Here is a 70,242-nt window from a genome sequence, read left to right as displayed (position 1 = left end):
AGGATAGAGAGCCAGGCGTGGTGGCGCACGCTTGTCATCCCAGCATTCAGGAGACTGAGACCTGGAGGATTGTGGTTCGCGGACAGCCTCAGCTACTTGGTCAGGCCCTCTGCAACTCAGTGAGACCCGGTTTCACAATAAATAATAAAAAATAGGGCTGGGGGTGTAGTTCAGAGGTCAAATGCCTCTGGGTTCCAGCCCTAGACCCGCAAAAAAAAAAAAATCAGGATAAGAATATTACTCATCCCACATGCGTGTTAGGAAGAAAGGATTAGATGTGACGCTCCATGTAAAATGGCTAGTAAATAATCTATCACATAGAAGGCCCTTAAGAATTAGAATTGCCACTCCATATTATGTAGTATGTGTCTGTATAGATATCTACTTGTATACACATTTTTTTCCCTGCTGGCGCTGTGAATCAAACTCAGGGTTTTAGCCAGACGTGATGGCACATGCCTGTAATTCCAGTACTTTGGAGGCGAAACAGGAAGATCACAGGTTCGAGGCCAGCTTCAGAAACCTAGTGAGACCCTGTTTACAAATTAAAAATAAGCCGGGCGTGGTGGCGCACGCTTGTAATCCCCGCGCTTGGGAGGCGGAGACAGGGGGATCGCTCCGGTTCGTAGGCGATCGTAGCCAGCCTCGCCGGCTTTAGAGACCCTGTTTCCAAATAAAAGTATAAAAATAGGTCTGGGAGTGGAGCCCGGAGGTAGAAGGGCTTCCAGGAACCCCAGTGCCACCAAAAAACAAAAAAACAAACAAAAATAAATAAATAAAAGATAAAATAAGGCTGAGGGTGCAGTTTAGAGGTAGAATGCCCCCAGGCCCAGTCCCCAGTACCCTCCACCACATACACACGAAAAACATCAACAACAGCTGCAAAAAACAGGGCCTGGCCAAGCCAGCACTCTACCATCGATTACACATTCATTGACTATTTGATGCGAAGCCTCAGGGATTATTAGGGCAACTTTGAACTTTCCTGGCACAATTAAACCAAAGATCATGCATGTGGTGGGGCAGTAGAGCACCGAGGTTCAGCCCCCAGCTGCAGCTTCACCGCAAGGACAGAGCCTGTAACCCAGCTCTGTGGAAGGAGCACCTCTCCCCACTGCTGAGCTTTTCGGTGGTAAATTCAAACTGGACAGTGCGGTGCCCACCCTCCAGTGGAGGTTGGCGATTTGCTCTGGGGAGAATGGCTGTCTTTTGGACCCAATTTGACTTTTGCCCAAATTACAGAAAGCTCTTCAGAGCTGGAAAGAACTGTTTGACCCCGGAGGTCACCTGGGTTATGAGGATCAGAAGGTACCGACCTGAGTGGTCTTTTAAGATCTCTTTCAAGCCAGGCGTAATATGCATGCCTGTGATCCCAGTTCTTGTTAGGCTGTAACAGGAGGATCGCTGGTTCAAGACCAGCCTCAGCAACTTAGGAAGAGTCTCAAGAACTTAGCAAGACCCTGTTTCAAAATAAAAAGTACCTCTGACCTAAACTGGGGGTGTAGGTCAGAGGTAGAATGCCCCTGGGTTCAATCCCCAGTATCACACACATAAAAAGGCCCCCACTCGGCCTCTGTCCTTCTGATGAACTTAATGTGGGTACAGACTGCTAGACGCAAGCCCTCTCTCTTTGCCACTGAAAGAAATTCATTCTTCATGGCTTCCTCTAGCCTCTGCCTGGAGCGAGAGGCAGCTGGCCACATTTAAAGGAAATGACTTTTCTTCTTCCCTTCCCTGACACCTTTGTTTTCCTAGTCAGGGTGGGGCTGGATTTTGAATGAAGAAATTGCCGAGAGGGTTTTGGTCCAAACTCCTCTCCCCTCCTCATACTCCCCAGTCCCCCGTCTCAGTCACACCCGAATCCTGCCTCTGAGCGCCTTCCTCCAGACTCTCAGGTGTCCTGAGGAACCTTCTGGAAATAGCCCAGTTGGCAATTGTGCTGGTGTGGTTGGCCAGGCTCCTTCTGATCTCCTGGACTCGTGGCTGACCAGCCCTCCTGCTTCCTCTCCCGCATCTTCCCTACGGGCTTGCTTAAACGCCGAGTGCCTCTCTGGCCTGCCTTTCCTTGAACAGTGCGTTTGGTTCTGGATTGCAGCCTTCTCTCTGGAGCTCTGGGGACCTGGCGGCTCTCCCCACGGAAGGCCAGGAGGGCGCCTAGAGAGCGTGTTGTTTGTAGCCAAGGGCAAAGTGTGGAGCAGTGGCTGGTGTGACCTGACATCTTGGCAGGCTGGCACGCCAAAGAACCTTGACAAGTGTCTGACGATTGTCCCTTCGCCCTTGTCACAGGACCAAGGAGCAGGGGTCCTACAGGAGGGAAAATCTGCCCCTATTTTTGTTTATTTTGCTACTGGAGATTGAACCCAGGGACATTCTATCTCTGAGCTATACTTCTCTTTTTTTTTTTTTTTTTTTTTTGGTGGTACTGGGGATGGAACCCTTCTACCTCTGGGCTATACTCCCAGACCTATTTTTTTTTTAATATTTTATTTGGAAATAGGGTCTCTTAAGCCAGCAAGGCTGGCTTCGAACCAATGCAATCCTCCTGTCTCCGCCTCCAAAGTGCAGGGATTACAAGCGTGCGCCACCACGCCTGGCCTTCCAGCCCTATTTTGTTTTTTATTCTGAAATTGGGCCTCACTAAGCGGCTGAGGCTGGCCTTCTGGGATTACAGGCGTGCAGCACCAGGCCCCGCTCCCCTATTAGTGTTTATGGCCTAAGCCTGCGCTCTGTTGTTTGACCACTCTTAAGGCTCCAAGAACTCTCAGGATCACAAGCACAGACTGTTTATGAGAAGTGTTGGTACTGTCTATACTCTGGAAAAAGGGTAATGCACCTAAACGACTGTGGTCACTTTATCTAGAAACAAAGTATTTCCACTAAATTTGTGACTTCAGGAAGGCTGGTGAAGAAATGACACACTTAGCAACCGGAGCCTGTGTGTGGCGTAACGGGCTTGCTGACTACAGGGAGGTTTCGTGGTGCTTAAGCCACTTCACTTCCCGCGCGCAGCCCCTGCAGACAGACGAGGCAGAGTCATGGTACAGTCATAAGGACCATTTATCGAGTTCTCTGTGCTGGACACTGTTCTAAGCATTTGAAATGCATGGCCTGATTTAATCCTTAAAACAACCCAACAAACACAGTACTGCTCTGACCTACTTTAAAAAATAGACAAGTTAAGGAGGCTGAGACAGGAGGATCACAGGTTCAAGGACAGGCTCTGCAAGTGGTAAGAGTCTCATCAACCTAGCAAGACTGCGGTGGCGCACGCCTGTGATCCCAGCGCTTGGGAGGCTGAGACAGGAGAATCGGCCTCAGCTACTTAGTGAGGCTCTCAGCCTGTTTCCAAATAAAGTATTAACAAAAAAAGGGCTGGGAGTATAGCCTGAGGTAGAAAACCCCTGGGTTCCACCCCCAGTACCCCCCACACACACCCACACACATACCTAGAGGTGTTCTAAGCTACACTACGAGCCCTTTTCTATCCCCCCAGGACTGGGAATGGAACCCAGGACCATTCTACGTCTAAGCGATGCCCCCAGCTGTACTTCTTATTCTTTATTTTGAAAAAGGGTCTAGCTGAGTTGCAGAGGGCCTCATTAAGTAACTGAGGCTGTCCGTGAACAGTGATCCTCTTGTCTCAGCCTCCCGAAAGCTGAGATTACAAGCATGCGCCACTACGCCTGACTTTACCAGCCTTTTTTTATTTTTTAATTAATTAATTAATTAATTATTTTGGTGGTACTGGGGTTCCTGGAAGCCCTTCTACCTCCAGGCTACACTCCCAGACCTATTTTATACTTTTATATTTGGAAACAGGGTCTCTTAAGCCAGCACGGCTGGCTTCAAACCTGCACTATCCTCCTGTCTCCACCTCCCAAGTGCGGGCATTACAAGCGTGGTGACGCCCGGCTTATTTTTTATTTTATTTTATTATTATTGTTATTATTTGGTGGCACTGGGATTCCTGGAAGCCCTTCTGCTTCTGGGTTACACTCCCAGACCTATTTTATATTTTTATTTGGAAACAGGGTCTCCTAAGCCAGCACACGTGGCTGGCTTCGAACCTGTGCGATCCTCCTGTCTCTGCCTCCCAAGCACGGGGATTACAAGTGTGCGCCACCACGCCCGGCTTAGTTTTTATTTTAAAACAAGGTTTCCGCGGCCAGGCGTGGTGGCGCACACTTGTAATTCCCAGTATTTGGGAGCTGAGACAGGAGGATCGCAGTTCGCAGCCAGCCTCAGCTACTACTTAGCGAGGCCCTTTGCAACTCAGTGAGACCCTGTTTCAAAATAAATAATAAAAAATAGGGCTGGGGGTGTCGCTCTGAAGTAGAATGCCCCTGGGTCGCATCCTCAGTACCGCAAAAAAAAAAAAAAAAAAAAGCGCTGAGAGGTAGAATCCCCGTGGGTTCAAGCTCCAGTGCCACTAAATGAATGAATGAATGAATGAATGAATGAATGAATGAATGAACAAACGAACAAAAGTGCTATGCTGTTAAGTTTGCGCTAACCCTTTGCTCCTACGTGGCGGTCAGTGGCGCAGCACTGCCCTCTGCTGTTGACTGTTGGTGTTGCCGCCACACAGAAGAGCCTGAGCCTTTGGTCCTGGCTGTGACCTCTGGAAGGTTTTCTTGTGCGTGCAGTTTATCACTAAGTAAACCAGCCGGAGTGTCATTCAGGTTGGCTGTTGGGGGAAGGGGACCTTGGGCTCTGCTGCGCCCGGGAGAGGCTGCAGCTTGAATCCAAGAGTGGAGACTCCTCGGCTGTCACAGCCGCGAGTGACCTTCTCTGCTCCTTAATCCTTCTCTTTGGGACCAAGACCCCACGTAATCCTGCAGCTGCTGTCAGGAACCGGCGGAGAGAGAAAGGAAGGGCCAGGGGCGCATGGCTGGTGTTTAGTAAGCATTATATTAAGAGCTTCCTTAGCTTACCTGTTTCATCCCTCACAATAATTCAATCTTGCAACCCCACTTTATGCTAAAACAGGAAGGCCCAAAAGATGGGAGTTTTGTGGCCAAGTTCACCCAGCTACGTGCCAGGGCTCCTGCCTGCAGCCCACACAGCTGACACTGGAACTCAGGTCCGGCTCAGGCGGGTTGGTTCTCTTTCCCTCTTCCTGATGGGAAGAACAGTAGACTTGGAGTCAGGACATCTGATTCGAGTCTTAGCTGAGCCAGGCAAGCTAGACCTGTGGCCAGATACCTCAGCCCCTGTGAGTCTCCGTTGCTTACCTATGAAGTGTAATAAAAAGTAATCAATTTTGTGGAGGTCCAAAGGCCCCTAGGTTCCATCCCCCGACCCACAAAGAAAAAATAAAAAAAAAAAGAAAGAAAGAAAAAGAAAAAGAAGTGGTTAAGAGCCGGGCTGCTTCGCCCAGGCCCCAGCTTCACTCAGCCGCCATTGGGCAGTGAGTCAGCTGCCTTATCTATAAAAGGGGAACTGGTCTCTACCTCGGAAGGTTGTTGTGCAGAGGAAATTCAGTTGTGTATTTAGAGTCCTTGGCAGGGTGCCTGGCTGTGGTTAGGACCTGTCAGCGGAGTGCTTGTTAGGAGAGCCCGTCACTCTTTTATTTATTTACTTATTTATTTTTGCTGTACTTGTGGAACCCAGTGGCATTCTACCTCTGAGCTATCCCCCCAGCCCTATTTTTAACTCTTTTTTTTTTTTTTTTTTTTTTTTGGTGGTACTGGGGTTCCTGGAAGCCCTTCTACCTCCGGGCTACACTCCCAGACCTATTTTTACATTTTTATTTGGAAACAGGGTCTCCTAAGCCAGCGCACGCGGCTGGCTTCGAACCTGCGCGATCCTCCTGTCTCTGCCTCCCAAGTGCGGGGATTATAAGCGTGCGCCACCATGCCCGGCTTTAACTCTTTATTTTGAAACAGGGTCTCACTGAGTTGCAGAGGGCCTCACTGAGTAGCTGAGGCTGTCCTCGAACCACGATCCTTCTGTCTCAGCCTCCCAAATGCTGGGATTACAAGCGTGCACCACCACACCTGGCTTATTCTTTATTTTGAAACAGGGTCTCACTGAATTGCAAAGGGCCTCACTAAGTAACTGAAGCTGTCCACGAGCCGCAATTCTCCTGTCTCAGCCTCCCAAATGCTGGGATTACAAGTATGCGCGGCCACGCCTGGCCCTATATATATATATTTTTTTATTCTTTATTTTTGAAACAGGCTCTCACTAAGTTGCAGAGGGCCTCAGTAAGTAGCTGAAGCTTGCCATGAACCTGTAATCCTCCTGTCTCAGCCTCCCAAATACTGGGATTACAAGCGTGCGCTACCATGCCCCGCAACTTTGTCCACTTAGCTGGGCATAGTGGCATATGCCTGTAACCCCAGTACTTGGGAGACTGAGATCACAGGTTCAACCTGCCTCAGCGACTTAACAAGACCCTGTTTCAAAATAAAAAATAAAGCCAGGCATGGCAGCTCACGCTTGTAATCCCAGCATTCGGGAGGCTGAGACTGGAGGATCGAGGTTCACGGACAGCCTCAGCTACTTAGTGAGGCCCTCTACAACTCAGTGAGACCCGGTTTCAAAATAAAGAATAAGAAATAGGGCTGGGGCTATAGCTCGGAGGTCGAATGCCCCTGGGTTCCTGTCGGGGCCAGCCCGACAGTGGCGGGGCCGGGTGAGATGATGAGTACCGACGGCCCCAAACAACAGCACACGGAGCCGGGAGACATGTCAAGCAGGATCTCGTTTATTTTTCTTTAGGCAACCCAATTTAAAGCAAAAACCGCAAGGGGGATTTCCAACAGGAAACTTTTAACCTATCAAGCTAAAGGTCACTCTTACAGCCAATCATTATCCAGTGCACGAGGGGTTCGTGAACACGGAAGCCTTAGTTGAGCCAATAAGGCTCAACATTACCAAATTGAGCTAGCGGGGGCAAGGGGAGTAGTTACGCCCTCCGTATCTGCTCGGCGCTATTTGTCGCAGGTTCATTCATCGGAAGTCCCGGCGGGTGTGCAGACCCGCGCTCGCTCCGTGTAGCTCATTGATTTGAAGTTCTGTCAGGCGGTTATGCAGACGCCAACACGCTCGGCGCTACAGGTCATCAAGCGGTTGAGCAGACCCCAACAGGTTCCATCCCTAGACCCACAAAAAAATAAATAAATAAAATAAATAAATAAATAAATAAATAAATAAATAAATAAAAGGTCCGGGCGGGGTAGAATGCTGTGGATTCAACCCATAAGGCAAAAAAATTTTCTTGCCCATTTAGGGGACCAAATTGACAACTGAAAGCCCGCGTTCTCTTTGGCGTCTCAGACTTCTCTTCTCCACTCATTGACAGCTTCTCCTTACTCAACCTCCTCCGATAGCTCTTCACTGCCCGCAGGTAGCTTCGTAGCCAGGCACACCTGGTCCTCAGCAGTCTACCCCTGTGAGTTCCCGCCGTCCCCGGCCCCCCTTTGGTGGCTGCTCACACGTGCCCTGCACACACTTCAGCTCAGTGTTACGTGAGCATCTCGGGCCCTTTCACGCCTCAGTGCATTTGCACATGCCGTTCCTTCAGCTGGAAGCCTCTTGTCTGACTGGCAATCAGCCTGTTAGAGTCAGCAGATGCGTCCTGTCCTCTGCGAGGATCTGCGCCCGTCCACCTCCCCTCCGGCCAGAGGATACTTCTTCCCTCCCCGTGATCCTCCTCATCCCTCAGTTATAGCCCTGCTGGTGTTTGTTTCCACGTCTAGCAGCGGTCCGAAGAGTGTAAGATTCTGAAGGCTGGAGCAGTATCTAATTCATCTTTCTATTACAGAGCTTAGCGTGTCAAGAATAGAGTGCGTGCTGGGTGAGCCGTGCATTTGTCGATGCAAGGGACGCCTGAATAAAGCCCTTCTAATGTGCACCTGCCCCCAACACACACACACACACACACACACACACACACACACACACACACGTGTGCGCGCTTGTGAGTCCAGGGCGGTCTACCTCTGAGCTACACCCCCAGTCCTATTCCTTTTTAAATGGGGTCTGGTTAAGAAGCTTGGCCTTGAATCTGCAGTCTTCCTGTCTCAGCCTCCCGAGTACTGGGATTACAGACATTCACTGTTGTACCAGGCTCCTCACCACCTCTTTCTTCTTCATTATTCTTCCAGTTAAAAGCTTTTCTTTTAGCCGGGCGTGGTGGCGCCTTCTGATAATCCCAGTACTTGCCAGGCATGGTGGCGCAGGCTTGTAATCCCAGCATTTGGAGGCTGAGACCAGAGAATCGCGTTTCATGGACAGCCTCAGCTATATAGTGAGGCCCTGTTTCAAAATAAGGAATAAAAAACAGGGAAGGGGCCGGGTGTGGTGGCGCACGCTTGTAATCCCCGTGCTTGGGAGGCGGAGACAGGAGGATCGTGCAGATTCAAAGCCAGCCGCGCTGGCTTAAGAGACCCTGTTTCCAAATAAAAAGTATAAAATAGGTCTGGGAGTGTAGCCCAGAGGTAGAAGGGCTTCCAGGAACCCCAGTACCACCAAAAAAGAAAAACAAAAAAAATAGGGAAGGGAATGTAGCTTGGAGGTCTAATGTCCCTGGGTTCCATCCCCTCGCATGTTCATGACCAGCCTCAGCTACCTAGTGAGGCCCTCCACAACTTAATGAGACCCTGGTTCAAAATAAAAAATAAAAACTAGGGCTGGGGTGCAGCTGGGAGGTAGAATGACCCTGGATTCAAACCCCAGTACCACAAAAAAAAAAAAAAAAAAAAAAAAAAGCTTTTCTTTTGAGATAGTCTATGGGATAAGAACTCTGTTTACAAATGCCATGCCTCAAAGCCAGGGCCTTAGGGTTGGCATGCCTCTGCCGCTCTGCTATTTCTCCTTGTTTCTTATTTTTCCTCCCCAGAGGCTAAAGTCCTTTATGTGCCATCACGCCTGGCTTGTGTGTTTGTTTGGAACTTTTTTAGTTCTAGAAGTAGCCTTTCTATGGAATGAGCCAATCTTCTAGAATCACTTTTTTTTTTTTTTTTTTTTTTTTTTTTTTGGTGGTACTGGGGTTCCTGGAAGCCCTTAACCTCCGGGCTACACTCCCAGACCTATTTTATATTTTGAAACAGGGTCTCTTAAGCCAGTGAGGCTGGCTTCGAACCTGCGCGATCCTCCTGTCTTCACCTCCCAAGTGCGGGGATTACAAGCGTGCGCCACCACGCCCGGCCTTCATTTTTATTTTTTAAAACAGGATCTTGTTAAGTTACTCTATGCTGTCCCTGAACCTGTAATCCTCCTGTTTTGGCTTTTCAAGTACTGGGACTACAAGCACGTGCCACTGTGCTCAGTAAAGAATGTGCATTATACATTGGGGGCTGAGACAGTTTCGCGGACAGCCTCAGCTACTTAGTGAGCTCCCCCCACGTCTTAGTGAGACCCTGTTTCCAAATGAAGAATAAAAAATAGGGCTGGGGTGTAGCTTGGAGGTAGAATGCCCGTGGGTTCCATCCCCAGTCTTTAAAAAAGAAAAATCTGCGTTATAAACAAGTCCTAGTGTCTGTCTCTTTCTCTTTCTTTCTCTCTCTCTCTCTCTCCCTCCCTCCCTCCCTCCTTCCCTTCCCTTCCCTTCCTTCCTTCCTTCCTTCCTTCCTTCCTTTTTCTTTCTTTTGTGGCACTGAAGATTGAACCCAGGGGAATTCTATCTCTGAGCTACACCCCTGGCCCGATTTTATTTATTTGGAAACAGGGTCTCACTAAGTTGCCAAGGCCCTCACTAAGTAGCTGAGGCTGGCTTCGAACCAGCAGTGCTCCTGCGTCAGCCCCCCAGGTACTGGGATCACAGGCATGTGTCACCATGCTGGGCCCCCCAAGTGCTTTTGTATCTCATCTCATTTTACTCTCATACTGAACTTGAAAGGCAGGCAAGACAGACGACTAGTATTTCCTTCACAGATGAGTAATGGCTGCACGGGCAGACTGATCTATCCACCCCAACTACTGCTTGATAATTGTTTGGAACTGTCCGCTGGTCTGGGCTCGCTGGGGATGCTCACCTTTCTGGTGTCATCTCTTTATCTGCAGCCCCATGGTAGCCGTTTCCCTCCTCCTCAGTGACACTAATGGTGCTCATGATATGGTTTAAAAAGGTGATTCTAATGCCGGGCGTGGTGCCGCACGCTTGTAATCTCTGCGCTTGGGAGGCGGAGACAGGAGGATCGTGCAGGTTCGAAGCCAGCCTCACTGGCTTAAGAGACCCTGTTTCCAAATATAAAATAGGTCTGGGAGTGTAGCCCAGAGGTAGAAGGGCTTCCAGGAACCCCAGTACCACCAAAAAAAAAAAAAAAAAAAAAAAAGCCGGGCATAGTGACGTATGCTTATAATCCCAGCATTTGGGAGGCAGAGACAGGAGAATCGTGGTTCACATACAGCCTCAGCAATTTGTGAGGCCTTCCACAACTTAGTGAGACCCTCTTTTAAAATAAAAGAATAATAAATAGGGCTGGAGCTGTAACTCGGAGGTAGAATGCTCCTGGCTTCTATCCCCAGTACTGCAAAAAATAAACATAAATAAAAATAATTCCAGGCATAGTGGCACACGCTTGTAATCCCAGCACTTGGGAAGCTGAGACAGGAGGATCGCACAGGTTTGAAGCCAGCCTCAGCTACTTAGTGAGGCTCTCAGCAACTTAGTGAGACCCTGTTTCCAAATAAAATATAAAATAGGTCTAGGGGTGTAGCCCGGAGATAGAAAGCCCCTGAGTTCCATTCCCAGTAAAACAGACACACACACACACACACACACACACACACACACACACACAGAGTGATAGAACCACTGTTAATAACTTGGGAGAAACTGGAGAATGGGAATGATACCCAAAGTATAATTATTCATTCCAACCAGGCATGGTGGCGCACGCTTGTAATCCCCGCGCTTGGGAGGCTGAGACAGGAGAATCACGCAGGTTCGAAGCCAGCCTCAGCAACTTAGTGAGACCCTGTTTCCAAATAAAGTATAAAATAGGTCTGGGAGCATAGCCCGGAGGTAGAAAGCCCCTGGGTCCCACTCTCAGCACTTGGGAGGCTGAGATAGAATTGTAGGTTCGAGGCCAGCCTCAGCAGCGTAATGAGACCTTCCGCAGTTTAGGGAGACCCTGTTTCAAAGTAAAAAATAAAATAGACTGGGAGTATAGCCCAGGTGTAAAAAGACCCTGGGTTCCACCCCCCCAGTACTACAAAGAAAAAAAAATATCTGAGTTATCCTTCTTCTTGCACTATAGTTGCTCTCAATGAAGATCAGAAACATGTTTGTTTATTAGTCACCCGTGGCTGCCGGGCCGGGCCTGTGCGGGCGCTGAGACGACCTCGCGCCACACCTGGCCCAGCGCAGTTGATCTGGCCGTAGGTAAATGTGGCACAAGACCTTTCCCGCGTGTGATGACCGGGCTTGGGGCCTTGTCCAGGGAACCTTTCCTAGAGAAGAATGGATGCTCTGTTGTAGTTGGGCTGGAAAGCGGAGGGAAAATGGCTTCCAGATGGAGACACAGGAGGCCGTAGGAGGAGATAAGAGGCCAGAGGTTTGGGGGCTGCTAGGAAGCCTCTGTGGTCTTGTCAGGAAATGGAGAGGGAGAAGTGGCCAGGTGGCAGCCGTGCTGGAGAAACTGAGGCACTAGCCCTGGGTCCCGACTGTAGTGCACCTGCTGGGCTTTGGTGCTGGACAAGAGCACTAGGAAAAGGGTGCGGTGTTTGCTCTAAGTCTTAAGACTCCCCAAGACTACAGAAAAATTAAAAATTAAAACACAGATCTTAGCCGGGCGTGGTGGCGCACGCTTGTAATCCCAGCATTCCGGAGGCTGAGACTGGAGGAGCTCGGTTCACGGACAGCCTCAGCTGCTTAGTGAGGCCCTCTGCAACTCAGTGAGACCCAGTTTCAAAATAAAGAAGAAAAAATAGGGCTGGGGGTGTAGCTGGGAGGTAGAATGCCTCTGGGTTCCATCCCCAGACCCGCAAAAAATAAATAAATAAAAATAAATCTTAAGACATCTTTTTGTTTCTCTTCATTTATGATTGTTTTTTTCAGCACAAGGGATTGAACCCAGGGGTAGTTTACTCCGAGCCACACCCCCAGAGCTATTTTTTATTTTGAAACAAGACCTCACTAAGTTGTAGAGGCCCTCCTTACTAAGTAACTGAGGCTGGCCACAAACCTGTGATCCTCCGGTCTCAGCCTCCCAAGTACTGGAATTACAAGTGTGCATCTGGCTTCATTTAAATATATGTATATATATTTGTGTGGGGGGGGTGTCTGGGGATGGAACCCAGGGTTATTTGACCTCCGAGCTACACCCCCTGCCCTATTTTTTATTTTTAAAATTTTATATTTTATTTTTTACTTTTGGTGGTACTGGGGTTCCTGGAAACCCTTCTACCTCTGGGCTACACTCCCAGACCTATTTTTATACTTTTTTAATTTTGGAACCAGGGTCTCTTAAGCCAGCGCGTCTGGCTTCAAACCTGCGTGATCCTCCTGTCTCTGCCTCCCAAGCGCGGGGATTACAATTATTCCTTATTTTGAAACAAGGTCTCAGTAAGTTGCAGAGGGCCTCACTAAGTAGCTGAGGCTGGCCTTGAACCACGATCCTGCAGTCTCAGCCTCCCAAATTCTGGGAGTACGAGCACATTCTGGGAGTACACATTCTGGGAGTACGAGCACGTGCCACCACGCCCAGCTTCATTTATGATTTTTAAATAGCAGCACTTGAATATAAGCAGCACCCAAATAGTAGAAATTGTACGTCGTGTCATCCTGCTTCTTGTCTCACTAAAGGAGAGCCGATGACCATGCCGTGGAGTCTAACAGGTGGTCCCTAAGGGTTATATGCCTAGACTCTTTCTTATTTATTTATTTATTTATTTATTTATTTATTTATTGCTGTACTGGGGATAGAGCCCAGGGACATTCTACCTCCGAGCTACACCCCCTGCCCTATTTTTTATTCTTTATTTTAAAACAGGGTCTCACTGAGTTGCAAAGGGCCTCACTAAGTAGCTGAGGCTGTCCTTGAACCATGATCCTCTGGTCTCATCTGCCCATTGACTTTCTTTAAACAATGAAATACTCAGTACACTTCCTTTGAAGCTTGGATTTTTCACATAAGATGTTAATCTTATCCAGGGCAATTTCTATCCTGGCGTGTAGGTGCTCCCCACCGTGGCACAGGCCTATAATCCAAGCTACTTGAGAAGCGGAGGCAAGAAGATCATAAGTTTGAGGCCAAGGCTGGGAGCCCGGCGTGGTGGCGCACACTTGTAATCCTAGTACTTAGGAGGCTGAGGCAGGAGGATCGCAGGTTCGAGAACAGCCTCAGCTACTTATTGAGGCCCTCTGCAACTTTGTGAGACCCTATTTCAAAATAAAGAATAAGCTGGGCGTAGTGGCGCACGCTTGTAATCCCACGACTTGGGAGATTGAGACAGGAGGATCTCAGGTTCGTGGCCAGCCTCAGCCACTTAGGAGGCCCTTCGAAACTTAGGGAGTCCTTGTTTCAAAATAAAGAATAAAAAACAGGGCTGGGGGTATAGCTTGGAGGTAGAATGCCCCTGGGTTCCACCCCCAATACCTCACAAAGGAAAGAAAGAGAAAGAAAGAAAGAAAAAGAAACAAGTGCCAAGCGTGGTGGCGCACGCTTGTAATCCCAGCATTTGGGAGGCAGAGACAGGAGGATCGCGGTTTGGGGACAGCCTCAGCTACTTAGGCCCTCTGCAACTCAGTGAGACCCGGTTTCAAAAATGAAGAAAGCTGGGCGTGGTGGCGCACGCTTGTAATCCCAGCATTCGGGAGGCTGAGACAGGAGGATCGCGGTTCGCAGACAGCCTCAGCTACTTAGTGAGGCCCTCTGCAACTCAGTGTGACCCCGTTTCAAAATAAAGAATAAAGAAAAATAGGGCAGGGGGTGTAGCTCGGAGGTCAAATGCCCCTGGGTTCCATCCCCAGTACCACAAAATGAATGAATGAGTGAATGAATGAGTGAATGCACGGGGAGAGCAGGTACCTGACATGCAGGTGCCCCTTGGTTCAGTGCCGTAAGTACCAGCAAATGCAAAAAGCTTGTAACAGCTGCAAAGTATTCTCCTGTTTGTTCTGTTTTGTGTGTTGTTTGTGTGGTACTGGGCACTGAACCTAGGTGCATCGTACCTCAGAGGTACCCAGCCCCCCACTGCAGTACTGTTGATTACGTATGTATTTATTACTGTGGTCCTGAGGGTTGAACCTAGCGACTTCTACCCCTGAGCTACACCACCAGCCATTTTTATTTATTTATTTATTTGGTACTAGGGATTGAAACCAGCGGAGCTCTACCAGTGAGCTACATCCCTAGCCCCCCCCCCTTTTTATTTTTTTCGGTACTGGGAGTGGAACCCAGGGGCATTCTACCTCTGAGCTACACCCCCAACCCTATATTTTATTCTTGAAACAGGGTCTCACTGAGTTGCAAAGCGCTTTATTAAGCAGCTGAGGCTGTCTGTGAACTGGGATCCTCCTGTCTCAGCCTCCCGAATGCTGGGTTATAAGTGTGCACCACGCCCAGCTTTTATTTATATTTACTTTTTCTTTTTTTGCGGTACTGAAGATTGAACCCAGGGGCATATTACCTTTGAGGTATATCCCCAGCCCAATTTTACTCTTTATTTTTTATTTTTAGTATTTATTTATTTATTTATTTAGATGGTACTGGGGTTCCTGGAAGCCCTTCTACCTCTGGGTTACACTCCCAGACCTATTTTTATATTTTTTTAAATTTGGAAACGGTCTCTTAAGCCAGCTCGGCTGGCTTCGAACCTGCGCGATCCTCCTGTCTTCACCTCCCAAGCGCAGGGATTACACCACCACGCCCAGCGTTACTCTTTATTTTAAAACAGGGTCTCATTAAGCTGTGGAGGACCTCGCTAAGTAGCTGAGGCTGGTCACGAACCCAGATCCTCCTGTCTCAGTCTCCCAAGTACTGGAATTACAAGCATGTACCACCACGCCCAGCCCAGCTTTTATTTTTATTTTGAAACAGGGTCTCACTAAATTGCTGAGGCTGGCCTCGAACCTGCAATCCTCTGGTGTCAGCTTCCCAAGTACTGGGATTACAGGAGTGTGTCACTACACCCAGGTTATTATTATTTTTTTTTCCTTTTTGAAACAGAACCAAGGTCTCGCTCAGTTGCAGAGGGCCTCTCTAAGTCAGTGGCATTGCCTTTGAATTTGCGATCCTCTGGTCTCAGTGTCCTAAGTACTGGGATTACAGACGTGCGCCACAGGGCCTGGTTTCGCCTGCTCCTCCTGATGGACCAGTGGAATGTGGTTCGTAAACTTGCAGTGTTAAGCGGCACTACACCGAACTTGCATCCTTGAAGGACTATTTCTACAGGCAAAGTTTCTAGCAGTGGCGTTGCCACTGGGACCCTTGTTTTGGCCCGAGGACGCCGCTGCGGTGTGTGGATAGTGATTTGGGGGGGGGGGGGATAAGGCAGAGTTGGGCTCACCTCTCCGCGCTCAGTCCCTGAGCTCCCTTCCCTGGTTGGAGACCTCCTGGCCAACAGAGGGCCTCACCCGACACAGCCCTGGCGCCTGACTGCTAGAGCCGCCTCCCAGGGCTCCGTTCCTCCTCGCCGGTCTTCACCGGCTTTGGCGCCGGTTGTCCTCCAGCCTGCCGTCAACTCCAAGCCGGGCTAGTTCCGAGACGTCCATTTGCCCGGCTCCTCCCCAGGTTTCCACCCTGTGAGGTGTGTAGGAGATTAGCTCCTCCTGCCATTTCACCCCGACCCTCACGGCCAGCCCAAGCATCCCTGCAGTGGGCGCTGCGCCGCCTTAATGCTGAATGCTCTGCCGGCTGGGGACGGGGCGGGGGGGGGGGGGGGGGGGGCTCTCCCCAGGAGCAGGGTTTAAGGCTCCGCAGCCAGCCTTTCCACCTCCTGTTCTGGGTGGCTCGAGCCCTTTGAAGTTGGCCCGCGTGGCTTATCACGTCTGCTGATCCATCCTTCAGAGGTTTCCCCGAAGTCTGGATTTATGGGATTCAGATGGATTGCACTTGGGCGGGTCTTCCGCTGAGCCCCTCTTCCTGGGGGAGACAGTGTCGTGGCACTGAGAAGTCTTCTCGCCAGTTCCCACCCACCTACCCGCCGAAGCCTTTGTCTGGGGCGCGGGGGAGAGAAGGCCTGAGCCTCCTGCCTGCATTCCTAGACGAAGACTCACTGGCAGGAGGGCTGTGCTCAGGGCTCCGGCCTCGCTTGCTTTGTGGCTTGGGTTTTCTTCCACCATCCTCTGTTCATCAGATGGAAATCAGAGGGTGCAATTAGGAGATAATTTGCTACTTCCAGACTTAATTTGGGCCCCCTCTTTGCCTGATCGAATTACAAATAATAGATTTTTGCTAAGAACTAGTTGGCTGTGTAACCAGGGAACGCAAGCTCCCAGCTCCCCAGCGGGGGGGCCCCCCCCGGCAGCGCCCCCACCTCTGTGGCTCCTGTGTGGCCCCTGATCCCTTCCAGTCTGGCTCGAGGTTGATATCAGCTTGAGACTCAAGGAAAACAGCCCTCTGCAACCTTATAGGACAGAAAAGACAGAGGCAGGGGCTTGCTGAAGGCCACAGAGCTGGCCCATGGTAGCGGTAACAATAGTCGTAATGATATTAACAGCTAACATTTATCAACCCTTAGTGTGTTCCAGACTTGGTGCCAAGGGCTTATGTGCAGTACATTGTCGCATTCAAACCCAGACAGTCTGGCCATGGGCCCAGGCTGAGCTCCAGCACAGAATGGTGGAGTGCTGTCTACACTGTCTAGTCGAGGTTCAGTCCTGGTTTCTTAACCTTGCAGCTAGATGACCTCAGGCTAGTGACCTGACCTCCCTGCACCCCAGTCTTTTATCTGTAAAGAAGGGGAAAGCACCGCTCTGCCAGATGGTGCCGGTTAGAAATCATCCATGTCGTGTGCTCCCCGCGCGGGGCCGGAGTGGGGTGTCTGCGTGGTGGTGGACGTGACTGGGTTCTGCACAGATGCCAGAGCCGTTCTTCATTATTGAGGTGGTAAAATGGTTGAACCCCGCAGCTCTGAAACACAAACTAATTGGCAAGCACTGGCCCATGGGCCGTTTATCTGTTGCCTGTGCTTTTTACATTTTCAAGTGATTAAGAGGCAAAAGAAGTGGCCATGGAGGCGCACGCTTGTCATCCCAGTACTTGGGAGGCCGAGACGGGAGGATCGCGGGTTCACGGCCAGCCTTAGCAACTTGTGAGGCCCTCCACAACTCAGTGAAACCCTGTTTCAAAATGAAGAATAAAATTAGGGCTGGGGGGTGTAGCTTGGAAGTAGAATGCCCCTGGGTTCCATCCCCAGTACCGCAAAAAAAAAAAAAAAAAAAAAAGGCAAGAAGCAAAAGACTGGTTCATGATCCTTGAAAATTGTTTGAAATTCAAATTTCAGTGTCCACAATAAAGTTTTATTGGAACGCAGCCACGTTTAGTACTGAGGATGGAACCCAGGGGCATTCTGACCCCCAGCCCTATTTTTTATTCTTTATTTTGAAACAGGGTCTCACTGAGTTGCAGAGGGCCTCACTAAGTAGTAGCTGAGGCTGTCCGCGAACCTGATAAGCGTGCACCACTACACCTGGCCTTGTTTTTTTTTTTTTGTTCTAGGATTGAATCAAGGGCATTCTATCTCTGAACTATATCCCCAGCCTGTTTTAAATTTTTTATTTTTGCCAGGTGTGGTAGCACATGCTTGTAATCTCACTTAGTGAGATCCTATTTCAAAATAAAGAGTAAAAAATAGGGAACGGGGTATAGCTCAGAGATAAAATGCCCCTGAGTTCAATCCCCAGTACTGCAATAAATAAATAAATAAATAAAATATTTATTTTGAAATGGTCTCGTATTAATTAAAAAACACAGGGTCTTACTAAGTTGCAGAGGCTGGCCTCAAACCTATGATCCTCTTGTCTCAGCCTTCCAAGTATAGGAATTAGTAACTGAGGCTGTCCATGAACCCTGATCCTTTGTTCTCCACCTCCAGAATGCTGGGATTCCAAGCGTGCACCACAATCCCAGCTCCCAGACCTATTTTTATATTTTATTTATAAAATAAAAGTCTCACTAAAAGCTGGGTGTGGTGGCGCACACTTGTAATCCCTGCGCTTGGGAGGCTGAGACAAGAGGATCGCACAGGTTCAAAGCCAGCCTCAGCTACTTAGTGGGGCTCTCAACAAGTTAGTGAGACTTTGTTTCCAAATATAGTATAAAATAGGTCTGGGAGTGTAGCCCAGAGGTAGAAAAGCCCCTGGGTCCCACCCCCAGTACCACCAAAAAAAAAAAAAGTCTCACTAAGTTGCTGAGAGCTTTACTAAGTAGCTGAGGCAGGCTTCGAACCCGCACGATCCTCCTGTTTCAGCCTCACAAGTACTGGGTTTACAAGCATGCGCCACCATATCTGGCTTTTTATATTTTGAATTTTTAAATTTTATTTCTTTTTGTGTGTATGGTACTAGAGATTGAACCCCGAGGCATTCTACCTCTGGGAACCGCCTCAGCCCTATTTTCTTTTTTTGTTTTGAAACAGGGTCTCACTAAGTTGCTAAGGCTGGCCTTGATACCCAGGTACTAAGATTCCAGGTACTAAGATCCCAGGTGTGTGCCACCAGGATCAGCCCTACAGTGGCAACTTAAATATGGTAAATGAGCACTTCACACAGGGCCTGACATACTGAAGCACTGAATAAGTTGAGATTTATCAACAGAATGCAAACCCTGCCTACCCAGCCTGTCTGCCCGTCTCTCTCTTCACCCTCCATCTGTCTCAGAACTGGGGATTGAACCTAGGAGTCCTTCACCACTGAGCCACATCCCCAGCCTGGTTTTGTTTGAGGCGGGGTCTCACCGGCAGCCCAGGTTGACCTCGCCCTTGCTGGTCCTCAGCCTCTGCAGCGGGTGGGTCACAGTGAGCCCCACTGTGCTGGCCCAGATCTCACTCATCGGTATCTCACCCCACCTGGAAGAATGGGCAGAAGCTTCTCTAACCCAGTGGCCACTTTTATCACCTCTGCTGCCACCGTTCCCAGCCGCGGAGTGCCCGGAGGCTCTCTGGTGGCCAGGGGGCGTCTGATAGGAGAGAGCCCGTGTCACTGCCCCGAGTCCAGCCATGAGGGTAGCATTCCTGTGTCTGCAGCGGTCCTGCAGGTGGTGGTGTGGGAGGGTGGGGCTTTCTCAGTGAAAAGCTCTTGGCCTCAGAGCTTGGGTCTGCAGGCTGACTCCCGTCCCAGGTACCTGGGCCATCCCCCTGGGCATCCAAGCCTCTTCATCCATCAGGCCTTGTTTTTAGTTCAAGAAGTGTGGATGGCATTCTGGGAATGCGTGAATGAGTGACAGGGCGCAGGGGACCTGGACTCCGTCTTCTGTTCTGTGTCCCTTGGAGGAGGTAGAAGGAAGCCCTGTCTCTCAGATCTGTAGCTCTGGGGCCCCGTGGTCACACTGAAGTCACCGCTCTGTGGCTCAGGCTACTAGTTTATAAAATGGAGATCGCCAGGCGTGGTGGCGCACGCTTGGAATCCCAGCATTCAGGAGGCTGAGACAGGAGGATCGCGGTTCAAGGACAGCCTCAGCTACTTACTGAGGCCCTCTGCAACTCTGTGAGACCCTGTTTCAAAATAAAGAATAAAAAATAGGGCTGGGGGTGTAGTTCTAAGGTAGATGCCTGAGTTTCATCTTCAGTACTGCAAAAATAAAATAAAGTGGGGATCATTCCTATCTCAGAGAAATAAAAGCATGCCTTTAGTGCCTGCCACACACAGACACATCAGATGGCAGTTAATACTGGGGCTCATGTCCTCGTTTGCAGCACAGCCTGCCCCAGAGTGGAAGTGGCAGCTCCCATGGGGGCAGAGGGAGGAGGTCAGCGGGCCCTAACACCAAGAAGGTAGAGTTGAAGGCGGCCCTGGGGGCGTGGCTGCCTGGCGCTGGCATCCCTGGCTTTTCTTTACCTCTGAGTGGTTACTGTCCTTGAGGCAGTTCTTCCAGGCTGGGGACTTATGAAGTCAGATACTCATTGGCCCTCTCTGCGGCCCTTCCCTGCTCTGAGCCCCGGGGATGATGGGATGAACACGGCCAGGCCGGCCCGGTTATTGTCTGCAGCACAGCGCCTGCCTGCAGCCTCGCTCCAGCCCGGCTCCACCCCTTGCTGCAAGGTCTGTTTCCTAATAGCTGCTCCAACCACATACCTCGCTTCTGCAGGAGCCCCTCCTCTTCCTCCCTCCCTCCCTCACGGGGTGGGACTGAAGAAGACTCACTTGACAGCAGTCCTCCTTTCTTAGCTAGTCACCGGCCCCTGCCCGAGAATGCCTGTGTGCATATAGTCTCCGTAGTCTCCGCCTGAGGTGCTTCCCCTGGGGCCACCCCGGCCTCTGAGAACGAGGGAGGAGCCACCCCAGCCATGAGCCCCTGCGGGGATCTGCCAGGGGGCAAGTGGCCTGGAGTCCTCACGCTCCTGCTCCGGAGGGAGAGGTGAGCGCTGGGCAGCCGCCAGCCAGAGGTGCCGGAACGGGCCTGTCATGGTGGCCGCCTGCAGCCGGCCTGAAGCACTCCCAGGCGGGTCTGCTGCTGAGCCTGTTGACCTGGTGTGGGAAGAAGATGGGCAGTTACTTGTCCATCCCGGCTTACTTTACCTCCAGGGACCCTTTCCGGTGAGTTGGCCTCCCAGGGCCCTTCCCCATCTCCTCTGCGGGCCCTGGTCCCCGGGGAGGGCAAGGCCTCCCTGGGTCTGCTTTTCTGACCTAACTTCTCCCATACCCATCACTTCTGGGAGGCAGAAGCCAGTAGAGGTTATTCCCAGGCAGAACCCGCCTGGCGAGGGCTGGCCCACCGTGCCGCAGAGATGGCGAGCTGCGGGAGAGGCCCTGGCTCCCCTTCCTTCCCAGACACACCTGGAAGGGCCTCCAGAGACGCGCCGGTCTGGCCCGCTCTGGTGCCTCTGCTTGGGGGCAGAGCACAAACGCGGTGCTGTTCCAGCTCTCACATGTCTTACCTGCGGGCCAAGCCGCCCGCCCAAGAATTTGTCCCAACAGGCAGGACGGGCAGGTTTTGCCGAACCTGGAAGCTTCGAGGCCTGGGTGTGGGCAGCCTGGTACACAGTCGCACCCCATAAGCACCCCATAAGCGTTTGTTCTGGTAATGGCAAGCACATTACTCCTGGCCTTGAAGGGGTGTTGAGCTCCCAGGTGGGCTGTGGCTCCGGGCCCTGGGCCTGCATGCCCGCGGCCGTGGGACTTCTCAGGGAGGCTGGAAACTCCTGGCCTGCCTTTCTTCCTCACTGCCCCACCCGTCTCCAGTAGAAACTCCCCAAGGGGTTTCTGGCCCTCCGGGTCCCTTCTGAATGGAGCCATTCCTGGCTGGGGTGGGGCTTGTTTTTATTCCTTGGGAGAAGCCTGTTGTTCCAGGGTTGCCTCCCTCCCTAGTGGTCCTGCTAGACTTTGGCTTCCCCAGCCGCGCTCCACGCCCAGACTTTGGGATACTCCCTCACAGGACAGGTGGCCCTGGGCAGGAGAGCAGATGACCATGTGGTTCACTGAGGCCCGGCCCGGCAGGCAGAGTGGGAGGCATCTGGGTTGGGGCCGGGGGTCCTGGGTGTTGAGCTGTACCAGCACCCTATAGGCACCCTGAGCTTTAGTCTCTCATCCAGATGGCGGTCCTTATTTTCCAGGTGAGGCAACCGTTTTCAGCAAAGGGGACATGTGAGGTCGCCCTGGCTGCTTCTCTGAGTTCTCATCCTGCAGCAGTCCAGCCCTCTCTAGCCGCATGTCCCCCGGGGCCTTCTCAGTCTGCTTTCCTACCCCAGCAGAGAACAGAAAGAAGAATGGCCAGGAGCATCCCAGGCTTGAGTCCACGGTTCAGTACCTAGTGCCACAACAGAGAAAAGCAGTTTCTCGCTAAGTGACTTCACCTTGGCCTTGAATCTGGGATCCTCCTGTCTCAGCCTTCTAAGTTCTGGGATTACAGGCATGTGCTCCTGGATAATTCTTCTTACTCTTAATCCTGGAAAGGCAGTTTGGGGGAAAGATTCCTGTAGACACCAGGAGCTGTACCCCTTTAATCTTTGGGGATCAGGATACAGTTTCTCCTGAGTTGAGACCAGAGCAGATAATGAACTCTAACCTAGGTCTTTGAGGGCCAGGCTTCCAATGATGCCCATGTCCAACCATCTGGCTTGTTCTGCCCCAGCCTCTCTGGGGAACCTGATGACCTTACCCTTGTCCCCCAAGTGTATTGGCCCAGCTGGAGTCAAGGAGAGGGGCTTACTGACTCGCTCTAGACCCTCCGCCCTCCCCCGACTGAGAGGCCACGTGTGAGAGAGCCTGGGGCCCAGCTCCTCTGCTCCCCCCAGAAAGCTGCTGCTGCTGCCATCAGCCCTTCCTCCTGGCATCTGCGGGGTTCCACTCGACCAGTACCTGCCCCTCCCTGGACTAGGCGTCCTGGGCTTCTGAACAGGACCCTGCCAGACTCTAACAAGTTAAGTCCTTGACCAGGCCTCTGGAGGAGCTCAAAGTGCACAGGAGCTCTGGAGATGTGGCCGCCAGGGAGGTGACGTGACCAGACTCACAGGGACATGACCAGGCGCGATGCGGAGGGAGGGAAGAGGCAACAGAACGAAGGACGTGATTTTGGTGTGCCTGGGCTCTGTCTGGCAGGCCACACCCAGCAGAGAGGCCGCCATCTTCCCACCTCGTCACAGCACGGGGCGGGGGAACAGCACCTCTAACTGGAATTTACAGAAGAGGTCAATTAGGGAGTGATTTTATTTCTTTTTCCAGAGCTGGGTATCAAACCTGGTGCACACCAGGCAAGTGGGACTGACCACTAAAACATACCTGCAGCCCGGGAAGTTTTTTTTTGTTTTTTTGGGTTTTTTTTTTTTTGCGGTACTGGAGCTACACCCCCAGCCCTATTATTTGGTCTTTTTATTTTGTTGAAACAGGGTCTCACTGAGTTGCAAAGGGCCTCACTAAACAGTAGCTGAGGCTGTCCACGAACCGTGATCCTCCTGTCTCAGTTTCAGAATGCTGGGATTACAAGTATGCACCGCCACGCCTGGCTCTCCCCAGACCTCTTTTTTATTTTTGGTTTTGAAACAGGGTCTCACTCTGTTGCTGGGGCTGTCTTCCAACCTCCGGGTCTCCTCCTCAGCCTCCCAAGTACTAGGATTACAGGCTTGTGCTGCAAGGCTCTGCTTTTATTTTTTATTTTGAAACAGGGTCTTGCTAATTTGTTGAGAATGGCCTTGAATTTATGAACCTCCTGTCTAGCCCTCCCATGTACTGGGATTACAGCCCTATACCACCATACCCGGCTTTGAAAAGGATTTTTCTTGCCGTGCGTGGTGGCGCACGCTTGTAATCCCAGCATTCGGGAGGCTGAGACTGGAGGATCGCGGTGCGGACATCCTCAGCTACTTAGTGAGGCCCTTTGCAACTCAGTGAGACCCAGTTTCAAAATAAAGAATAAAAAAATAGGGCAGGGGGTGTAGCTCGGAGGTTGAATGCCACTGGGTTCTACCCCCAGACCCGCAAAAAAAAAAAAAAGATTTTTCTTTTTATAGAATTTCCCTTAATTAATTGATTTAATGAGCTTGATTTATATATTATCTCTTGAAGAAAACAACTGCATCTTTTTATTCTAAAGTAACTCATATTAAAAAGAAAAAATAAATAAAAATAAAAATAAAACAAAAACTAACCCTGCCCAGAATAGCAGTAACCTTTGGCAGCCTTAGTCTTCTGGAACTCTTTTTCTCCTTATCTGCAAATTGAAGGACTCAGCCCAGCATTAGGGAGGCTGAGACAGGAGGATCACGCAGGTTCGAAGCCAGCCTCAGCAACTTAGTGAGACCCTGTTTCCAAATAAAGTATAAAATAGGTCTGGGGGGTGTAACCTGGAGGTAGGAAAGCCCCTGGGTTCCAACCCTAGTACCGCCAAAAAAAAAAAAAAGAAAAAAAAATTGAAGGACTCAGAAAAGGTAAATGGTTCTCAACTCTGCAACATATATGGCCCTTCAGAGATGTGTAGACTTCTTTCCCTTTTTTCCCCTCAAATAATGGAAACCCTCTCTTTAAGCTACAGGCTTCCTGACTTTTGATTGAAACTGCACTTTAATACTTGATTGTGTTTGTGTGTGTGTGTGTGTGTGTGTGTGTGTGTGTGTGTGTGTGTGTAGTACTAAGGGTGGAACCCAGCAGCTTTCTACCTCCGGGCTATACTTCCAGACCTATTTTATTTATTTATTTATTTATTTTTATTTTGCGGGTCTGAGGATAGAACCCAGGGGCATTCGACCTCCAAACTACACCCCCTGCCCTATTTTTCATTCTTTATTCTGAAACGGGGTCTCACTGAGTTGCAGAGGGCCTCACTAAGTAGCTGAGGCTGTCTGTGAACCACGATCCTCCGGGCTCAGCCTCCCAAATGCTGGGATTACAACCCTGCACCACCACGCCCGGCTCCAGACCTATTTTATACTTTATTTGGAAACAGGCTCTCACTAAGTTGCTGAGAGCCTCACTAAGTAGTTGAGGCTGGCTTCGAACCTGCGCGATCCTCCTGTCTCAGCCTCCCAAGCGCAGGGATTACAAGCGTGCGCCACCACGCCCAGCTTGTGTTTGACTTTTAATATGCTTTTATTGGTGCATTATAGTCTCACATAATAATGTAAATCATGCTGACAGCGACATACATGCACACTTGATTTAAAAAAAAAACCAGGATAACCTTCCATAATCCAGCTTCCTTGGCAGACTGTTTCAATCCAAAGAATCTGCAGGAAAGAGCAGCGAAAAGGATCTTTAGTGATAAAAGCCGGGCTCTAGGAAGTGGTGGCATACCCTTGTAATCCCAGGACTTGGGAGGCTGAGACAAGAGGTTGCAGGTTCAAATCCAGCCTTTGGCAATTTAGTGGGACTGTTGGTAACCTAGCGAGACCCTGTTTCAAAACAAAAAATAAGCCTGGGAATGTAGCTCAGGCAGCATGCCCCTGGGTTGAATCCCCGTCTCTCTCTCTCTCTCTCTCTCTCTCTCTCTCTCTCTCTCTCTCTCTCTCACACACACACACACACACACACACACACACACACACACACACACAGCCAAGGCTCTGGTGGAATAGAGTGTCTAGGTCTTACCTGCCCTCAGGGAGAAGGTGGCACCCCACTCCCAGGGGCGCCCCCCTCCCGGGGCTCTCTGGCTCTGCCTAAGGGAGCTTTTCTCTCTCCTGTCCAGCCCAGCCAGAGCTCAAAGGGTAGAAGCTGGAAGAACCTTCTCCAGGAGGCTCGCTGGGCCTTCCCCTGGACACGAAAGGGCTTGTTCTTCCACCTGCGTAACTCTACCGTAATGCTGACTGCTTTGTTCCTTTACTGCATGGCTTGAGAATTCACCTGTAAATATTTGGTCTGAAGGATGTGGATGGGCATGAGGTTTGGGCTTGTATCTTATCTCCTCTTCTCCCAGCATAGCACCTTGCCCCAGTTTTTTGTTTGTTTGTTTGTTTGTTTTTGTTTTTGTGGATAGAACCCAGACACATTCTCCCTCCAAGCGACACCCCCAGCCCTATTTTTTTATTCTTTATTTTGAAACAGGGTCTCACTAAGTTGCAGAGGGCCTCGCTAAGTAACTGAGGCTGTCCGCAAACCGCGATCCTCTCGTCTCAGCCTCCCGAATGCTGGGATTAAAAGTGTGCGCCACCACGCCCGGCTTGCCTGCCTGTTCTTACTCATCCTAGACACACAGCAGCTATATCTTAATTGGTAGGAATTGATTAGATCCGTGGGTCCCCTCCAGGGGCATCCTATCTCCAAATTACACACCCAGCCTTTTTTTTATTTATTTGGAAACAGGTTCTCACTAAGTTGCTGGGGTCTTGCTAAGTTGCCGAGGCTGGCCTCAAACCTTCGATCCTCCTGCGCCACCAGCTGAGATTAGTTGGTTTCTAGTTGATTAGAAATTTACTTTAGGTTCTTCCTTCTCTGCTCACAGAAACCTGTTGGGTTCTAGGTGAAAAGCTGATCCTCGTTGCCCAGGCGTGGGAGGGACAAGGTCTGCCTGCGTTTTCCTCTGTTGAGTTCCCGTTTTCCTCTGTTGAGTTCCTGGGGCATCTGCTGTGAGTCCGGCCCCGCGTGAGACGTTTGTGTGTAATTCAGTTCTCCACGAGATTCCGGCCGCAGCAGTAGCCTGACTGCACAAGGGAGGAAACCGAGGCCCAGAACCACAGAGTGGCTGGCTTTAGATGACAGATAGTAAAGAGTTTTTTGTAAAGATCTCAGCTGATCATCTGCGTGCTGATTTGAAGGCCTCCGGTTGGATCTGAGCTGGCCACTAAGGGAACGCCCGGTTCTAGTTCAGTTTGTGTCTGTCCGGCCCCACCATGGTGGTTGGAAGGCAAGTTTGGGAGGTGTCCTCAGGTGCAGCGTCAGCTTGGGTGGGCTTTAGGTAATGTCCTGGACTTTCAGGCTTCGGCTCTGTGTACTCCGGCCCCTCGGCAGCTGGTGAGTAGTGCTGAGCCCTGGTCACCGTCACCGTCTAGCCCTACAGCCTCCCATGTGGGTGTTCTTGGGCCTGGAGCCGGGTAGACTGTGACTGTCACTTGAAATTTTAAGAAATTGAAATCTGAGCCGGGCGTGGTGGCGCACGCTTGTAATCCCAAACTTGGGAGGCGGAGACAGGAGAAAGTGCACAGGTTTGAAGCCAGCCGTGCTGGCTTAAGAGACCCTGTTTCCAAATTTTAAAAAGTATAAAATAAGCCGGGCATGGTGGTGCATGCTTGTAATCCCCACGCTTGGGAGGTGGAGACAGGAGGGTCGCGCAGGTTCGAAGCCAGCCGCGCTGCCTTAAGAGAACCTGTTTCCACATAAAAACATATAAAATAGGTCTGGGAGTGTAGCCCAGAGGTAGAAGGGTTTCCAGGAACTCCAGTACCACCAAAAACAAACAAAAAAAAGAATAAAAAATAGGGCAGGGGGTGTAGCTCGGAGGTCAAATGCTCCTGGGTTCCATCCCCAGACACACACACACACACACACACACACACACACACACACAAATCAAAATCTGAGCCAGACGTGGCGGCGCACGCTTGTAATCCCTGCCCTTGGGAGGCTGAGACAGGAGGATCGCACAGGTTCGAAGCTAGCCTCAGCTACTTAGTGAGGCTCTCAGCAACTTAGTGATACCCTGCTTCCAAATAGAGTATAAAAATAGGCCTGCGAGTACAGCCTGGAGGTAGAAAAACCCATGGGTTCCACCCCCAGTACCACCAAAAAAAATTTTTTTTTTTAAATTAAAAAATTGAAATCTGGAGCCAGATGTAGTGATGTACCTGGAATCCCAGCACTTGAAATGCTGACAGGAGGGTCACAGGCTTGTGGCCAGCCTCGGCAATTTAGTGAGACCCTATTTCAAAATGAAAACTAACAGGGCTGGGAGTGTTCCATCCTCGGTACTACAAAAAAAAAAAAAAAAAAAGCTGGAGAAGATGTTTTGGCTTGGGAACAACAGACGGTGGCCACGGCCTCTGAGAAGCTGAGGGGGACAATTTTGAGTAGCACCTTATATTTTCAGATCTCTCTCTCTCTCTCTCTCTCTGTCTCTCTCTCTCTCTCTCCTTTCAGAAGCATTCTACCTCCAAACTACACCCTCAGTCCTATTTTATTTTGTATTTGGAAACAAGGTCTCACTGAATTACTGAGAGCCCGGCTAAATTGCTGAGACTGGCTTTAAACTTGTTGTCTTTCTAAGCCTCCCAAATGCTGGTATTACAAGTATGTGCCATCACGCCTAGTTCCTTAAAAGGTCGGAGGTGCCGGTCATGGTGGCGCACGCTTGTAATCCCCGCGCTTGGGAGGCTGAGACAGGAGGATCGCGCAGGTTCGAAGCCAGCCTCAGCTACTTAGCGAGGCTCTCAGCAACTTAGTGAGACCCTGTTTCCAAATAAAATAGAAAATAGGTCTGGGAGTGTAGCCCGGAGGTAGAAAGCCCCTGGATTCCACCCCCAGTACCACCAAAAAAAAAAAAAAAAAAAGACGGAGGGGACTTCTGGGGAACAGAACACTGTGGAAAAAATTAAGGAGGTGAAATAATTACACCACTTAGCGTGCGTTATTTAAGCTACAGCAACACAAAGGGATAAGCAGACTCTAGGGACTTGTGCCCTCGGCACAGGCCCCTCGCTGTCTCTCATGAGAACCTGGGCCGGCTGCTGAGACAGGCTACCGCTCGGACAACGCGCAGGACAGGCAGCTTCCTGGCCAGGGCCCATGGGTTCAGAGTCCAGCTGCGCTGTTTAGGTGTTGGGTGCCTGCACAATAATGTCACTTCCACTCTGCTTCTCAGCCGTCCAGTCTGTAAAACAGGGATAATCCTAGCGAGGCGCATACCTGTAATCCTACCTACTCAGGAGGCCGAGGCAGGAGGATATCAAGTTTGAGGCCAACCTGGGCTGGAGATATAGCTCAGGGGTATGGCACCCCCTGGGTTCAATCCCCAGTACAAAAAAACAACCAACCAGAGCTAATCCTACCGCCTCGTAGAGGTATGTATAGTCATGATGAAAGACAAAATTAGGAGGCCACTGCCCACGGAGGCCGGAGTGTAGTCTGCCTTCAAGTAACAGCAGCTGTTAATAGCTAAGCCAGAGCTCGGAAGTCTCCAGGGGCCTAAGAACCCAGTTGTGTTCTGACAGAACAGAAATTGGAGACCGCAGCCAGTTCTCCTTCCTGTTCCTCAAAGACACTTTCAAAGAGACTTGGGCCACGAGCTGGCCGTTGTCAGGCCTCCTTGACGCACGTGTGCTCTTCCCGCAGGCCCGCGCGCCTGCACTTGTGTCCCTCCCTGCTCGTCTCCCGGCCTGGCCAGGGCTACTTGCAGGGAACAAAAGCAGGATATTGGCGGTAGAAGGGAGGGCGGTTCTGGTGCTCCGTGCCCTGGGGCGCACGTACGCCTCTAGGGGGAACAGCCCAGGCCTGCGGTTGGGTGCAGATATGCTGTACCAGCCTTTCTCCACTGCAGGTAGGAGATGCTTAGTCTACAAGATTGAATAGGACAGTGTCTCTACTTTGTGGGAACTCAGAGCTTGGTGAAGGAGAAAGGCAGGAGGTGAGGACAGGAAAGAAGGCCTCTAGTGCTGGCCTTCTCGCCTAGCCATTCAGAACCACATTTAATCCTCACTGCTATGGTGAGAGTAGAGGGCCTTACTAACCATTTCAGAAACGAAAAGTGCAGCTGAGCACGGTGATGCACGCCTTGGAATCCCACTACTTGGGAGGCCGAGACAGGAGGATCACAGGGATGAGGCCAACCTCAGGAACTTAGCTTCAAAGACCCTGCTTCAAACAAAAAAATAAAAATAAGAACAGGCTGGGAGTATAGCTCAAAGGTAGAATGCCCCTAGTTTTAATCCCAAGTGCCCCCAAAAAAGCCAAGACCATTTAGGTGGGAAACAGCCCACAGAGGGCTTGCCCAAGGGTAGGTAGCCCCCTTGCCTCCTAATTTAGTGTTTATTTAATATATTTTGTTCTGTTAATTTTCTCAGCAGTCCATTTTACAGATGAAGAAACTAGGTCAGAAAAGTGAAGAATTTTGCCCAAGATGACGTAGCTAGTCAGGGGCAGGGCCAGGATTCCAACCTGGAGGCAGCCCAGGCAGCGCTGAGAAGCAAGGGCGCGGCCACCGTGGGCGCAGCGCGGCTTTGATGGTGAGAGTCGGGCGTCCAGCCGGGCCACCCGGCATGGTGGCACCGACTTACACTTGTAATCCCAGTACTTGGGAGGCTGAGACAGGGCTGCACACTACATAGACAGCCTCAGCTACTTAGTGAGGCCTTCTGCGATTTGGTGAGGCCGTGTTTCAAACTAAAGAGTAAAAAAATAGGAGCCGGGCGTGGTGGCGCATGCTTGTAATCCCCGCGCTTGGGAGGCTGAGACAGGTGGATCGCACAGGTTCGAAGCCAGCCTCAGCTATTTAGTGAGGCTCTCTGCAACTTAGTGAGAGCCTGTTTCCAAATAAAATAGAAAATAGGTCTGGGAGGATAGCCCGGAGGTAGAAAGCCCCTGGGTTCCACCCCCAGTACCACCAAAAAAAAAAGGGCTGGGAGTGTAGCTTGGACGTAGATTGTCCCCTAGGTTCCACCCCCAATACCGCAAAGAAAAAAGCATTAAAAAAGACTAGGGAGTCTTAACTAGAAGGAAGGAGGTGGCCTTGGCTCAGCAGGCCAGCCAGCTCCTGTCTTTGCTTTCTAGGAAGCTCAGGAAGGAGGAGGAAAGCCGGGCGTGTGGCGCACGCTTGGAATCCCAGCATTTGGGAGGCTGAGACAGGAGGATCGCGATTTATGACCAGCCTCGGTTTCTTAGTGAGGCCCTCGACAACTTAGTGAGATCCTGTTTTAAAATAAAGAATAAAAATAGGGCTGGGGGTGTGGCTCAGAGGTAGAATGCCCCTGGGTTCCATCCTCAGTACAACAACAACAACAAATTTTAAAAAGGAAGAGGGAGTTGTCTCCAGACAGGGCCTAGACACGCCTGATCTGATTGAGAGGCTCTGCTCCCGCCAGGTGGCAGGCAGAGGGCACTGCGGATCTCACACAGGCTAGTGGAGTTCTGTGTTTCTCCTCCAACTTTTTTTTTTTTTGTACCCGGATTCTTCCAGGCTACACTCCCAGACTTATTTGGAAACAGGGTCTCTTAAGCCAGCACGGCTGGCTTCGAACCTACGCGATCCTCCTATCTCCGCCACCGTGCCCAGCGGCTCCAACATTTTTTTTTTTTTTTTTTTTTTTGGTGGTACTGAGGGTGGAACCCAGGGGCTTTCTACCTCTGGGCTATACTCCCAGACCTATTTTATATTTTATTTGGAAACAGGTTCTCACTAAGTTGCTGAGAGCCTCACTAAGTAGCTGAGGCTGGCTTTGAACCTGCGCGATCCTCCTGTCTCGGCCTCTCAACCGCGGGGATTACAAGCGTGCGCCACCATGCCCAGCCTCCAACATTTTATTTTGAAAATTTTCAAGCCAGGCGTGGTGGCGCACGCTTGTAATCCCAGCATTCGGGAGGCTGAGACCTGGAGGATCGCGGTTCGCAGACAGCCTCAGCTACTTAGTGAGGCCCTCTGCAACTCAGTGAGACCCGGTTTCAAAATAAAGAATAAAACATAGGGCAGGGGGTGTAGCTCGGAGGTCAAATGCCCCTGGGTTCCATCCCCAGACCCGCAAAAAAAAAAAAAAAAAAAAAAAAAATTTCAGATGTAAGTTGGACACAGTGGCGCACACTTCTGAACTAGTACTTGGGAGGCCGAGGCAGGAGGGATGCAGGTTCGCAGCTAGCCTTAGCAATTTAATGAGGCCCTCCACAACTTACCAAGACCCTGTTTCAAAATTAAAAACAAGAAAAAGGGCTGGGGGGTGTAGCCCAGAGGTAGAATGCCCCCTGGATCAGATGTAAGTTGGACACAGTGGTGCACACTTCTGAACTAGTACTTGGGAGGCCGAGGCAGGAGGGATGCAGGTTCGCAGCTAGCCTTAGCAATTTAATGAGGCCCTCCACAACTTACCAAGACCCTGTTTCAAAATTAAAAACAAGAAAAAGGGCTGGGGGGTGTAGCCCAGAGGTAGAATGCCCCCTGGATTAAATATCACAAAAAAATAAAAATGAAAAGTAAGTTGTAGACACCTTTAAATATTTTAATATGTTTCTTTAAAAAACCCTTACATAGCCGGGCATGGTGGCACACGCATTCGGGTAATCCCAGCATTCAGGAGGCTGAAACCGGAGGATCGTGGTTCACAGACAGCCTCAGCTACTTAGTAAGGCCTTTGCAGCTCAGTGAGACCCTGTTTCAAAATAAAGAATAAAAAATTGGGCAGGGAGTGTAGCTCGGAGGAGATTCTCTGAGGGCTCTAAGGCCTATGGAGCGCTCACAGAGGCAGATGACACAGAGCCGGTTTGGGCTGTTCACACTGAACCAGCTTCCCTTGGAGCAGCGCAGCGCACTGGAGCTTTTCTCCATCCTGTCTTCGGATCAAAGGGAGGACTAGCCATTTTGCTGTTAGACCTCGAAGCCAGGAACAGGGCCTGGTCCAGGGAGCTAGGAGCATCTCTGAGCTTCCCTTGCCCCACAGGTGTTCGGAATGCCAGGATCCCCTCACCAACTGGTACTACGAGAAGGATGGGAAGCTTTACTGTCACAAGGACTACTGGGGCAAGTTTGGGGAGTCCTGCCACGGGTGCTCCCTGCTGATGACGGGGCCCGTTATGGTGAGTGAGTCCTGCCTCGCGGCCCCTCTCAGCCATCACAGTCAGCTGACCGCACTCCAGTTCCCCACAGCCACCCATCTTTTGCTCTTCCCAATAGCTCCTTTATTCAACCAACAGGTATATGCGGGGCGCTTCTTTGTGACAAGTATGACCCTTCCCTCAAAATACCTAACAATCGGGAACTTCCCTCTCTGGGAACCCCTCCCCTTTTGGGGAGCTTTTCTCTCTCGCAGGTCGTGTTAGCCTTGAGAGAAGGTGGGGTGCAATTGAAGGCATTCGGCCCGGGATGCTCTCGGGTAGTGACCTGAAGGCCTCTGCTGGACATCAAGGCTGACCAGGGCCCCTAGGGGTGACCTGCACTTTTCTGGCAGATCGCGTGGACTCTGGGAGAAAGTAGTTTGCAACTGATGGCACTTGGCTGGGGCGACACTCCGGTAGTGACCTGAAGACAGCTACTGACTGGACACCAGAGTCCCGACAGCCCTTAGAGGTGTTCTGCCACTTTCCCTATTCCTTTCTGGCAGATCGCGTGGACTCTGGAAGAAAGCAGTTGCATCTGAAGGCATTCGGCTTGGGCTACTCTCAAGTATTGTCCTGAAGGCAGCTGCTGGACTCCAGAGTTCCGACAGCCCCTTTGGGGTGTTTGGCCATTTTCCCTATTCCCTGCTGCTTCCAATAAACCATTTACTCCCCTTCCAAAAAAAAAAAAAAAAAAACTAACAATCCAGTGTTGGGCGTGGGTGGGTGGACGGGCAGGCAGGAGACACACAGTGGGATGCGGTTTGTAAAGTAGAGTGTTGCAGGTGGGCAGGAGGATACGCCTAGAGGGTGTTCAGGCCATCGGGGGGGACCTGGAGGAGCTGATGGAGAGGTTCTGCCTCCCTGCTCTAGGCAAAGACCTTGAGCAGAGCCACAGACTCACCAACCCTGTGTTGAGATAACCATAAGCCTCTGGTGGGTGTGATTACTTCTGGAAATACATTCTCATGATTTGAGACAAATGTTTTTGCAGCGTCAGAAAAGACAGGAAGCACCAATCTGACACTTACTGTGCATGCTCTAGGGCAGAGACTGGAAGGCTAGACTTAGACTGTTGTCTATAGGTCCTTAATTGGAAAAAGAAGATTCTGCCTGGGCTGTGCAGGTCCCTGGTTTGGTGTTGCCCAGCCACCCTTGCCCCACTCTACTGACAGTGATAACTTACTCCCCCTCTGTACCCTTCTCTCCACCTGCCCACAGGTGGCTGGGGAGTTCAAGTACCACCCAGAATGCTTTGCTTGTATGAGCTGCAAGGTGATCATTGAGGATGGAGACGCCTATGCCCTGGTGCAGCGTGCCGCACTCTACTGGTAAGATGCTGGTCCTGTGTCTGGGCTCCCTCAAAAGTGCCCAGGAGGGAGGGATAGGTGGCAGTGTGAGCTGGGTAAAAAGACCATTATTAGAGCCAGGCGCCCTGACACACTTCTGTAATCGCAGGACTTGGAAGGCTGAGACAGGAGGATCACATGTTCGAGGACAGCCTCAGCAAGTAGTGAGACTCTCATCAATCTAGTGAGACCCTATTTCAAAATAAAAAGCAGGGCTGAGGTTGTAGCTCAGAGGTAGAATGTCCTGGGTTCAATCCCCAGGACCAAAAAAAAAAAAAAAGAAGATTATTGGAGCTGGGCATGGAGGTGCACACATGTAATCCCAGTACTTGAGAGACTGAGAAAGGAGGATCTCAGGTTTAAAGTCCACTTCAGCAGTGCAGCAAGACTCAGCAACCTAGTGAGACCCTGTTTTAAATAAAAAATTAAAGTATAGGATAGGGGGTATAGCTTGGAGGTAAGATGAACCTGGGTTCATTCTTTATTACCACACACAAAAAAATAAAAATAAAAAGGACTAAGTGTGGGGCTCTGAAGAGTAGAATGTCCCTGGGTCAACCCCACTACCACACACACACAAAAAGACTATTATTGGGGTAGTCAGGGCACTGGATTTCTATCACAGCAGTGCTGTTAAAAAGCTCTGTACCGCGCCGGGCGTGGTGGGCACGCTTGTCATCCCCGCGCTTGGGAGGCGGAGACAGGAGGATCGCGCAGGTTCGAAGCCAGCCGCGCTGGCATAAGAGACCCTGTTTCAAAAATATAAAATAGGTCTGGGAGCGTAGCCCGGAGGTAGAAGGGCTTCCAGGAACCCCAGTACCACCAAAAAAAAAAAAAAAGAAAAAAAAGAAATACTCACTGTTGCCAGGCATGGTGGCGCACGCTTGTAATCCCCGCACTTGGGAGGCAGAGACAGGAGGATCGTGCTGGTTCGGAGCCAGCCTCGCTGTTTTAAGAGACCCTGTTTCCACATAAAAAAGTTAAAAAATAGGTCTGGGAGTGTAGCCCGTGGGAGTGTAGCCCAGAGGTAGAAGGGCTTCCAGGAATCCCAGTACCACCAAAAAAAAAAAGCTCTGTAAAAAACCGGGCGTGGTGGCGCATGCTTGTAACACTGGAGAGGCTGAGACAGGAGGAAATCCAGAATATACAAAGAGCTCAAAAGACTACACTAGCAAAACGAACAGCCCAATCAAGAAATGGGCAATTGAACTGAATAGACACTTTACAAAAGAAGAGATACAAAGGGCCAATAGATACATGAAAAGATGTTCACCATCACTAGCCGTCGGGGTCTCAAAACTACACTGAGATTCCATCTAACCCCAGTCAGAGGGGCAAGCATAAATAAATCCAATAACAAATGCTGGCGAGGATGTGGGGAGAGAGGAACTCTTTTACACTGTTGGTGGGAGTGCAAACTAGTTCAGCTGCTATGGAGATCTGTGTGGAGATTCCTTAGAAAACTGGGAATAGATCCACCATTTGATCCAGCTCTACCACTCCTGGGTATTGTTCCAAAGGGGTTGAATTCAGAGAACCACAGCAACATATGCATACCTATGTTCACAGCAGCACAATTCGTAATAGCCAAAATATGGAACCAACCCAGGTCCCCATCAACAGATGTGTGGATTGCAAAATTATGGGAAATACACACAGTGGATTCTATTCAGCTATAAAGAAGAATAAAAACATGGCATTTGCAAGAAGATGGAAAGTCCTGGAGAGCATTATGTTAAGTGAGATCAGCCAAGCACAGAAAGAGAAGGGACATATGTTTCCTCTAATATGCCCAAACTAGGGAACACGGAGGATACCAGTGGGACTCCAGATAATGGAAGGGAAATCTCAGCAAAGTTTGAATGGAAAGATAGGAGAGGAGGAAGGCTGATCTTGATTAATGAGGGTCCATATCCGAATATGTGTAAAAGTATGAATATGGCATGGTTACCCTGGACAATCATTGGTGTGGGGGGGGGATGGGGGGGGAGGACCCCAAGTACAGTTTAAATGTATACCATTTATTTTCAATAAAAATATGTATTTTTTATTTTATTTTTTTATTTTTTTATTTTTTTTATTTTTTATTTTTGGTGGTACTGGGGTTCCTGGAAGCCCTTCTACCTCTGGGCTACACTCCCAGACCTATTTTCACATTTTTATTTGGAAACAGGGTCTCCTAAGTCAGCGCACGCGGCTGGCTTCGAACCTGCGCTATCCTCCTGTCTCTGCCTCCCAAGCGCGGGGATTACAAGCGTGCGCCACCACACCTGGCATAAAAAATATGTATATTTTAAAAGTCCCTTTGAGAAAAGTAAAAAAATATATATATATACATATATATATGTATATATATATATATATATGTATGTGTATATATATATATATATATGGCTGGGGGTGTATCTAGGAGGTAGAATGCCCCTGGGTTCCATCCTCAGTACCACAAAAAAAAAAAAAAAAAAAAAAAAAGGTAACTTGGTGTGGTGGCCCACACGTATAATCCCACTACTTGGGAGCCTGAGGCAGGAGGATCACAGGTTCGCAGCCAGCCTCAACTACTAACAAGACCCTCAGCAACTTAGTGAGACCTAGTTTCAAAATGAAAGAACAAAATAGGGCTGGAGGTGTAGCTCAGAGATAGGATGTCCCTGGGTTTCATTCCCAGTACCCCCTTAAAATGCACATGTTCCTAAGAACTCCTGCAGCTCAACCCATCCAACTGCCTAAGCCAATGAAGGAAGTCAGCCAGGGGCCAGGGAGGGGATGGGACACTGGAGCCAGGTTCTCCCTGCCACAAAAGCAGAGCAGGAAAATGCAGATCCACTGGGCATGGTGGCACAGGCCTGTAATCCCAGTACTTGGGAAGCAGAGACAGGAGGATCACAGGTTTGAAGACAGCATCAGGAATTTAGCAAAACCTTATTTCAAAATAAAAATAAAAGGGGCTGAGGCGGGGCATGGTGGCGCACGCTTATAATCCCAGTACTTCGGAGGCTGAGACAGGAGGATCGCAGGTACACAGACAGCCTCAGCTACTTAGTGAGGCCCTCTACAACTTAGTGAGAACTTGTTTCAAAGTAAAAAATAAGAGCCGGGCATGGTGGCCCACACTTGTAATCCCCGCGCTTGGGAGGTGGAGACAGGAGGATCGCGCAGGTTCATACCGGCCGCGCTAGTTTAAGAGACCCTGTTTCCAAATAAAAAGTATAAAATAGGTCTGGGAGTGTAGCCCAGAGGTAGAAGGGTTTCCAGGAACCCCAGTACCACCAAAAAAATAATAATAAAAATAAACAAAGAATAAAAATAGGGCTGGGGGTGTAGCTCGGAGGTAGAATGCCCCTGGGTTTCATCCCCAGGGCCGCAAATAAATAAATAAATAAATAAATAAATAAATAAATAAGTAAGTAAGTAAGTAAGTCTTGGTGGTGTAGCTTAGAGGTAGAATGCCCCTGGGTTCAATCCCCTATACCAAAAAAAGGGAGAGGGAGGAAGGAAATAAATGCAGACCTTCTCACTCCCAGATAGGGTTCTCCCCATACAGCACCTACTGCAGCTCCAGCCCAACACAGAGAACCCAGCTCCCCTTCTACGTAGCCACCAAGAGTCATGGCAGAGGGGTACTGTTGCTTGACGCCATGTGGCGGGCGCAGTGATTGCTGGGGTCTCCCGGGTGGGCCATGGGGATCTCAGCCCTTGTGTCCTCTCCCAGTGGGAAGTGCCACAATGAGGTGGTGCTGGCGCCCATGTTTGAGAGGCTCTCCACGGAGTCTGCTCAGGACCAGCTGCCCTACTCTGTCACGCTCATTTCCATGCCGGCTACCACCGAGGGCAGGCGCGGCTTCTCCGTGTCTGTGGAAAGCGGCTGCTCCGACTACGCCACCACCGTGCAGGTGAAAGAGTAAGTACTAGGGCCCCCAGGGGCCTCGCAGGCTCCCTCGGCCTCCTCCCACCTCCCTCGAGTTACCACACGGGGCCTAGGCTTTCCTGCTACTTACTGAGAGCCGGAATGGCTCACCCTTCAGGTGCCAGGTTTCAGATCATCTCTGCTCTTTGAAATTATCTGGCTTGATTAGTGTGTATTGGTTTGATTATCACTGATGTGAATTCCAGCCGGAACTTGCTTTGTCTTTTGCACGGCCACGGCCTAGAACAGCACCTGGATTAATAAATGTTTCTTGGAGCCGGGCGTGGTGGCACACGCTTGTAATCACAGCTTTGGGGAGGCTGAAACAGGAGGATCACGGTTCGTGGACTGCCAGAGCCAGCCGGCAAAAGTACAGGTTCCGAAGAGAGGAGTGAGGATTAAAGAATTCAATTCTAAGAATTTGATTTGCCGGGCGTCTTGGCGCACGCTTGTCATCCCCGCGCTTGGGAGGCAGAGACAGGAGGATCGCGCAGGTTCGAAGCCAGCCGCGCGCGCTGGCTTAGGAGACCCTGTTTCCAAGTAAAAATGTAAAAATAGGTCTAGGAGTGTAGTCCGGAGGTAGAAGGGTTTCCAGGAACCCCATTACCACCAAAAAGAAAAAAAAGAAAAAAAAAGAATTTGATTCAAAGAATTTTAATTCAAGCATGGAAGGATCACCAGTCCACTCCCGGGTCAAGATCTCTACTGGCCGAACCCGGGTTTATCTCTCTCTCGCCCTATTTATGCAGTTCCAGGTCAATCAGTCCCTCGTGCCATCACCACCTGTGCTTCACACCTTTTACTTTGAACTTCCTGAACCTGTACTGAACACGGAAAGCTCAGAGTAAAAGGTCTGAACCTGTACTCAGACTTTTTATTTTGAACTTTCCATGACCCCAAACCTTATTGACTCTGGGCAAAGGACAATCAGAAGTATTCTTTTAGGGGAAAACCTTAATGGCTCCCCACAGTGGACAGCCTCAGCTATTTAATGAGGCCCTTTGCAACTCAGTGAGACCTTGTTTCAAAATAAAGACTAAAAACTAGGTCTGGGGGGTGTAGCTGGAAGGTAGAATGCCCCTGGGTTCCATCCCCAGGACCGCAAAAAAAGTGTTCATTGACTATTGTTTTCTTGGTTGAATAAATGGAGAAATGCGGAAAGAGCCAGGTGTGGTGGTGGCACACACTTGTAATCCCAGTACTTGGGAGGCTGAGACAGGAGGATTATAGGTTTGTGGCCACCTTCAGCTACTTAGTAAGCCCTTGTTTAAAAATAAATAAATAAATAAAAAACAGGACTGGGGGTATAGCTCAGAGGTAGAATGCCCCTGTGCCCCATCCATCCAAAAAAGAAAGGAAAAAAGGAAGAAAAAGAAAGAAGAAAGAAAGAAAGAAAGGAGAAAATGGGGTCCATGACCCAAAAGAGGTTAAGACCCCCATCCTAGGTCTGAGCGGATGATCAGGGAAGAGAGCCCGTGACCCTGTAATACTGTAATACTAGTAAGGGGTGGCCATTACCCTGTACATACGGTTGTGCAGCTCCTGTGTGTTGGACGTGAAGCCAGAGCTTTCAGTATAGGTGAGAGGAGGCGAGGTCTGCTCTACAGTCTCATTAGATAAAGAGGGAACTGCAGAGGGAGAGGCTTTCTCCAGAGGTGGAGGCTGTGGTGTCTGATGTTGACTGAGAATAGCCAGAGGAGGAGCTCTAGAGCATGGAAGGCCTGCATTGTGAAGATCACTGGGCCCCCTGGGGGTGTGAGCATGAGGTGAGGCCCCAGCTTGGCCTTTTTTAGAAGGATCCCTGGATTGGAGGTCAGATGGAGAGGGAAAGAGCCCAGAGGTCAGAGAGCAGCAGCAGCAGCCCAGGCAGAGGTGTTGGTAACCATGGTGATGGAGAGAAGGCAGGATTCTCCAGTGAGTGGGGGTGGGGGAGGGAGGGATTCCTAGATGGGCAGGATGATTTCCAAGTTCCCCTCCTAGGCCACTGGGTGAGTGTGATCTCCTTCCTTGAGACGCATGCGCTGGCGTGTGGCGGGGGCTGGGCCAGTGACGGGCTGGGGCAGAGGCAGGGTTGGTCCCGTGAGTCTTTAGAATGCCTTCACCCTGCTTCAACCCTTGTCTGGCTTAGGGTCAACCGGATGCACATCAGCCCCAACAACCGCAATGCTATCCACCCTGGGGACCACATCCTGGAGATCAACGGCACCCCTGTCCGCACGCTTCACGTGGAGGAGGTACAGCAAGTGTCCAGTCTGTCTTGTGGGGTGGGACATGGAACAGACCCTCTGGGGATATGGCCATTTCTTTCTCTCTCCCCCCTTCTCTTTTTTTTTTTTTTTTTTTTTTTTGTGTGTGTGTGTGTGTGTATGTGTTACTGGGGATTGAACTGAGGGACATTTGACCTCCAAGCCATCCCCATACCTTTTTTTAAATTTTTTTACTTTTATTTTATGGTGGTACTGGGGGTGGAACCCAGGGGCTTTTCTACCTCCAGCCTATACTCCCAGACCTATTTTATACTTTGTTTGTAAACAGGGTCTCACTAAGTTGCTGAGAGCTTCACTAAGTAGCTGAGGCTGGCTTTGAACCTATGCAATCCTCCTGTCTCAGCCTCCCAAGCGCGGGGATTACAAGCGTGCGCCACCACGCCTGGCTATCCATACCTTTTTTAAATTTTTCATTTTGAAACAGGGTGTCACTAGGTTTCTGAGAGTCTCAGAAAATTGCTGAGGCCAATCTCAAACCTGCAATCCTCCTATCTCAGCCACCCAAGTACTGGGATTACAAGCATGCGCCGCTGTGCCCGGCTTGTGGCTATCTCTTTTTTGTGGCTCTGAGCTTGTAGCCCTGGTCTCTATCAGGGCAGCAGGGATGGCTTGACAGGGGGAGGCAGCAGGGGCCAAGCAGAGATGACTATGAGGCTGCTGGAGGCCAGCACTGGCCAAGTGGAGCCTGGGCCAATGTGCTTGGATCATCTGGGGAGGGCGGCCTGTGGGAGCCAGCCTCACCCTGCTCTTGGCCACAGGTGGAGGACGCGATTAGTCAGACGAGCCAGACACTTCAGCTGTTGATCGAGCATGACCCGGTCTCCCAGCACCTGGACCAGCGCCTGGACGCCCGGCTCTTGCCCCACATGCAGAATGCCGGACACTCCCACGCCCTCAGTGCCCTGGACACCAAGGAGAACCTAGAGGGGACGCTGAAGCGACGCTCCCTGAGGTGCGACGTCCCACCTGGCTCTGTTCTGTCCCGTGTCTGGCCCAGAGGCGGAGTTGGCTTTGACGGCTGCAGCATTAGGAAGGAAAGCAGCTGGCCAGAGACGGGCCGTGAGGATTGTGCTGACCCAGCTGCCCGTGGGAACCGCAGTTCACAGCCAGGGCTGGCGCAGACCCAGCTGTCTGCCAGGTTCCCTTAGAAACCAAAGGCCAGACTCTGTCCACCAAACTCCTGAGCTGGACAGGCAACATGGAGGGAATACGGGGCCAAAGTGGGGAGGAGGGGCACAGGTAGGACCGAATAAGCATATATAAGGACTTTCAAAATGAGAAAACAAGTTGTTTAAAACTTGCAGGACCCATAACCCCACACCCCGAGTCGCCGGGTCTCTAGTGGGGTGAGGGAGGACAGCTGTGTGTGTGTGTAAGCCCACGCGGGAGCTGCGCAGAGCAGAGCCAGCTCTCAGGCAGAAATGTCCATACCAGGGCCTCAGACCCAGCGCCTTCCTCAATCTCTTCGTCTCTCAGCCTGTTTCTGCATCTGTGAAGCGGGGTTAGAAGGTAAAGGTGCTGCTGTCTCACCAATTACATCATGATTAAACATGGCAAGGACACAGAGTTGTCCAGTGCCAGTGTGGGATCAGTGCTAAGTAAATGTGAAAAGAATAGGGTCAGTAGGAATCAGACTCTCCCCCTGAGCAAACAGGCCGAGTCAGGGTGCACTCGGCTGGGCCCTTCTCGGGGGCGCCGCCATCGCTCCTGGCCACTGTGGCCTTGGTCAGCATGGTTGTGTGACAGCGACAGGGTATCGGAGGGTAGAGAGGGGCTCGAAATGCATGGCCTAGAAAGAGGAGAGTTGACATGGCCAGAGAGCTGCTCGGATCCTTGAGAGCCGTCGTGTAGGAGGGGAGGGAAGGAGGGCCTGAAGATGTGCACGTCGTCGTGTGAGCCGTCTGGTGGGCAGGGTCAGGGGAGGCAGCGCAGCAGCGCACGCCAGCCTGTGGGCAGGACGAGGCAGCTCCGCCCTCCCGAGTGGCCCCTTACAGCAGGAGCATTCCGCACAGAGCTGTTTCCAGGGTCCCACAGTGCTGGGGTCCTCGGCCTTCCTGTCCTTTCTGCAGTAAGTCAGAGTAGCAGTCATTAGTACTGGCTACTTCTGAAAATGTGAGCCTAGTAGCTTTGTTACTATAAGAGTTATACATGCTTATTATCTTAAAGTTCAGAAATATGGAAGGTACAAAGAAGTGAAAAATAAGCTAGACATGGTGGTGCATACTTACACTCCCAGTATTTAGGAATCTGAGACAGGAGGATCGCAGGTTCACAGCCAGCCTCAGCAACTTACAAGACCCTCCACAACTTAGTGAGACACTTTTGTGTGTGTGTGTGTGTGTGTGTGTGTGTGTGTGTGTGTGGTACTGGGGGTGGAACCCAGGGGCTTTTCTACCTCCAGCCTATACTCCCAGACCCATTTTATACTTTATTTGGAAACAGGGTGTCACTAAGTTACTGAGAGCCTCACTAAGTAGCCGAGGCTGGCTTCAAACCTATGCGATCCTCCTGTCTCAGCCTCCCAAGTGCTGGGGTGAGACACTCTTTAAAAAAAAAATTTAGCTGGGCGTGGTGGCGCACGCTTGTAATCCCTGCGCTTGGGAGGCTGAGACAGGAGGATCGCAGATTCACAGCCTGCCTCAGAAACTTAGTGAAACTCTGTTTCAAAATAAAGAATAGAAAATAGGGCTGGAGGTGTAGCTCAGAGGTAGAATGCCCCTGCGTTCAGTCCCAAGCACTATCCAATAAAAGCGCAAAATATCTAAAATCCTATTTGCTCATATTTTAGATGGTAACATGTTCTCACTCTGACTCAGTCAGTGCCTGGAATTGAGCAGAGAGGAGAGGTAGTGGGGCCCATCTAGAATGCTGTTGTGAGCCGGGCGTGGTGGCACACGCTTGTAATCCCCGTGCTTGGGCTGCAGAGACAGGAGGGTCACACAGGTTCGAAGCCAGCCTCAGCTACTTAGTGAGATCCTGTTTCCCAGTAGAATATAAAATAGTTCTGGGAGTATAGCCCAGAGGTAGAACCCCTGGGTTCCACCCCCAGTACACATAAATAAACAAACAAACAAACAATTAGAATGTTGTTATGTTGAGTTGACCATTATAAGCTAGTAGAATCTAGTTAATTCTTCCAGGTGTTAAGTACTCAGAGTTCCCCTTTTTGGTGCTAGGGATTGAGCCCAGAGGCATTCTATCTCCAAGCTATATCCCCAACCCAATTTTATTTCTTATTTGGAAGCAGGGTCTCACTAGGTTGCTGAGAGCCTCACTAAGCTGCCAGGGCTGGCTTTGAACCTGCAGTCCTCCTGTCTCACCCTCCCAAGTACTGGGATTACAAGCGTGCGCCACCACGCCGGGCTCACTGTTCCCTTTTTTTTACCCTCATAGTGTCAGGGATTGAACCCAGGGCCTTATGCCCGCTAGACAGGTGTCCTGCCACTGAGCTACAGACATCCCCAGCCTCCAAACTTCGCATTTAAATGTGTCTTGCTTATGCTTAAGTAAATTACTGATGTCTGCAGCCCACAGACAGCACATCTAAGAGCCCTGGTTCCCTAGTAATAGAATCCAAACTGTAGGCATAGAAATGAATGCTTGCACCTAAGGTTCTACCTCAAGGCTGGCCGGTCTCCAAGGACAAGGACTACCTGTCTGTCTCCGTCTTTCCCCATCCTCAGGCGCAGTAACAGCATCTCCAAGTCCCCTGGCCCCAGCTCCCCCAAGGAGCCCCTGCTGCTCAGCCGAGACATCAGCCGCTCGGAATCCCTCCGCTGTTCCAGCAGCTACTCGCAGCAGATCTTCCGGCCCTGTGACCTTATCCATGGGGAGGTCCTGGGGAAGGGCTTCTTTGGGCAGGCCATCAAGGTGAGCTTGGGCAGCAGCCGCTGCGCTCTTCTGCCCCCACCCTCTCACTTCTCTCAGGGAGCTCTCGTGGCCTCCTTCCTGGCTTCAGGGGATGGCATCAGAGCCCCACCCTACCCGGCCACCTAAGGGCAACATTGCTGCGACACAGAGCTGTGGCTCTGGAGACTGCCGGGTTGGGATGAGCTGTGCCTGTGGGCCTCCTGCTGCCAGCCAGCGTTTGGTTACGTACCCACAGGCACAGAGCCAGGCACGCCACAGGGGCAAGTGAAGGAGTGGCTCCCGCCACCCTGCGACAGTCTCAGGACTAACCTCTCTCTCTTTCTCTCCTCCTCCTCTGCTGAGAGCTGGGAGGGGGGGTCAGGTAAGCCGTGTATCTCAGCTTGCGGGGCTGGAGAGAGCTCACCCACCACCGCCCAGCTCCCTGGTGCATGTCTGGCACTGCCCCTCCTGCCCCCCAGGCTTCTGTTCACCCAAGAGCCCACTCCGACCCCAGATGGCCAGAGCCCTGCTTGGCTTGGCAGTATCCCCCTCCACCTCCTTACTCCCCTTCTCTGGACTCTTGCCTCTCCTCCGTGCATGCCCAGCTGTCCACAGAAGAGGGCATGCCTCCCCCTGTCCCTGCTGCCCCGTGCTGTGTCGACACATGGACTCCCAGTCTAACGCGGCTCCGCGTGTCCTCAGGGATGGGATAGCTGTCGCATAGATTCTTCCCCTCTGCAGTGCTAGGAGTGGAACCCAGAGCCTTGCGCATGCCAGGCAAGCTCCTGACCACTGAGCTGCCTGCAGCCATAGATTTCCACAAACGACTCTAGGGCTGCCTCTAGTCTCTGCCCCATCGATCATCTCCCTTCCTTTAGGTAACACACAAAGCCACCGGCAAAGTGATGGTCATGAAGGAGTTGATTCGATGCGATGAGGAGACGCAGAAGACTTTTCTGACCGAGGTAGGAAGGGGTTGGAGCCGGCACTGTCCCCGTAGCCCAAGGCAGGAGGAGCACTTGGGCCCAGGAGCTCATGGCCAGCGTGGACAGTCAAGCGAGACCTGTCAGGGAAGGGAGCAGGGAGGAAGGATTTGGGGTTGAGGTTTTGGTGTCACCATTGAAGAGGGAGAACTTTACAAATAGTCGTTTCAAGAGGAAACCTATTTTGGGAGTCACCATCTTAAAGACTGAGCAGAGAGTTGGGTCTAGTGGTGCGCACCTATAATCCCAGTACTTAGGAGGTGAGACGGGAGGCTCGCAGGTTCGCGGCTAGCCCCAGCAATGAGCAAGATTCTGTTTCCAAGTAAATAGAGCTGAGGTATGCCCTGAACGTAGAAGGCCCCTGGGTTCCATCCACAGTCCCATACACAATAAAAAAGACTGAGCAGAAGAAAGAGTGCTAGAGGAGCCAGGCTTGGTGGTGCATGCTTATAATCCCAGTACTTGAGCAGGGCGTGGTGGCGCACGCTTGTCATCCCAGCATTTGGGAGGCTGAGACAGGAGGATCACTGTTCGCAGCCAGCCTCAGCTACTTAGTGAGGCTCTCTGTAACTTAGACCCTGTTTCAAAATAAAGAATAAAAAATAGGGCTAGGGGGTATAGCTTGGAGACAGCATGCCCCTGGGTTCCATTCCCAGTATCACAAAAAATAATAATAATCTTAGTACTTGGGAGGCTGAGACAGGAAGATCGCAGGCTCATGGCCAGTGCTAGCAACTTAGTGAGACCCTGTTTCAAAATAAAAAAATAAGCCAGGCGTGGTGGCACGCGCTTGTAATCCCCACACTTGGGAGGCGGAGACAGGAGGATCGCGCTGGTTCGAAGCCAGCTGTGCTGGCTTAAGAGACCCTGTTTCCAAATAAAAATATAAAAATAGGTCTGGGAGTGTAGCCCGGAGGTAGAAGGGCTTCCAGGAACCCCAGTACCACCCCCCAGAAAAAAATAGAGCTGAGGGTGTAGCTCAGAGGTAGAATGCACCTAGGTTTAATCCCCAAGAACACACACACACACACACACACACACACACACACACACACAGCTAAAGGAACATCACCATCCCCTCTGAATTACAGTGTAATTATTTGCTCAGTGGACACTTATAAAGACAGCACAAGCCAGATACAAAGGATATGATAACAAACAAGACGTGATTCAGAAGAGCTCTTAATTCAACTTGGCCTGTTAATCACCACCTGACCACCCTGAAGTGGGGCTCTCGGAGAACTGGCCTCCGTGGGCCATCTGCAAAGTGAGGCCCAAGAGGCCGCCTGGCCGGGTGGAGGTGCGCTCCCTTCGCCTGGCCCAGCGCATGGCACGCGAGGCAGGCGGTCAGAGGGGCAGCCCCCACTGGCCTGGCTGGCTCCCTGGAGGGGGGCTCTGGGGAGTAAGCACCCCTCCTGCCCCCCAGGTGAAGGTGATGCGCAGCCTGGACCACCCCAATGTGCTGAAGTTCATTGGAGTGTTGTACAAGGACAAGAAGCTGAACCTGCTGACGGAGTACATCGAGGGGGGCACCCTGAAGGACTTCCTGCGCAGTGCGGTGAGCCTCTGTCCCGTGGCGCCAGGCAGGGCCGGGAGCATGGGGGGCTTCCCTGCCGCATCAGTGACCGGCGTTTCCCCACCCTGCAGGACCCGTTCCCCTGGCAGCAGAAGGTCAGGTTTGCAAAAGGCATCGCCTCCGGAATGGTGAGTCTCTCCGGCGACCCTGCCGGCCCGAGCGGAGCAGCCAAGTGTGGGCTGTGCGAGGAGGCAGACGCCCGTGCTGGGCAGCTTGTGTGGGCCCGGCCATGGAGGAGCTCTGTGCCAGTGAGATTCCTCCCGGCCAGCTGCTCTCAGCCCACAGCCGTTTTCTAAGAGGATTCCAGATCTCAGACAAACAGGGCATGACCAAGGCAAGCTGCGCTGGCTGACAGCGGCACCGGGTGGCCTGGCCCTGCTGTCAGGGGTGTGCTGGAGCTGAGAGCCCCTGGGCAAGCAGAGTGCCTCAGCACTAGGAAGCCAGGGGCGTGCGCGCTAGAGGAGCCTGAGGGGCAGCACGGCTAGGTAACATTCCTGCAGGGGCAGGTAGCCCACGCTCCTGGGATGAGTGACCCCATCGCGGCACTCAACGACTACTGCCAGCAGCTCCTGCGCTTCCTGCACCAGGCACCGAGCTGACACTCACATGCGTGAGCCCATGGTCTTCCAGCCCTCGCTTCCAGATCACAACTGAGGCCAGGAGGGACAGGGCTGGGCTCTGGGACCGATCAGTTTGACCTCCGTGCCCGGGATCTTACTTACTGGGAATTGAACTCGGGTATTCTACTGCCAAGCTATATCCCAGTCTTATTTTATTTTTTGTTTTGAAACAGAGTCTCACTAGTATGCTGAGGCTGCTTTCGGATATGCAATCCTCTGTCTCAGCCTCGCAAGCACCCGCACGCTCAGCTCATGCCTGAGAATTTATCCACTGCTTGCCATGTAGGGTCCACAAAGACAGTTTTAGACTAAATTGTAGATTGGGGGTAGATTAAGGTTCCTGTGTTTCAAAAGGCAGATAGAAAAGTTCTTAAGAGAGCCGGGCGTGGTGGCGCACGCTTGTAATCCCAGCATTCGGGAGGCTGAGACCAGAGGATTGTGCTTCGTAGACAGCCTCAGCCACTTAGTGAGGCCCTTGGCAACTCAGTGAGACCCTGTTTCAAAACCAAGAATAAAAAATAGGGCTGGTGGTGTAGCTGGGAGGTAGAATGCCCCTAGGTTCCATCCCTAGTACCGCAAAAAGGGGGGGGAGGGGCAGCTGGATCTCTGGACAGAAAAGGCCTCCACTTGGTTGTCAGCATGTGAAAGATGGCTTTGAGAAGGGCTGACACAGAGGAGGCTGCAAGAAAACCAGGCACAAGCCGAGCGTGACGGTGCACACCTGTAATTTCAGTACTTGGGAGGCTGAGACAGGAGAGCTGCAGGTTAAAAGACCAGCCTCAACGCCTTAACAAAATACTATTTCAAAATAAATAAGGGCCGGTGTGATGGCGCACCCTTGTAATCCCAGCTTTTGGGAGGTGGAGACTGGAGGATCACGGTTCATGGACAGCCTCAGCTACTTCGTGAGGCCCTTCGTAAATCAGTGAGACCCTGTTTCAAAATATAAAATGACTGGCACCAGGCATGATGGCACACGCTTATAATCCCCACGCTTGGGAGGTGGAGACAGGAGGATCGCGCAGGTTCGAAGCCAGCCTCACTGGCTTAAGAGACCCTGTTTCCAAATAAAAATATAAAAAATAGGTCTGGGAGTATAGCCCAGAAGAAGGGTTTCCAGGAACACCAGTACCACACAAAAATAAAAATTAAACGACTGAAAAATAGGGCTGGGGGTGTCGCTTGGAGGTAGAATGCCCTGGGTTTCATCCCTAGTACTGCAAAAAAATAGATAAATAAGCTGGGTCATGCACACCTGTAATCCCAGTACTTGGGAGGCCGCACTGGGGATTACTGGTTCTAGGCCAGCCTCAGCAACTTCATGATGCCTTCCACAACTTGAGACTTGTTTCAAAATAAAAAATAAAATAGGGCTGAGGGTGTAGCTCAGAGGTAGAGTGTCCCTGGGTTCACTTCCCAATACTTTAAAAAAAAAAAAAAGAGCATAGAGAAGTGTAGACAGCCTCTGAGGAAGAGAGGAAGAGGCCTGCGGGCAGCCACGCGTGACCTCCAGCTATCGGGATGAGCTCCAGGGCGCTGCTGCCTGGCCAGGAGCGGCTCCAGAAGGCCAAGGCTGGGGAGGGCACAGTGGCTTTTTGCAGGGGAGCGGAGGAAAAGAAGGAGAAAGGAAGCGGTTCCTCCAAAGGGACAAGAACCAAAGCCGGCGGCCTTGAGGGGGAACAGCCAGCAAAACTTGTCTGGAGACATTTGGACACGCCGGCGTGGTGGCGCACGCTTGTAATCCCAGTACTTGGGAGACTGAGAAAGGAGGATCGTGGCCAGCCTTGGCTACTTAGTGAGGCCTCCGCAACTTAGTAAGGCCCTGTCTCAAGATAAAGAATACAAAATAAGGCTGGGGTTGTAGCTCAGAGGTAGCTGGGTTCAATCCCCAGTACCGCCAAAAAAAGAGAGAGAACCATTTGGTTAAACGGGGAAAGGCTTAAGTATGGGCTGAGCGGCAGGGAGCTAGCTGGACCAAGAAGGAGGTCGCTTCTGCCCATCACAGGCAGAAGGGTCCCAGGGCGCACAAGCCAGAGACTAAAGGAGAGAGGACAAGGGAGCGCTTGACCAGAGGTGTTGGGAGCTGGACCTCCGGGGGGAGCGGGGACGAGCGGGGTGGGGTGCCAGCAGCCGAGGCGTGGGAACGGCCGCGGGCAGGCCGCCCGTGTGGTTACCAGCCCTGCTTGTGCCCTGTCCTAGGCCTACCTGCACTCCATGTGTATCATCCACCGGGACCTGAACTCGCACAACTGCCTCATCAAGCTGGTACGTGCCCGCCCGGGCCCACCACGCCGCCCCGAGCAGGCCTCCCGGTCTGTGTCACTAAGGAAACGGACCGTCCCCTCTGGCCCTAGGTCAGAGGTGTCGCCTAGGGGGGTCCTATCTTGTCCTTCCTTCTGCCTCCAGCACCCTCCTCTGCTCTGGACACTTCCAGACACGTGCAGATGACCTCCTCTCAGTAGCCTCCTCGACATCCTCTGGCCAGAAAGGACCCCGGAGCTAGGGGTGTTCTCAGTGGTCGAGAACTTGCCTGCTTTGTTCAGGGCCCTAGGCACCACAAAAAAGGACCCCAAAATTTAATTGTGTGAGCCAGGTGTGGTGGCCATACCTGTAATCCCAGTGCTTGGGAGGCCGAGACAGGAGGATCACAGGTTCGAGACCAGCCACAGCAACCTAGTGAGACCCTGTCTCCAAAGAAAAACTAAAATAGGGCTGGGGGTCTAGGGTGGAGGCAGAATGCCTCTGGTTTTAATCCCCAGTAACACACACACGCGCACATACGCGCGCACACACACACACACACACCGTAAAGATCCCTTTCTTTCACCTTATCTGTTTTGCCCTGTAGAGCGGCTCACTGTTTGCCCCATCTTACAGCACTGGCCTGGAGCCTCGGCCTGAGGCCAGTGACCCGTTTAAGGCTGGCGTCCCCCCTCACCCAGCCCTCAGCTGAAGCGGCCTCCGTGCTGTTCCTCAGTGGACTTGCAGGCTGGCTTCCTGGGTGTTCACCAGCTGGCCGGCCCGTCCTCTGCACGCTCACCAACAGCCTTCTCACGTGACTGCCCTGTAGCTACCAAGAGCCTGTCTCCACCTCATCCTGGTGTTAGCAATACCCCAGTTAGTTAGTTTGTTTGTTTGTTTTAGGAATGAGACAGAACAGGGAAAATCAAAAGAAAGCCCCTGTCCCCCTTCTCTGTCCGCTCTCCAGGGTCCTGAGTCCTGCCTCTCCAGGGCTCCTGTGCTCGACTGGGAAACTCCTCTTGGGCTAAGAACCTACTACGGACAGTACCAGACAGATAAAAACACAAGCTGCAATTCCAGGACTTGGGAGGCCGAGCCAGGAGGATTGTCTCACAATCCTCAAAAAAAAAGCAACACAGATATCCAGTCACATATTTTTTTTTTTGGTACTGGGGATTAAACCCAGGGGCATTCTACCTCTAAGTTACATTAGTTACACTCTCGGCCCTATTTTTTTTTTTTTTTCTTTTTCTTTTTTGCAGTACTGAAGATGGAGCCCAGGGGCATTCTATCTCTGAGCTATGCCCCCAGCCCTATTTTAAATTTTTTTTTTTTTTTTTTGGTGGTCCTGGGGTTCCTGGAAGCCCTTCTACCTCCGGGCTACACTCCCAGACCCATTTTATATTTTTTTATTTAGAAACAGGGTCTCTTAAGCCAGCGCGCGAGGCTGGCTTCGAACCTGCGTGATCCTCCTGTCTCTGCCTCCCAAGCGCGGGGATTACAAGCGTGCGCCACCACGCCCGGGACATTTTAATTCTTTATTTTTAAGCAATATCTCACTAAGTTGCAGAGGACCTCACTAAGTAGCTGAGGCTGTCCAAGAACCTACAATCCTCCTGTCTCAGCCTCCCAAGTTACTGAGATTACCAGCCTGTGCCACCACGCTCGGCTCTTTATTTTTTATTTTGAAACAGGGTCTTGCTAGGTTGCTGACAGCCTTGCTATGCTGCTGAGCCCGGCCTTGAACCTGCCTTCCTCCTATCAGCCTCCCAAGCCTGAGGTTGCAGGCGTGCGCCATCACATCTACCAGCCAGTAGAGCTTCCCGCTGCTGTTGTCCTTGCCTGCATCCCTGCTCTCCTCTTTGCCTCTGCCCGCACCCCAGAGCCAGATTTGAGAACATCTCCACCGGGTCCTGACCTGGTCCTTGTCCTACCAGGACAAGACTGTGGTGGTGGCTGACTTTGGGCTGTCACGGCTCATAGTGGAAGAGAGGAAGAGGCCCCCAGTGGAGAAAGCCGCCACCAAGAAACGCACCTTGCGCAAGAGTGACCGCAAAAAGCGCTACACGGTGGTGGGAAACCCCTACTGGATGGCCCCCGAGATGCTGAATGGTGAGTCCCCAAACCCGGGAGGAGCCATCCCCAGACAGGACAAGCCACAGCCAGCCCCGGGAGCTCGTAGGGAGGCTGTGAGTATAGGGCCAGACACCCAGAACAGAGGGCAGGACGATATTTAACCCTCACCAGGCCCCTTACACTCCTTCCTCCCTGAGCTCTGGACTGGGAGCTGCTCGGCACCATCCTAGGCTTAGAGTGAGGTCTGATTGGCTGCCTTCTGTGCCCCAGGGTAGCTGAGAACTCAGGCAAAGGCCTTTTCTCTCTCCAGGCTGAGAACTGAAGTGTGGTGCCCCCTGGTGGGCCGTTCTCAAGCCAGCCAGCATCCCCGGCTGGCGTTCTTGAAGCACAGAGAGTTGTAAGGCCTTAGTAATGGTCTGATGGAATTATTTTCAGATCCTGAAGCCCAGAGTTCAGTGGCTTTCCCAGAAGCACACAGCCTGGGGAGGGCACAGCCTAGATGAACCTGGGAGCAGTTCTTTCCTCTGTACCATGCAGCTGTGTCCTGGGCAGGCCACCAGGAGTGAGGAGAAGTGGTTTTTAAGTGGTGCCGATGCTGGGCAGCCTTTGGGCCATCCCCACGGAACCTGGAGCCCTATGGCTTGGCTTGACGCTAGACCCAGTATAGCAGGCAAGAGATACACCTTAACAGTCTGCTCTTCTCCATCCCCCAAGGAAAGAGCTACGACGAGACGGTGGATGTCTTCTCTTTTGGGATCGTTCTCTGTGAGGTGAGCACTGTCTCTGGGGCCTTGCCCGGGCAAGGGCTTCACTGGGACTCTTCCTTCTAAGGATGGAAACAGGTCGCCATAAAACCAACATGGATATAAGGTTCTTATGTTTAGAATGCCTGCCACACTTGAGTCTCATTGGTCCCATGAGAAGGACTGAACAGGTTTTTCCAGGTAGGAAGAAACTCAGGCTCAGAATGGGGCAGCGGGGGCCGTAAGGGGCCGGCGAGACTGGAATTCCAGTAGGAAGGCAAGCGACCCTTCATGTCTCTCCGTCTGGTTCCCAGGCCACATGTAGCCCTTGACAGTTTCCTTCTGCTCGTCCCTCCCAGGCCCTGGTGGCGCCCACTAAGCCCAGCAAGAGTAAGTAAACATTCCCAGGAGTGGCAGCTGTGTGTGGGCATCGCAGGGCAGAGTCCTGGGAAGATCCCTGCCTCTGCGTGCTCAGCAGCTAGAGGGCAGCGCAAAGCCTGCTGACCGTCGAAGGCTTCTGACAGTCGGTGGCGTTGTGATGGGAAAGGAGAGGGAAGATGTGGGGTGCTTAGAATAGCAAAGGAAGAGCTGCGTGTGGGGGCGCACACTTGTAATCCCAGCACTTGGGAGGCTGAGACAGGAGGATTGCTGTTTGAGGACAGCCTCAGCTACTACTTAGGCCTTTTGCGAGACTGTTTAAAAATAAAGAATAAAAAATAGGGCTGGGGGTGTAGCTCAGAGGTAGAATGCCCCTGGGTTCCATCCCCAGTACCACACACACACACAAAAAAAACCTTACTTCCTTTAATAGCTATCAGTGGAGCATCTACTGTGCACAGAGGATTAAGCTGGTGCCAGAGTTTTGGACATGAATCAACCTAACCTCTCACCTCAAAGGTCCTTGACTGGCAGAGAACAGAGCCACAGGGGGGCAGACAGGGCAGGGTGGGGCGAGTGCAAGCTGCCAGCCTTCAGGGACAGTCTGGATGAGGTTTTTTGTTTTTGTTTTTCTTTTGCAGTATTGGGGATGGAACCCAGGAGCATTCCACCTTCAAGATACACCCCAACCATTTTTATTCTTTTTTTTTTTTTTTTTTTGGTGGTACTGGGGTTCCTGGAAGCCCTTCTACCTCCGGTATACACTCCCACGGGCTACACTCCCAGACCTATTTTTTTTTTTTATGTGGAAACAGGGTCTCTTAAGCCAGCGAGGCTGGCTCCGAACCAGCACGATCCTCCTGTCTCCGCCTCCCAAGCGCGGGGATGACAAGCGTGCGCCACCACACCCGGCTATTCTTTTTTTTTTTTTTTTTTTTTTTTGTGGTACTGGGGTTCCTGGAAGCCCTTCTACCTCCGGGCTACACTCCCAGACCTATTTTTACATTTTCATTTGGAAACAGGGTCTCCTAAGCCAGCGCGCGCGGCTGGCTTCGAACCTGCGCGGTCCTCCTGTCTCCGCCTCCCAAGCGCGGGGATTACAAGCGTGCGCCACCACGCCCGGCTATTCTTTTTTTTTTAATTAATTTTTTTTTGTGGTACTGAGAATGGAAATCTACTTCTGGGCTTCATTCCCAGACCTATTTTACATTTTTATTTCAAAACAGGGTCTCACTAAGGTGCTGAGAGCCTCACTAAGTAGCTAAGGCTAGCTTCAAACCCATGCGATCCTCCTGTCCCAGCCTCCCAAGTATGGGGATTACAACCATGTGCCACCGCGCCCGGCCTTTTATTCTGAAACAGGGTCTCACTGAGTTGCAGAGGGCCTCACTAAGTAGCTGAGGCTGTGATTGAACTGGGATCCTCCTGTCACAGCCTCCCGAATGCTGGGATTACAAGTGTGCACCACCACACCCAGCACTAACTGAGGTTTTATCACTCCTCTTCTGTACATCTATCTATCTACCTTCTTCCTTCCTTCCTTCCTTCCTTCCTTCCTTCCTTCCTTCCTTCCTTCCTTCTTGTCCTGGGGATTGAACCTAGGGGCGCTCTACCACCACGACATACCCCTAGCCCTATTTTATTTTGTATTTGGAAATAGGGTCTCACTAAATTGCTGACAGCCGTGCTGAATGGCTGAGGTTGTCCTCAAACGTACAGTCCTCCTCTCTCAGCCTCCCACGTGCTGGGATTGCAGGCGTGTGCGGCCACGTCCAGCTGCAGCCTTTGCCTGCCAGCCTCTGCTGCCCGGCCTATATTCCCTAGTCCTTCCTGACCCGTTATCTCCTCCCCGGCAGATCATTGGACAGGTGTACGCGGATCCCGACTGCCTGCCTCGCACACTGGACTTCGGCCTCAACGTGAAGCTCTTCTGGGAGAAGTTTGTCCCCACAGACTGCCCCCCGGCCTTCTTCCCCCTGGCCGCTATCTGCTGCCAACTGGAGCCTGAGAGCAGGTTGGTACCGCACTCCTTTCTCCCAGGTCCCAGGTTTCAGGGGACCTAGGGTGCTTACCCCGGCCTCGGGCCTTCCCCTCGCTGCTAGGGGAAGGCCTGGTCCTTCCTGGGCGCGGGGCGGCAGAGACCTTGAGCTCGAGTGTAGCTGTCGGACACAGGTGTCCTCGGACAACTCGCACGCCACATCTGAGGAGAGGGAGGCAAGCACATGGTCTAGAGACAGAGCCATCAAAAGAAGGTCTGAAGGGTTGCTTTTTGTTGGTTTGTTTAGTATAGTGGCAATTGAGCCCAAGAGCATTCTAGCCTCTGAGCTGACTCCCCAACTCCCCTTTTTTTGTGTTTTTGTTATTGTTTTTGTTTTATACTGGAGATTGAACCCAGGCATATCTACCTTTAAGCTACACCCTCAGCCCTTTTTTTTTTCTGAGGTACTGGGGATGGAACCCAGGGGCATTCTACCTCCGAGCTACACCCTAGCCCTATGTATCTTTCTTTCTTCCTTTCTTTCTTTTTTCTTTCTTTCTTTCTTCCTTTCTTTCCTTTCTGTGGTACTGGGGATGGACCCAGAAACATTCTACCTGAGCTATACCCCAGCCCTACTTTTAGTATTTATTTATTTATTTTTTTTATTTTTTTATTTTTTGCGGGTCTGGGGATGGAACCCAGAGGAATTTGACCTCCAAGCCACACCCTCTGCCCTAGTTTTTATTCTTTATTTTGAAACATGGTCTCACTAAGTTGCAGAGGGCCTCACTAAGTAGCTGAGGCTGTCCGCGAACCACGATCCTCCAATCTCAGCCTCCCAAATGCTGGGATTACAAGAGTGCGCCACCACGCCCAGCTTTAGTCTTTTGTTTTTTGGTTTTTGGTTTTTGGTTTTTGGTTTTTGTTTTTTTTTTTTTTGGTGGTACTGGGGGTGGAACCCAGAGGCTTTCTACCTCCGGGCTATACTCCCAGACCTTTTTTATATTTTATTTGTAAACAGGGTCTCACTAAGTTGTTGAGAGCCTCACTAAGTAGCTGAGGCTGGCTTCGAACCTGTGTGATCCTTCTGTCTCAGGCTCCCAAGTGCAGGGATTACAAGCATGCGCCACCACGCCTGGCTCCAGCTTTAGTCTTTATTTTGAAACAGGGTCTCACTGAGTTGCGGAGGGCCTTACTAAGTAGTTGAGGCTGTCCCTGAACCCAGATCCTCCTGTCTTAGCCTTCCAAATGCTGGGATTACAAGTGTGCTCCACCACACCCCGCTTTCATTCTTTATTTTGAAACAGAGTCTCACTAAGTTGCAGAGGGCCTCGCTGAGAAGCTGAGGCTGGCTGTGAACCTGCAATGCTCCTGTCTCAGCCTCCCAAGTACTGGGATTACAAGTGTACATCACCACCCACAGCCCTATTTTTTTTTTTTTTTAACAAGGTTCAAGTTGTGGAAGGCCTCACTAAGTTGCTAAGGCTGCGGCAAACCTGTGATTCTCCCATCTCAGCCTCTCAAATACTAGAGTATAGGAACGTACCACCACATTCAGCCCCAACCCTTTTTTAAATTTTAAATTTTAATTTTGAGACAGGGTCTCCCTAGGTTGCCCATACTGGCCTCAAATATTTAATTATCTTGCCTCAGCCTTTCACGTAGCTGGGATTATATGTGTGGGCCACTATTGCTGGTCTAAAAGAAAGTTTAAAGGAAGAAAATTGGAGTTAGGGATAAGACTGAATGGTAGAGCACTTTGCTCCCTAGCACCACCAAAACTATTTTTTTTCTTAAGGGTTAGGGATGTAGCTCAATTGAAAGTATGCATGAAGCCCTGAGTTTGATTTCCAGCAGCCCCCTCTAATTTTGTTGTTAATAATAATAATATCAGCAGGACATGGTGTTGCATGCCTTTAATCCCAGCACTTGGGAGGCTGAGATAGGAGGATCATAGTTTCCAGCCAGCTTCAACAATTTAGCAAGACTCTTAGCAACCTAATGAGACCCTATTTCAAAACAAAAAGTAAAAAAGGCGTGGTGGCGCACGCTTGTAATCCCCGCGCTTGGGAGGCTGAGACAGGAGGATTGCACATGTTCGAAGCCAGCCGCGCTGGCTTAAGAGACCCTGTTTCCAAATTTTAAAAAAATGTAAAGAATAGGTCTGGGAGTATAGCCCGAAGGTAGAAGGCCCCTGGGTTCCACCCCCAGTACCACAAAAAAAAAAAAGTAAAAAGGGTGTGGGTTGTAGCTCAGTGGCAGAGGTCTTTCCTAGCATGTACAAAACTCTGGGTTCAATCCCAGTACAGGGAAAATTTATACCTTAAAATTGCCTTTATTTGCCGAGCATGGTGGCGCACGCTTGTAATCCCCGCGCTTGGGAGGCAGAGACAGGAGGGTCACGCAGGTTCGAAGCCAGCCGCGTGCACTGGCGTAGGAGACCCTGTTTCCAAATAAAAATATAAAAATAGGTCTGGGAGTATAGCCCGGAGGTAGAAGGGCTTCCAGGAACCCCAGTACCACCTTAAAAAAAAAAAAAAAGAATGTCCCTGGGTTCAATCCCCAGCACCACAAAAGAGAAAAAAAAATGTCTTTATTCTCAGATGATAGCTTTCAATATCCCCAGTACTAGGGAAAAAAAAGAAAGTAAATAAGCAAGTCAGGCGTGGTGGTGCATACTTGTAATCCCAGCATTCGGGAGACTGAGATAGGAGGATTGGGATTCACGACCAGCCTGGGCTACTTAGTGAGGTCCTTTGCAATTCAGTGAGACCCTATTTCAAAATAAGGAATAAAGCCGGGCGTGGTGGCGCATGCTTGTAATCCCCGTGCTTGGGAAGCGGAGACAGGAGGAAAGCGCAGGTTCGAAGCCAGCCTCGCTGGCTTAAGAGACCCTATTTCCAAATAAAAAAAATATATAAAATAGGTCTGGAAGTGTAGCCCGGAGGTAGAAAGGCTGCCAGGAACCCAGTACCGCCAAAAAAAAAAAAAAAAAAAGGAATAAAATAGGGCTGGGAGTGTAGCCCGGAGGTAGAACGCCCCTGGGTTCCATCCCCAGTACACGTCATGGAGCTCGTGCTGGGACGCAGCCCATTGTTGGAGTGCTTGCCTAGCATGTGTCAGACCCTGCACTTAATCCCCAACGCCATAAAAAGTCACGTTTGGTTGGTGAGAATAGCTTAGTTTTGCCCAGCACTAAATAATAATAATAGAATGGCTAATGGATGTTACGTGACTTTTACCTCCCTAAGTCGTGACATACATCACCGCGAGACGCCGTCATATTATGTGTTTCTCAAGGCACAGGAGGGTGAAAGCATTTGTGTGTAGCCATCAGCCAGAAAGTGGCCGAGGCCAGCCGGGTCCCCTCCAGCCTCCGTGGACCTTCACGTCCCACCGCCTCTCATCTACCCCATGTCTTTGCAGACCAGCATTCTCAAAGCTGGAGGACTCCTTCGAGGCCCTCTCCCTGTACCTGGGTGAGCTGGGCATCCCGCTGCCCGCAGAGCTGGAGGAGCTGGACCACACCGTGAGCCTGCAGTACGGCCTGACCCGGGACTGCCCGCCCTAGCCTTGGCCGGCCCTGCAGGGCGTCCCACAGCCAGCGCTGCCCCTCCGCGCCTCCCTGCCGTGAGCAGGGCCATCTGGGCCTCCTGTGGATTGGTGGCTTGTTGAGAAACAGAATGAGCCATCTCTACTACCTCCCCAGGAGGCGAGCAGACACAGCACCAGGGAAACACATCTCCACACGTTCTGGGGCCTGGTTACTGTCTATAAATCCAACACTCGTCTAAAAGCTGTGAAGATTACAAAAAAAAAAAAAAAAGCCTGGGCTCTGGCCCAGGAGGAGCCTGTTACTCGGGAACTCCCTGGCGGGATTCCGGAGGCTCTAGCTTACACTAACCGACTGGACCTGGGCCTGCTGGGCAGGATCCCAGGTGAACCTGCCTGTGGGCTCCCAAGGCTCTGGACCAGCGGGTGCAGGAGGGTTTCAAGTGGAAAAACTGGAAGAGCGAAGACGGTGGCCAGGTGGCAGCTAAAGGGTGTGAGGTGACCGTGGTCTCTGCCCCCCTCCAGGGTGGCCTGGCCAGCCCAGGGACATCAGCGTGGGGGCTCCCCCTCACAGCCTCAAACTACTGCTGGGGACTGGCTGAGAACTTGGAGGCAACGACCAGAGACAGGCTCTGCCCGCTAGGGAGCCCGTGTCCCCGCCGCCCTCACTCGCCCTGGGAGATAGATCCTCAGGAGCCCAAGACGGTTTGCCTAAAGCAAGATGGGTTCTGGAGGACGGTGGGAGCGGTCATAGGCCTAGGGTCTGAGGCGGGGTGGGGTGGGAGGGGTCTCAGCAATCTCTTGGTCGCATCCTTGAGACAACCAGTTTACCCTTCCACAGGTCTGGTCCAGGCAGCGGCTTGGATTGGACAGCAGTGGTGGGCTGGGATGCCGCGAGTTCCCTGAGCGGGCCATCTGCCTTCTACCTCCCTCCCCATCTGGCCCAGCCCACAGCTCCGGGCCGCAGCCTCCTGCGCACTGGGAAACCTGGGGGCACCCTCCACCTTGGTTCCCAGACCCCCAGAGACTCCCATGGCTGTGAGCGTGCACCATATTCAAATGGGAAAGGGGTTTGGGTATAGCTGCAGCGTGGTGGTAGTACTGGGTGGGCAGTGATCCAGGAGTGGTTACTGTCAATATTATCTCGTAACTCCTATTGGGTGACATGCGACATAATGTACATAGACTGGACGCATTGTGGGATGTCATCTCTGGCCAGAGTTGCTATGATGGAGACTGTACTTCTGCGCAGGTTGCCAGCTGCTGAGGGCGGAGTCCTGGCTTCTGTGCCTTGTGCTGGTTGTACGTAGCCATCCCAGCAAGCATGGGAGTGGTGGGCCTCAGCTGGGCCGTTGAGCAGAATGAATAAATTAAGCAGTTAATGTAACTGAGGATACCGAGAACGTAAGAGTAACTGGGGCTGGCCCAGGGAGATGTATGCAGAGGGTCTCCTTGCCACCTCCAGGCCCAAGCCGTGTGACTCCCTGTAGCAGGTTCGCACACCCCCAAGTCTAACCGCCACTCCGTAGGCAGCCCTCAACCTGCTCCCAGGACAGGCACGTCCCACCTGAGACGGCCCCTTTTGTGCAGTGGCTCCGTGGCCTCATCTTGGCCCCATGGAGCTAGTGTGCCTGGCTCCCACCAGCCGGTGAGTCCTCAGGAGCCCTCCGCGCCTGCCTCCACTGGACCTTACACCTCTAGAGCCGGGCCGGCCTCAGCTTCCCCTCAGGGCCGTATGCCGTCCGTCCTGGGGGAGGACAGTACAGCTCAGCCCACGCTGTCAGGACCTGAGAGTGCCTGGTGTTGGCTGCTGCACACAGGGATGTGGATGACTGGCCACTGGGCAGGATGACACTGCCTTGGCGGCGTCTTGACACAAGTCCATAAACCCAAAGGTCCTTTCTTCCTCGCACTCCCTAAGCTTGAGGACTCCAACATAAAGGCAGAATCTGATTCCTCAAAATGGTCTGAGGTGTCTTTGGCTGGCAGAATTAAAGAGCAGTGTCGGGGTAGTGGTCACCGGGTCCACCCAGAGTTTGAAAGCCTGTGCTGACATCCCCGCTCAAAGCCCCACACTCCTGTAGCTGGCCTTCCTTCTAGAACCCTGGGAACCACCCCCAGGGAATTCCCTCTGCTGGTACCTAACAAAGCAGGCACAGGTTTGGGACCTGGTGCAGCCCCACCCCCTCGGCACACCACCACCCACCCACTCACGCCCAGGACTGTCTGCACGGACTTTTTGTTTGGGGTTTTATTGGGGTGTTGGGGATGGTACCCAGGGGCAGTCTACCTCTGAGCTACATACCCAGCCCATTTTTAATTCATTTTTTAAACAGTCTACCTGAGTTGCAAAGGGCCTAAGTAGCTGAGGCCGTCCGCGAACTGCGATCCTCCTGTCTCAGCCTCCCGAATGCTAAGACTAAAGTGTGTGCCACCACGCCCGGCTCCAGGCTTTTTTTTTTTTTTTTTTGGTGGTACTGGGGTTCCTGGAAGCCCTTCTACCTTCGGGCTACACTCCCAGACCTATTTTTACGTTTTTATTTGGAAACAGGGTCTCCTAAGCCAGCATGCGAGGCTGGCTTCGAACCTGCGCGATCCTCCTGTTTCTGCCTCCCAAGCGCGGGGATTACAAGCGTGCGCCACCACGCCCGGCTCCAGGCTTATTTTGAAACGGTCTAAGTTGCAGACGGCCTACATTGCTGAGGCTGACTGTGAACCTGCGTTCTTCCTGTCTCGGCCTCCCAAGTACTGGGATTTCAAGTGTGCACCTCGACATCCAGCTTGCATGTCCATTCTAATTCCCTTCACCTGGGAAAGGCTGCTGAAGGGGAGAAGGCTTGTCCCTTGGTGAGACACCTGCACCCTGTACACCCATCCTTCCTACGGCCTCACCTGAAAGACTCCTGGTGCTGGTGGCCATCAGGACTGTCCTGAATGCTGGAAAGGCTGTACATCCCAACACTCAGCTGTGGCTTTTTTTTTTTTTTTTTTTTTGGTGGTGGTACTGGGGGTGGAACCCAGAGGCTTTCTACCTCTGAGCTATATTCCCAAACCTATTTTATACTTTATTTGGAAACAGGGTCTCACTAAGTTGCTGAGAGCCTCACTAAGTAGCTGAGGCTGGCTTCGAACCTGTGTGATCCTATCTCAGACTCCCAAGCGCGGGGATTACAAGCATGCCCAGCTTGTGGCTGCCTTCCAGGGCAAGGGAAGCCTTAGCCACACGGGTGCCCAGCATATGGGGGGGACTTCCTGGCATCCCACAAAAACTAGACAATGTGTAGTTTCATTTTTATGTAAGTCAAATGCACGGCAGTTTCCCATACTTATACACAGGTGTCAGAATGAGGTATATAAAACAGAGAAAATGCTTTTATAGAAAAGTAGAAACTGGTAATGTTCTCTTCTGCATCACCAACACCAGGGGACCCCTGAGGCCTAGACCTCCTCAGCACATGGCTCCAGGGACAACCTGGAAGGGGGGCCCCTGCCCGCCACATCGCCAAGTTCCAGCCAGGGAGCGATGCCCAGGCCTCCAAGTGAGGACAGGGAGGGCTCAGACGGCCGGCTGAGCCAGGAGCACAGTGCAGGGGGAGAGGTCCGGCTGCTGGCCACAGTGGCTGGCTCTGTGACCTTGGCCAGTCACTTTTCCTTCTCTGGCCTGTGCCCAAAAGACTTAACCCTAAGCTTCTTCCAACAGTCCCATGATTGCTTTACAAGTTAGGGGTTGTGAGCCCCAGAGGAAGGCACTGGCCTGGAGGCCACAGGGCCCCTGCAGCCCTCGCCTCTGAGCTCTTTCCAAGTCGACCTCCAGCCGAGCACAGTGGGCCTCACAGACTAACTCCCAGGGGCTGGCGGCTGCTCAGCTCCCTGGGCAAAACAAGGTTGCCGTGCACCCCTGGGGCGACAGTCTGGGGCACCTCAAGACCGCCTCTGCCGAGTGGGACCTCCTTTACCCCCCCAAGTGGAATGTAACAGCTCTTCCCTTCCTTTCTGTAAGGAACAGGAAGCAGCCCTGGCCCGGCAGCTGTCAAGGCACAGTCTTCAGCTGGAGTGCGGCCAGCGGCCCCAGCCTTGTCCTGACTTCATACACACTCACTTCCGTTTCTCAGAGGTCAGCAGGGAGCTCCATCCCAAACATTAAAAAAAAAAAAAAGCTATTTTTTTCAGCGCTGCCTCTTGACTTGCCTGGCCTGAACCACGCATAACAGTCTACGCCGCTGGGCTCATGGAGGACAGGTGTAGAGCGGGGCCTGAGCCGGCACGGGGCAGCCTGGGCGCCATCCAGCCGGTCCACTGCAGGGCGATGTCTGGAAGCCCCCGTCAGCCGTGCGCTGTCGCCATCCACAGGCAAAATCCTACTGAAGCTTCGCCATCCGCCCTGCCTGCTTCTGTTGTGAAGATTCAAAAAATAAAAAATAAAAACTAACAGTGGGGCCAGGTTTCAACCACAACACAAGATGTCGCCCCTCCCGGCTGTCGGGGCGTCCTGCACCAGTGTCTGCGTGGGCTCCCGCCCCAGCCGCTCAGGCCCCGGGAGTGCCGGCCTGGCCCATGAGGGGCGCGCTGCCCTCCTGCGGGTCCACAGGGGTCGGGCTGCTGTGGACCACTACCGTCCTCTCGTCCACGATCTCACAGGCGGCGTTGGTGAAGGCCGACAGGGGCAGGGTGACGCGCTGCAGCTCCCGCTCACACGCCTTCTGCTCCTGCCGCGCTCTCAAGTCCTTCCCCCTGAAAGAGGAAAGGGCGGCGCTCAGGCCAGGCTCCCCAGTGAGGCCTGGCTCTGTCGGCAGCATCCCTGGGCCCGGCGGCTGAGTCGGGAGGGACACTGACCCTGGCCGAGGGTCAAGTTCCTTTCTGCCAGGCTGCCTTGTCTCTCACCCCTGCCCCCCACTTGCGAGGTGGGGGTGACAGAGCAGGCGCCTCGCTCAGCAGCGGTGGGACTCGGTGAGACACCAGAGGAAAGAGGGCTTTTGTGGTGGTACTGGGGCTGGAACGCAGAGTGCTCTGCCTCAGAGCTCCACCCCGGCCTGTTTGTGTGTGTGTGTTCAAAGAGTCTCCGGCTGCTGAGAGTCTAAGCTGCTGAGCCTGGCTGTGGTCCTCCTGCCTCTGCTTTCCCATACTGGAATTACAGGCACAGGTGTGCACCACTACGCCTGGTTAGAAGAGTTGTTTTCTGTTTTATTTTGTTGTACTGGGAATTGGACCCAGAGGTATTCTACCTCCAAGTTATACTCCTAGCCCAACTTCTTATTTGAAATCAGGGTCTCACTAAGTTGTGGAGGGCCTCGTGGGCCTCACTTAGTTCCCGAGGCTGGCTGTGAACCTGCGATCCTCCTGTCTCAGGCTCCCAAGTACTGGGATTACAAGCATGCCGCCACCATGCCCAGTTTAAAAAGAGATTTAGGGCAAGCTATGAGCCAGGCATGGTGGCACACACTTGTAATCCCAGTATTTGGGAGGCTGAGACAGGAGGAGGGCAAGTTTGTGGCCAGCCTCAGATATTCAGGCCCTCCATAACTTAGTGAGACCCTGTTAAAAAAAAAGGGGGGGGGGGTTGGGGGGCGTAGCTTGGAGGTAGAATGCCCCTGGCTTTAATACCTACTACCACAAAAAAAATTTTTTTTTTTTTGCGGGTCTGGGGATGGAACCCAGAGGCATTTGACCTCCGAGCCACACCCCCTGCCCAATTTTGTGTGTGTGTGTGTGTGTGTGTGTGTGTGTGTGTGTGTGGATGGTACTGGGGGTGGAACCCAGAGGCTTTCTACCTCTGGGCTATACTCCCAGACCTTTTTTATATTTTACTTGGAAACAGGGTCTCACTAAGTTGCTGAGAGCCTCACTAAGTAGCTGAGGCTGGCTTCGAACCCATGCGATCCTCCTGTCTCAGCCTCCCAAGTGTGGGGATTACACTTGCGCCACCTCGCCCGGCTCCTGCCCAATTTTTTATTCTTTGAAACGGTCTCACTGAGTTGCGAAGGGCCTCACTGAGTAGCTCAGGCTGTCCACGAACCATGATCCTCTGGTCTCAGCCTCCCAAATGCTGGGATTATAAGCATGCGCCACCACGCCCGGCTCACAAAACATTTTTTTAAAAATGGGTTTGTTCTTTCATCTCAGGGCTCCAAGAGACCTGGAGAACTATCCCAACTTTGGCCTTAACTTGTAAAGTTGTCCATAAAGTGGACGTGACTATCCTGCAATGAGAGCTTTCTTACCCTCAGATCCTGGAAGGTGTGAGCCTGGGCCTGAATCGGAGCGTCCCCAACCCGTACAAGATGAGGAGGGCTCCAAGGGCTGCCCAAGCCAGGGGGTGAGTGCCACTGGACACCTGGACACATCTCCATCTTGATGTGAAATGTAATGACAGAAACTACAGACTGAGCTGGGCATGGTGCCACATGCTTGTAATCCCCGCGCTTGGGAGACAGGATTATCGCACAGGTTCGAAACCAGCCTCAGCTGGCTTAAGAGACCCTGGTTCCAAATAAAAATATAAAATAGGTCTGGGAGTGTAGCCCAGAGGTAGAAGGCCCCTGGGTTCCACACCCAATACCACTAAAAATAAATAAATAAATAAAATAAAATGTAGGACAGGGAGTATAGCTTGGAGTTAGAATGTCCCTGAGTTCCACCCCTAGTACTGAAGAAAAAAAAAAAAACTATAGCGACTGGGGAATATTGGGGGAGGAGAGGAAGTTTCCATAGGTGACTCAGGACTGTCTTCAATTTATTTGTGTGGGGTGGGGGAGGCAGGTATGCAGGCAAAGAGATTGAACCCAGCAGCATTCTACCCCCAGCCTTTAAAAAAGTTTTTTTGTTGTTGTTTTGGTTTTGTTTTTTGGTGGTACTAAGGGTGGAACACAGAGGCTTTCTACCTCCGGGCTACGCTCCCAGACCCATTTTATATTTTATTTGGAAACAGGGTCTCACTAAGTTGCTAAGAGCCTTACTAAGTAGCTGAGGCTGGCTTCAAATCTCGTGAGATCCTCCTGTCTCAGCCTCCCAAGCGCGGGGATTACAAGCGTGCGCCACCACGCCCGGCCTTTTGTTGTTTTGAAACAGGGTCCTGTGAGGTGTGAGAGTCTCACTATACCTCTGAGGCTAGCCTCAAACCTGCAAACCTATCTCAGCTTTCCAAGTCCTGGGATGACAGGCATGTGCACTGCACTCAGCTCTCAAAACTGTCTTTGTAATCCCAGTACTTGGGAGGTGGAGACAGGTCACAGCCAGCCTCAGCTACTTAGTGAGACTGCGTTTTAAAATAAATAATAAAAGCCGGGCGTGGTGGTGCACGCTTGTAATCCCCGCGCTTGGGAGGCAGAGACAGGAGGATCGCGCAGGTTTGAAGCCAGCAGCGCGCGCTAGCTTAGGAGACCCTGTTTCCAAATAAAAAATGTAAAAATAGGTCTGGGAGTGTAGCCCAGAGGTAGAAGGGCTTCCAGGAACCCCAGTACCACCAATAAATAAATAAATAAATAAATAAATAAATAAATAATAAAAAATAATAATAATAAATAGGGCTGGGGGTGTAGCTTGGAGGCAGAATGCCCCTGGGTTCCATCCCTGGTACTGCAAAAAAAAATTTTTTTTTCATATGGGACTGTCATGATTTGCCTTGAATATGATTTGATTCACCAGTATTACAGAGGTTCTTTTCTTTTTGCATGTTTTGTTTTGAAAATGGGTCTCAGTAAATTGCTAAAAGCCTCACTAATATACCTCAAACTTGAGATCCTCCCGTCTCAGCCTCCGAAGCAGAGATTACAGTCATGCTGCCACCACACCAAGCTCCCAGCAATGTTATCTTAATTGGTTTCCCAAGGAAACTCTCCTACTGACCAGCCAAGGAATGTATTGTTTATGTAATCTCTAACCCCTTCTTCTCTGGGCCTCAATTTTATCATCTGTAAAATGAGGAGTTAAGCCTGAAAATCTCCAGGGACCCTGACCGGCCAGAGTCCTCACCTGAGATACCTCTGGCTTCCTATCTGACTGTAAGGCTGCTGGAGGCTGATTACTGAGCCAGCTCCTCCTCCTGAGGCACCCTGGGTGGTCGGGGGTGACTGAGTTTCTGAACACAGAAGACAGACTCCCGCCCATTCCTTTCAATAGTCTTTTACTGGGCACCATCGATTCCCACAACAGAAAACCTCCAGCACACCCAGTGGGAAATGGAGGGATGCCATCGGTGGGAACGGCGTCATCTGCAGCCAAGCCACTGGCTGCTGTGCATCAGTCACAGCCGCCATAGCAGGGGAAGAAACCCCCTTCCACAATAAAAAGGCCAGCTGGGCATGGTGACACACACTTGTGATCCCAGTACTTGGGAGGCTGAGACAGGTGGATCGCAGGTTCAAGGACAGCCTCAGCAAGTGGTGAGACTCATCAACCTACCAAGATCCTGGTTCAAATTAAAAAAAAAAAAAAAAAAAAAGTAGGACTGGCAGTCTAGCTTGAAGGTAGAAATGCCCCTGGGTCCAATCTCCAAGTGCCAAAAGAAAAAAAAATCAACGCTGGACACAGTAGGTACACACTTGTAATCTTGATACATGGGAAGCTGAGACGGGAGGATCGCAGGCTTGAGGCCAGCCTCAGAAGCTTAGCAAGACACTATTTCAAGGCACGCTTATAATCCCAGCATTTGTGAGGCTGAGACAGGAGGATCACGGTTCGTGGACAGCCGGAGCTACTTAGTAAGGTTCTTTGCAACTCAGTGAGACCCAGTTTCAAAATAAAGAATTAAAAAAAAAAAAAAAAGGGCTGAGTGTGTAGTCAGAGGTAGAATACCCCTGGTTCCATTTCCAGTACTGCAAAAAAAAAAAAAAAAAAAAACTATTTCAAAATAAAAAAGGGCTGAGGGTGTAACTTGGAGGTAGAATGCCCCAGTTCACTCCCCAGTACCCAAAAGAAAGTGTGTGTGGAGGGGAGACTGATTCTTCAAGCCTTCCAATGTATGGAGAAATTTGGAAGGTCTGGGGTTTGTTTTGTTTTTTGTGGTACTGGGGGTAGAACCCAGGGGCTTTCTACCCAACAGGCATTTCTCCACTTTCCCTATCTTCCTCAACCCCCGCCCCCCCATGTCAGTTAGAGGACATTTCTGCACTTCTTGCAATTATTTTTTTGTGTGTGTGGTGCTGAGCCCAGAGGCGTTTTACCTTCGGGCTACACTCCCAGACCTATTTTCTATTTTATTTGGAAACAGGGTCTCACTAAGTTGCTGAGAGCCTCACTCAGTAGCTGAGGCTGGCTTCGAACCTGTGCGACTCTCCTGTGATTACAAGTGTGCGCCACCACGCCCGGCTAGGTCTGGGGATTTGGGGTTTTGTTTTTGTTTTTTGTGGTACCCTTCATCTTATTAAGGGAAATGCTCAAGCTAGCAGGAAGACCAAAAGGCAGTTTACCAAAGGAATGAGCTAGGAGAGGTGCTGGACTCCTGAGACCCAGCTCCTGCAAGGCTGCGGGGGAGCCAGCGGGCTCAGAGCTGACCTGGGCCCCCGACCAGGCCCATCTCAAAAGGAATGGAGGGATGGCTTGTCTGCACAGGCTGAATTTCAAAATCCAGGGGAGCCAGGAACCCAGGGGCTTTTCTACCTCTGGGCTCTACTCCAGACCTATTTTATACTTTATTTGGAAACAGGGTCTCATTAAGTAACTGAGAGCCTCACTAAGTAGCTGAGGCTGGTACTGGGGTTCCTGGAAACCCTTCTATCTCTGGGTTACAATCCCAGACATACATACATAGATACATACATATATGTGTGTGTATGTGTGTGTGTGTGTATGTATGTGTATATATATATATATATATACACACACACACACATAAAATCTTTTTTTTGTGTGTGGGGGTCTGGGGATGAAACCCAGGGGCATATAACCTCCGAGCTACACCCCCTGCCCTATTTTTTATTCTTTTTTTGTGTGTGTGTGGTATTGGGGTTCCTGGAAGCCCTTCTAAATCTGGGCTACACTCCCAGACCTATTTTTTTTTTTTTTTTTTTAGAAACAGAATCTCTTAAGCCAGCACCGCTGGCTTCGAATTTGCGCGACTGCCTCCCAAGTGCGGGGATTAAAAGCGTGCACCACCACGCCCGGCTCAGTTTTTATTCTTTATTTTGAAACTGGGTCTCACTGAGTTGCAGAGGGCCTCACTAAGTAGCTGAGGCTGTCCGCAAACCTTGATCCTCAGGTCTCAGCCTCCCGAATGCTTGGATTAAAAGCTTGCACCACCATGCCCGGCTATTTTTTTTTTTTTTAAACAGGGTCTCTTAAGCCAGAGAGGCTAGCTCTGAACCTGCTCGATCCTCCCAAGTGCGGGGATTAAAAGCCTGCGCTACCACGCCCAGCCCCCAGCCCGATTATTTTATTCTTTATTTTGACTCAGGGTCTCACTGAGCTGCAAAGGGCCTCACTAAGTAGCTGAGGCTGTCTGTGAACCGAGATCCTCCCAAATGCTGGGGTTACAAGCGTGTACTTTCTCCCATTTTTTAGACGAAGAAACTGAGGCTTTGGAGTGTGCCTTCAGAGCCCTGCTTTCTCAGCGCCGTTCTTCCCAAGCACATGCCTGCAGCCCCCTGAGCTGCTGCTGTCAGGCCATGTCATATACAAGCCCTGGGGTGGGATGGACGCCTGCTAATGAGGCAGAACTGACCTGAAAAAGCCACCAAGGATAAAGGAAGCAGATGCCGGGCCTAGACTAGATGAGTCTCATACATTTAGAGGCCAGAAGCCACCCGACCACATGTGCCTGCGAGAAATGCTGCCTGTGAGCCACGGGTGCCACCAGGCCTGTGGCACTGACCACCAGGGAGCCCAGCCCCCTCTGCCTCGGTGGGTGAGGGGCAGGCAGGCTGCTGGCTGTGGCCAAGGAAGAACAAAGGGTGCATTCACTGACTCAGCCCCTCTCCCAAGGGGTGGAGTGTGCTCACTCACTGCTTCTCCCTCCCCCCCATCAGAAAATAAGAGCTCTCTTCGGAGCTACTGCAGACACTGCACTTACAGCCGCGCTGTGCTGCCCTCTGAACTCGCACTAGACAAAGACCCAGCCCCACCCGCAGCCCTGGCAGCCGGAAAAGCTCCACCCCACAGCCTGGCCTCCATCCGAGGGATCCTTGGAATTACTGGCCTTGCAGGAATTCCCTCGACTGGCCGGCTACCCGGCCTGTGAAAGGAGCAGGTGTGGTCTCCTAGGGTTCTGCTGCACCAGGGCACCGCAGGTGGCTGGGGGTGGGGGGGTGTTTGTTTGTTTTTATGGTACTAGAGATTGAACCCCGCAGCATTCTATCTCCAGGCTACACCCCAACCCGATTTTTTAATTCCTTATTTTGAAACAGGGTCTCACTGAGTTGCAAAGGGCCTCACTAAGTAGCTGAGGCTGTCCATGAGACACAATCCTCCTGTCTCAGCCTCCCAAATGCTGGGATTACAAGTGTGCGCCACCACGCTCGGCTAAATGTTTTTTTTTTTGTTTTTTTTTTTTGGTGGGGGGATGGAATCCTGGGCATTCTACCTCTGAACTACACCTCCAGCATTGTGTGTGTGTGTGTGTGTGTGTGTATGGGGGATACTGGGGATTTAGCCCAGAGCCATTCTACCTCTGAGCTACAACCCCAGTCCTGTTTTTTTTTGGTCTGTTTGTTTGTTTTTTGGGGTTTTTTTTAGTTTTTATTTTGAAATGGGTCTAAGGTGCAGAGGGCCTAAGTAGCTGAGGCTGGCTCTGAATCTGCAATCCTCCTGTCTTACCCTCCTAAGTACTAGAATTACAAGTGTGCGCCACCAAACCAGTACTATTTTATTTTTTATTTTGAAACTGGGTCTCACTAAATCATAGCTTGCCTCAATCCTATGATCCTCTTGTCTCAGCCTCCCAAATACTGGGTTAATTTTTAGTTTTGAAACAGGGTCTCACTAAATGCTGAGTGTTTCCCTTACTTCCTGAGGCTGGCTTTGAACTATGATCCTCTGTCTCAGCCTCCCAAGTACTAGGATTACAGGGACGTGCCATCATACCTGAGCACAGACATTTTCACGTGTGTGTGTGGGGGGGTACTGGGGTGGAGCCCAGGGGCCTCCTACCTCAAGGCTACACTCCAAGACCTAATTTATTTATTTATTTATTTATTTATTTATTTATTTATTTATTTTGGTGGTACTGGGGGTGGAACCCAGGGGCTTTCTAACTCTGGGCTATACTCCCAGACCTATTTTATACTTTATTTGGAAACAGGGTCTCACTAAGTTGCTGAGAGCCTCACTTAGTAGCTGAGGCTGGCTTTGAACCTGCGTGATCCTCCTGTCTCAGCCTCCCAAGCGCGGGGGATTACAAGCGTGAGCCACCACGCCCGGCTTATTTTTTATTTAGAAACACGGTCTCCCTAAATTGCTGACAGCCTCACTAAGTTCCCGAGGCTGCCTTCGAACCTGCAATCCTGAGACAAGTACTGGGATTATA

The 70,242-nt window shown here is 51.3% G+C and overlaps 2 protein-coding genes across 2 annotated transcripts in view; one reads left to right on the top strand and one right to left on the bottom strand.

Annotated features, from left to right (window-relative positions):
* Window positions 1–20,597: 20,597 nt before the first annotated feature.
* On the top strand, window positions 20,598–57,807 carry LIMK2 (LIM domain kinase 2; the record flags this gene model as incomplete). The annotated part of the gene is made up of 15 exons (XM_080717863.1): window positions 20,598–20,650; window positions 32,116–32,251; window positions 33,491–33,600; window positions 37,331–37,519; window positions 39,654–39,759; window positions 40,551–40,744; window positions 43,476–43,662; window positions 44,520–44,606; window positions 46,051–46,182; window positions 46,272–46,328; window positions 49,020–49,085; window positions 50,999–51,173; window positions 51,852–51,907; window positions 54,115–54,272; window positions 57,663–57,807. The coding sequence occupies 15 exons, from the start codon at window positions 20,598–20,600 to the stop codon at window positions 57,805–57,807; spliced, it is 1,851 nt and encodes a 616-aa protein (XP_080573989.1).
* Window positions 57,808–62,314: 4,507 nt separating this feature from the next.
* Window positions 62,315–70,242, bottom strand: part of PIK3IP1 (phosphoinositide-3-kinase interacting protein 1) — a gene marked incomplete at both ends in the record, with an annotated part of 22,316 nt that continues 14,388 nt past the window's right edge. Inside the window, one exon of the mRNA XM_080717411.1 lies at window positions 62,315–62,519. Coding sequence (XP_080573537.1) covers window positions 62,315–62,519 — 205 coding nt within the window. The remainder of the gene's footprint in view (window positions 62,520–70,242) is intronic.

The sequence above is a fragment of the Muscardinus avellanarius genome, assembly GCF_963383645.1.
Source record: "Muscardinus avellanarius genome assembly, chromosome: 21".
In the NCBI taxonomy this organism is placed as follows: Eukaryota; Metazoa; Chordata; class Mammalia; order Rodentia; family Gliridae; genus Muscardinus; species Muscardinus avellanarius.
This window is presented reverse-complemented; position numbering and strand designations above follow the sequence as displayed.